Source organism: Arachis hypogaea, chromosome 14, assembly GCF_003086295.3.
Source record: "Arachis hypogaea cultivar Tifrunner chromosome 14, arahy.Tifrunner.gnm2.J5K5, whole genome shotgun sequence".
NCBI classification, from domain to species: domain Eukaryota; kingdom Viridiplantae; phylum Streptophyta; class Magnoliopsida; order Fabales; family Fabaceae; genus Arachis; species Arachis hypogaea.
In genome coordinates this window covers 7299084-7371172 of record NC_092049.1, presented here as the reverse complement: position 1 = coordinate 7371172, position 72089 = coordinate 7299084, and the positions used below count along the sequence as shown (strand labels likewise).

The following is a 72089-nucleotide window of genomic DNA, read 5'->3' as shown; positions in this document are numbered from 1 at the left end:
ATTATTGGTTCAAGCTGTTTAGATATATATACAAAATGTTAGTTTTAAATGTTCTGTTCTTTAATTCTTGCCTGCAGGGGTTTAATTTTACATGTTTAGTTTCTGAGGTGATGTTGTCTGAAGAATGAATAGCTGTTAAACAGTTTAAAAAAAGGTGAAATATATTTTATTGATTTTTTTATAGAAATAATAATTTTGATATCTTTTTTATTTTTGCAGATATATCCGATATCCTATCCTATCTGCAAATGTGTGGATAGGATCGGATCCAAGTATTAAAAATGCAAATATCGTATCCGATGAGTTTTGTTCGGATGGGATCGAGATTTCGACCATATCCAATCCATGTACACTCCTAATTAGAGTGTGATATGTCTTACGAAAAAATGATTAAGGGCCAAAAATAATATATATTTACTCGAAAAAAAAGGCTTTTTGTTTTCTTCATTCTCATCAGAAGTTTTCATTTATCCATCTTTGTAGGAAAGATGAATTCGGGTAGAAATTCATGAATATTAAACAACAAATTTTAGAAATTTTAGAAAAAATAATATAAAATAATAAATATAACACAATATAATTCTATATATAATCTAACTTATAAAAATAAAAATTCATAAACTACAAGAAAAACGTTGAGTACTGTCAGATTAATCAAATAATTCCCCTGATAATAAAGTTACCGTCAAATTTACTGTCATCCTGGAGTTGACGGTATAAATGTCGTCGAAAACTATTTACCGGCAGAATATTTTGTCTGACACTAATTACCGGCGAATTTTCTGTCGAGATTTTCTGTAAACTCCGTGGAATTAATAAATAATTAACCAATAAATTAATTATTATTTAAAAAAATTAAAAAATTAAATTTTATAATTTATAATGGAAGAAATAATTAAAATATGAATTTCAACATTAATTTTAAAGATTTTAGCGCAAAATTAGGCCGAACAAGTCAAACCGATTAAATCAGACACAAAGGGCCAATATATATATATATATATATATATACACACACACACCAAGAATCAGCCTTCTTCTCCAATTTAAGACCATTCACGCTGCTGGAAGAGGGGTTTACGTTAAATACCCTAACCTTCACCTCCAAAACTTCAATCGTCCATAAATTTCAATCTAGAGCTCTGATTGACAAGCTGTCAGTGACCACGCGTTTGTCTCAAAATTCTCTATAAAACTCAGAGATCAATCTGGTAAGATTCTAACAATTTCTTACTCAACCACTCTTTCCTAATTTCAAAATTTAAGGTTTTGAGTTTGATAGATCATGTGATTTTGATGTTCTAGGCTTGAGTTAGCTTGAGAAAACTATTGGATTTTATTCATTTGATGAGTGGGTAAGGTAAAGAACTGTTGAACCCTTGTGAATTATTGAATTAGTGAACCCTATGATGATTATAGTGATATTGTATGAAAATTAGATTGTGTTCTTATTGATTTGGAGTTCAATTGGGCAGTTTAGAACAAAATTCGGGTGATTAAGTTTGAGAAATCAACGTTTGGAAGCTTGGAGCTTGTGAAATGAGAGGTTTTTTATGTGTTTCGAGTTTAGGAGGGAATCGGCCAAGGTATAATTTTGGTTTCTCGTAGATAATATATAATAATGTTTTGTGAAAATATAGGCTAGATGACCATAGGATAGGTTGAAAATGTGGAAATATGCTAATGCTAGTAACCTTGATGGAAATGTAGAATTATATTGTGAATGAGTTGATAAATGATGATTTTGTTGAGTTGGTTGTAGGAATTGTGTTAATTAATGTTATTGATGGGAGTTGATGAATGATTATTGATGAATGTGAGTATTGATGATGAAAGATTGAGGATTGGTTGAATTTTGTGTGTGTATTGAATAATGAATGAATCGAGAGTTGGAAATGATTTGAAAAGGGTTTCAAAGGTGGTTTGGTTAAAGGAGATGTTGCCAAAATTTTTATAAAAATTAGAGATTTGGTTTGAAGTATTATTTAGACAAGTACGGATAAAAGAATTATATTATTCGACTTCGATTTATAAAGAAAAGAAATGCATTATGTTTTGGAACTTGATTTATTAAGAAAAGTATTATATTGGAGTTTCAATTTATTAAGAAAAGTATTATGTTTTGAGTTTTATTTAGTTAAGAAAAGAATTATACTATTTTGAATTAAATTTAGCAAGGAAAGGTTTATGTTTGGAGTTTGATTTCTTTGAGAAGAGAATTATGTTTTGAATGTGAATTATTGATGAACAGAATGGGAGGTGTGATGATGATAATTTTTGAATGAACTGAATGATGATGAGGATGAAATTGATATGAAAATGTGTTGTGGGGATAATGGTTATTTACCGCCCACTAGTTTTCAAATGAATAAATTTTGTGGAGATCATGGTGATTTACCTCCCACGGGTTATGAAATTATGATTCATGCACCTGACAAGGACCGTGGTGGTGTACCGCTTGTCAAGGATTGCACTTGAGGTGGGGATCGTTGTTATTTACCTCCCACGTATGTGCTGTTTTTCAATTAAAAATGTCTGTGGGGATCGAGGTGGTTTACTGCCCGCAGATGGTGGGAATCGAGGTGGTTTACCGCTCACTAGGTGAGGATCGTGGTACTGTACCACTTACCAGTTTTCAAGAGGACGATGCCCGGGTTAACTATCGGACATGTTGGGTTGGCTATATAACCGACAGATGAGACTCATCAGCCATAGGGCAGACGTACATCATATACATATGTGTGTTTTGTTTGATTGTGCATTAATTGGGCTTGCCTATGTAATTATTATGCTTACCTGCTATATTTGCTATCTGCGGTATCTGTATCCTACTTGTGTTTACTTTGTCTGTATTACTTGTCTGTGCACTAGTGTTTCAGAGGGCTGGAGGAAGCAGAAAGTGAAGGGATAAGTTAGAAATTGATTCAGGACTTGAGAACCTTAGACAGTTACCTATTTTCTGGTTTAGTTTATTTTCTTTAAAATTTAAATCTGAGTGTCGAAGTTCTAGGAATACCTCTGGATTTTTCGAAACCTTATATATTATTTATGTGGGCACCTGTACCATACTGAGAACTCTCGGTTCTCATTCTATACATATATTATTATTTTCAGATGCAGGTCAGAAGGTACCTCACTGGGCATTCTAGAGACTCCATGGAAACGAAAAACTCTTGGGACTTAGGGTTGTATTTTATTTATGTTTATATATGTATATAGATTCTCCATCTTGTATTTTATACTTGTCCCTCTTATAAGTTTACTTGGGGAAACATGATTTATATTTATCTGTTGGTTTATTTTTGGGTTTAGAGTTTATAGCCGACCTTTGCTTCGCAGGTCGAGTTTAGAGTTTGCTTATGTATCTATCTTTTGAAACTCTGTTTGTATACTTGTCTCTTTGGTTTTCTGTATAAGCCTTCTATCCAATCGCTTTTCGAGTGTGACGAGCTTTCGGTCTTGTTTTCTTCAACCTTTCTCCCAAGGCTCTAGTTAAACTATTCTTTATGTATATTTATTTACGTCTTTTTTCTAGAGGTCGTAATACCTCGCCACCTCTGCTTTACGACTTAAGCATAAGGCTCTGCGTGGTAGGGTGTTACATTTTCCATGGATTTGTCAAGACTAGTTGCTGATTATCGTCAGATTAATCGATAACTTTTGGCGCCTTTTGTCGTGAAATGATGCCAAAAGTTAACGTCGGATTAATCTGACGGTAGTTGTTTTTTTTTTGGCACAACCTAGTCACAATTATCAGAAATTTAAAATTAAAACTATTATTAATAACAAAATTATTAACAAAAATCTAAAATTAGCAGAAATTGACAAATTATTTTATTAAAAATAAACGGTCAGAATTCAAATGAATGTCACAGTAGTATAGTATAATGAAGTAGACAAAAAAAAAACTAAAAGAAAGACCCCCTACAGATCCCGATAGTCATCGTCGTCGTCATGATCCCCCTGCTCAGGCGACCGTGAAGGTGTTGACGTGGTGCCCCACCAACAGCGGCGTCGCTGGAACCAGCAGCGCTGCTGCCTCTAGCGCGCATCTGCTGACTGTACTCCATCATCTGCTGTCGCAACCGCTCGAGCTGCTCCAGTTTCTCCATCAGGTCCGAATTGACAGCAACGTGTGCAAGAATCTCTCAATATCTCTGCTTAGACTGCTACTATTGTTGGTGAAGCACCTGTGTCAGCTTCTACACCTTCTCCCTCAGGTCGACAACTTCCTGGGATCAAAAGGGCTGGTGGCAGAGGCAGAGGAATCGCCATCCGGGATGAGCGGAGGTCGCTGGTGAAGAAGGAGTCCAATCCAAAGTGGTGATTCTTGTGTGTTCGGAGGTGGTCTCGTGTCAAATCCTATCAGGATCCACAACGGAGGTATCGGAGCCGGCTTTATTGGCTCCACCAAGCGGCTGAGATTGCTGGGTCGCGGTCTCCAAGCTCTGTTGATACTCCTCCTGTGTCATACACGAGAGTTATGATTAGGATAATTGTTCAATAATAGGCTTTAAACCAAATAAATTTGAAATTTAAACTCACATAATGGGCTGCCGACCGCTCGTAAGCAAATCTCTTCTTGTTTTCTTTCAAAGTATGAGTATACTTGAAGGTCTCCGCCAGTTTCGCTTCTCGATCTAAAGACTTAGACTACAAATTAACATATCAACCAAACAATGAAATAAACAAACAAATTAAACAATGACAAACAAGTACATATGAAGTAAGAAATCTTATCGAAAGTCAAAAACATAATTTTAATTTTTTCGATTTTCCTAAAAATCTTACTAAAATTTCGATAGAGTCTCCCCTGAAATTCGAATTTAGCCACCCTTGAAGGGTTCCATCTAAGCCAATTATCAACCATTATTTTTCCAGTCAAGCATTTTTCAAATAATTTCAGCAGTAGAAATTAGCAAACAGTTCAATAGTCCAACATTATTTTTCTGCAATCTCAGAACCTAATCTAACCTATTCTAACCTATACTAACCACCTAAATCCACTAAAACTAATTCAAGTAACTACTAAAACAGTAAATTAAACCAACATTTATACCAGTCTGGTCTTCGTCTTTATGAAGGTCACCGACCCACCTGTATAGCTGGACGACCTGAGCAAAGCCCTGTTAGCGACGTTCGTTAGGAGGAGATGCTTGAACCCATCGTTATCTCTGAAGTAAGACTCCAATTCACGCAGGATGTTTGGACGGATCCAGTTCGTTAGGTGGTCTTTTCCCAGACGAACGTCGTGCATCATCTGCTAAAACCACTTGGCAGCGCAGTAGTCAAAGGTCTTCCTGATGATAATGTCGTGTTCTTTAACCCATATGAACTTCAACTGCATAAAGTGATTCACCAAGATTACTTAGTTGGAATGAAATAAAGTTTATACACAATTAAGTAATTCAAGTGAAATTGAGTTCTTATCGCCCACTTTTGAAATCACCGCTCTGTCACACTTCAGTTGGGATCTGCGTGTAGGTCGGCCACACTTAGTCATACATCGACTTAATGACCTCTGTAATCTCCTGTGTGCACCCATTAGGGTTATATAATAAAACCAAGTCTAGAAACATAATTTAGAGTCATTATTGTTTCTGTTCATATAATTGATACTTAGACATCTCACTGTTTTAATTTGTTTGAAATATTTATGTTATATTACAAACCACAATGATACACAAATACATGATCAACTAAAAATAGTAACATATATATACAAATACATGATTAACTAAAAATTATCCTAACCTAACCATCTAAAATCAACTACTACTACAACTAAATCTACCTAAACTAATTACTAACAATCAACTTACTAAATAAAATTAGGATTAACTAATTACCAAAAAAACAACTAACTAACCTGGAATGCAACTAGAACAGAGAAGACATAAATTGACGGTTGGAGCAGCGACGACAGGGCAGCGGCAGTAGAAATAGAAAATAGCGACGGTCTATCCAGCGGCGGTCTCATCACCAACGACGGCAAGTCAGTGCAACAGCGGCGGCAGGACAAGGCAGCGGCAACGACAAGGCAGGGGGCGGCAGCAGGGGAAGAGGTCAGGGGTTTAGAGAGAGAGAAAATGAAATTTCGAAATGAAGGGGAAGAGGTTTGCAATTCGAATTTAGGCATGATTATCGTCGGATTTAACGGCGGATTAATCAAATGATAACGTGCTTTGTATAACCAAAACAGAGCGTTTCACTAAACTATGTTCAGCGTTGTATTTATTCGTCGGTAAATCCGACGGTAACTAGCGCGCCAAAATTTATTTTTCTCCCACCAAATATTACCATCAATGTTACCGTCAAAACATCATCAACTTTAACAGTAATATTTTAGTATGACGAATTTATTTCTATATCCAACGCAAAACTCACCACTAAAGTCTGACGATAATTTCGACCATTCTTAGCATTTTTTTTTGTAGTGATAAAAATATAATATAAAAATTCATCTATATCATTTTAAGATCAATCCATTTAAAAGTCTAACATTATTCATGTATTAGCTATCTCACTTCTATAGTAATAATGTTTAGATTTCATATGAACAAAAATAATAATAACGAGAATTCTAATTTAAGATTTTTATATAAATATATATTCAAAAATTATATTATATATAAATTCAATTTGTGGAAATTTAACATGTCTTTATGGGGGCATTTCCACCTCCCCATTCTTCCTATTGCTAACATTTTCTGTTTATAATCTCAATAAAAAATCAAATTCTAAAAACCTCAATAGAAAGCAATTAAACCAATCCAAAATAATACATACGTACAACTAATTAAAGCCCTCCAAAACCCCTGAAATATTTCAAGCCACGTGGAAGGAAAAATAAAAGATGAAAACATATACACTCAACATATAGTTTTATTCATAATTTAAGATATGCAAAAATAAATATAAATTTCCATCATATATTTATTAAATTGGTGTAGTATTTTAGTTTTATGAATGATTTTGCATTTAAATTATAAGAACTAACCGACCCTTCATGTATTGCCACAAGTCATTATTATAATTTCTTTACACAATAATTTTGACTCATAAGCAAATGATAAAGCCGGAAAAACTAAAATTCGGCATAATTAATGTCTAAATACAATAAGTATATTCAAGAGCTAAAATTTCCTAATTAATTACTATAAATTGCAACTAATAACACCACAAAAACAAAAGCGAACCATGCATTTTAAGTTATTATATATATAATGACAATATATGTTGAAGATATGTATTTTAAATTACGCAATAAAATTGTAAGATTGGAGAGATAAATAAATAAACTCGAAAAAAAAAACATAAAAATTCTTTCAACATGAGATTTCACAGCCTTATTATCCTCTTTCTGTTTGCTCACCTGTCCGCCGTTACGGTTGCCGTCGCAGCCGCCTGGCCGGAGTCAGAATTGCTTGCAACTATGTCTCACGAGAGGGATGTCAAAAGTCCCAAGGTGATTAAGATTGCGAAATTTGCGATCAATGAAGAGAACAAGCGATCAAAAACAAAACTGAAATTGGTGAGAATCCTTAGATGCACGGAGAACGTTTACACAATTGACAACTCTTTCTCCCTGGAGCTGTTGGCCAAACATGGAACCAGGACTACTAAGAAATACTTGGCTCACTTGTTTGAGACCAAGAATTATTGGTTTCGTCCAGCGACAGATGAATTCGAGCTAGAAAGCTTTGAACTTGCCCAATAGAAAATAAATTATAAATATGTGAATGTTGCATATAAACGAATAACGTTTTATTCCTCCATATTTATATTCATGACTTATATTTGTGTCATGTATCCTTATTCGTTTCATGCAATTTTAAACCACCGTATTGCTCAATTTTCTTTGAGAAATGCTAGGGTCATCAACTTTTGTAATTTGTAGCCATCAAATAGTCATTAGTGATGATTTTAATTGTATGAGATTTGTGGTTATATATTAGCCACAATTTAACAAAGTTGCTTGCCCTAAACTTTTCCATTTTCTTTTTCTTTCAAGATCATATCTATGCACGAAACTTTCTCATCAAAGAATATAATCACTGTTCATAAATAATATAAAATTTAATCAAATTCATGTTTATAATTAAAATAAATAGGGTTAAAATTTATAAATAATATAATTAAATTAGATTCATATTAATAAAGAAAATATAAATAAAATTAAAATATAAAAGATTTTGTGATTAACTAGTATTTTTTTTTGTTTAAAATTTTTGGTTATTATACAATAATGAAAATATTTGATTAATTTTTATGCAACATTTTAGGCCATTACTTTGATACTCTATAGAAATTAGAAAGCAAATGACTTCTTCTTATATATTAAATAAATCTCCTTATATATTTTATTAAATTATAGATAATTAACTTATGATGATATCATTTTTTTATGGGATTATAAAATTTGAAAAAATCAGTGTGGTATTAGAGTATTTTTAATGTGTTTTAAAAGATTAATTTTGTCCAAATTTTAAAATAATTGGTTAAAAATATAGCAAAATCTATAGATTATACAATAATAATTTATTCTCTAATTTTGTAAAGGATAATTGAGCAATTGTTAAAATTTTATTATTGATATTCTTGTAAAGCTTTTAGGAGCTGAATCACTAGAAGCTCTAAAGTAGAAAGTCCCCCCACCTGAACAGGTTCATCTATCTATCGCTCAGCAATATGTGGTTAATTAGGAGTTATTATCAATTTCTTAGAACATTTCTTTGTTTTCATTAGGTTATAAACACCTTTATTTCTTCTCTCAAAAGAAATTAGGAAACGTAGATTTTGATGTTTTAGTGGTTATTTTGGACAAGAAAAAATATTAATAACAATTAGGAAACGTATATTTTGTTATTAATTTTTTTAATTTAGGAAAAAATCTAAGTAGATTTTCAAATTAGGAAACGTAGATTTTGTTATTAATTTTGTAGTTTAATATTTTTGTTATTAATATTTTTTCTTGTCCAAAACATTTTCTTATCTCATAAGAATTAATTAAAAAATTAAAATCTTTTGAACAAGAAAAAATATTAATAACAAAAATATTATATTGAATAGAAAACAGTTATTATGAATTAATTAAATGTTTAAATTATCTTTTAATTAATAAAAGAAACAAAAATAATATGTATATATATTATAGATTATAGCATAAAAATTTATAGAAAAGTTTATAGTCAAATTATTTTTATAGAAAAATCGTAAGAGACAAAAGTCTCTATCGACTAAAAAGGTCAAGGTATTCATAGATTCAAAAAAATCATATAATAAGTTTTTTAGTTATTATTTTTATGTGAAATAATTTTTTATTAATAATTAAATTTAATATTATTTAAAACTTAAAAGAATTTAATGTATATACTTTTATATTTAATTAGGTGTTAAGTTTGTTACACAAATAAAAATAATTATTTTCCTATTTTTTATTTAAAAATAATATTTTTTCTCTATGTATATAAAAATATAATTAACTCAATTTTTTTGAAACAATTGAATCTTGATTATAATTATTAATTATAACATTTGTATTTTTTTTAAATTATATGTAATAAATATTTAAAAGAAGGGAAGTGAAAATATAGATTATAATGATAAGAGGTAAAAATTTAAAACTAAATAAAAAATTCAAAAAATATACATATAATAATATCTTTTTCATGTGAAAAATATTACAAATTATTTTTAATTATATTTAATTATAAATTTAATGTATTTTTTATAAATTTATGAATTTATTTGAATTATATTATTTTATTTATTTTTTAGAATAAAAAGGTAAAGAGAGATAGAGAATAAGAGAGAAAGGAGAGAGAAAGATAAAGAAGAAGGATAGAGGGAGTTTGTTGATTTTGGAGAAAAAATTTTATTTTAATTGTAATAAAAGAGTATTTAGTGATATATTTTGATTTGTCAAATTAGTAATATAAAATATAAATTATAAGTTATATATAGAGTGGAAAGTGCGATAGAAAAAAATAGAGAAAGGGAGAGAGATAGATAAGAGAATGTAGCTTGTAGGAATGGAGTTTATTAATTTTGGATAAAGATATTTTCTCTCAATTTTAATGAAAGAATATTATGTGATACATTTTTGTTGTTAAATTAATAATATAATATAGTTAAATTTTAGTTTTAATTTTAAATGCAATTAAAAAATTTAATATTATACATTTTGATTGTCAATAATTTTGTAATTAATCATTAATAATAACATATAAAAGAGATAGAATAGATGAATAAATAAGAGAAATAAAAAAAAGAGAACTCTTTAATTTTAAAAGAAAAAATTTAATTTTAATTATAACAAGAGAGTAATATGCAACAAAATATTAGTAATATACAATAAATAATAGATTCTTAACAATAAAATATCAATTTTGCTAGATAATTGATAAGAGTTTAACCAATAATAAATCAATAAATATTTTTAAAATGTATTATATATTTATTAATTGTTATTAATTATTGATTATTTAAATTTTATTTTTTAAAAAATATAAAATTATTAATTATTAATTACAGTTATTTAAAATTAATTTATTATAAGTTGTTTACCTATATATAGTCTTTCATAAAACATTGGGGCCAAAATTTAATGAGATGCATGCAACAAAATTAACTAAATATAAACCTGAATAGTACTAATTAATGTTCCCACGCAAAGAAGAAGAAAAAAATATAGAGCAATTCCGTTGATGAAGTGATTATTATGACTCTTATTTACATAATTATGACTTTCATGGAAGTGTTAGGGCAAATATACGTTTGTGAACATTCAAAATTGTATCCCATAAACGGATTCAAGAGCCAACAACAAACCTTGTTTTATATATATACATGCATGGCAATTCGCCGTAGCAGCAGCATCAAATTAAAGGAAGGTAGCATGAGAATTTATTGCCATATTATGATGTTCCTCTTCCTCTTAGCTCCTCACTACTGTTACTCCTCCTTCACCGCCGTCACAGAATCGCCGCCTATGCCGTATATGGTTCCTACAGAATTGAACGTGAAGGAACCTCGGGTGATTGAGATGATGAATTTCGCGGTGAAAGAGTACAACAAGAAAGCTAAAGTGAAGCTGAAGCTAGAACAACCCCTTACTTGCCTAGCAGTATCCGCACCCCCGCGTCACAACCTCTACGCCCTTCAGTTCTTGGCCGACGATGGAGTCGAGACTCGCAAGTACGCGGCTCAATTAATTCAGGACTTGCCATCATCCACTTTCTGGCTAGGGCGCTTTGCACGTTAAGTTTTCGTAGCGGATAAAAATTCTCACCGATTAACAATATTAGAATCTTCGTAGATAAAAAAAAATAATAATAATAAGTATTTTATTTATTATTTTTTATGTGAAATAGTTTAATTTTTTAAAAATAATTAACTTTAATATTTATTATTTAAAATTTAAAAGAATTTTATATGTATATTTTTATATTTAATTAGATGTTAAGTCTATTGCACAAATAACAATAATTTATTTTTATACTTGTTATTTAAAAATAATATTTTTGTCTCTTTATGTATATAAAAATATAATTAGATATTAGTATAAAAAAATTTATATTGATAATTATAAAATTAACTCAAAATCAATTTTTTTTAAATAATTGAATCTTGATTCTAATTATTAATTACAATATTAGTATTCTCTTCAAATTATATATAATAAATATTTAAAAAAGGAGAAGTAAAAATATAAATTAAAAAGATAAAAGGTAAAAATTTAAAACTAAATAAAAAAAACTAAAAAAATATAATAATATATTTTTTATGTGAATAATATTATAAAATTATTTTTTAATTATGTTTGATTATAAATTTAATGTATTTTTTTATAGTTTTATGAATTTATTAGAATTATATTATTTTATTAATTTTATTTTTTTAGAATAAAAAGGTAGAAAGAGATAGAGAATGAGAGAAAAAAAGATTAAAAAAAAAAGAAGAGAGGAAGTTTATTATTTTTGGAGAGAAAATTTTTATTTTAATTATAAGGAAAGAATATTTTGTGACATATTTTAATTTGTCAAATTAGTAATACACTACTAAAAAACTAGTTATTACAGACGGATATTTCCGACGGATTTTATCCCACGGAAATACAGATGGAATTTCAGAGAGATTTTTTTGTCGGAAAACCAAAAAAATGAATTAGCATAAATTACAGACAGAAAAGAGAATCCGTCTATAATTCTGTCGGAAAAATTAATTTTTTTCCGTGAGAAATAGTTACAGACGGAAAATCCGTCTGTAATTAAATAAACAAAAATACTGCGCTTTATTAAATTATTACAGACGGATTTTCCGTCTGTAATTTAAAATTTTCCGCCGGAAAAAAAAACTAAATCTAATCTACCCCGTCTCTGTCTCGAGCTCCAGCTCCAGCTCCATTCACAAATAACTTTTGACTCAATTCACAGAGCACTCCATGAAGATGAACAATTAACCCTAGCTAACCATAACTCTCCCTGTCTTCATTATGCCTCACTGTACCCTAACTCTCTCTTCATTGTGCCTCACTGTACCCTAACCACGACGAAGAGCCCCTAACAGCACTCTGCAAGAACGTCGCCGGTCGCCGGCGCTCGCAATGCCTCCGTCGAAGAACCCCTAACCGCGATGAAGAACCCCTAACCCTCCTTTGGGTTTCTTCGCTCTTCTCTCGCCACTCTCACCCTCAAGCTCACTGAGTCTCACCTCTCTCGCGGCTGGTCTCACCGTCGACCTCTCTCTAGCTCTCCGGTATATCGCTTCTCTCGCGGGCGTTTCAGACTCAAGGTCGTCGCGCTCTGTTTCCGTCGCTGCTCTGTCACCGTCGCTGCTCTATCGCGCTCTGTCGCAAGCGAATCGGTGGAATTCGAACCGATCCCAATCGGTTCCTGCTCCAAAGAGAACCAGAGCATCTACCAGCAGTTGTTTAAATTACGCCGATTTAGGTATGCATTGTTTAAATTACGCCAATAAACTTTATGGCTCAATTTTTCTACGCCAGTTTTAGCTAGATTTATCATACTTTGCTTGGCTCAATTGTTTAATGGTTCCAACTATTATATAAAGCAAAACAAAAAGTATACAAAATTAATGGAAGCAGAAAAGCTTGATTGAAGACACTGTGATAGTCAAGTTCAAATAAAGAGAATGTGACTAATAATGAATAAATTAAAGTTGCATGATATTTCGTTAAATGTTAAAATATTTTTTAAATATATATATAAGGCAATTTTGAACTATATAGTTTGCACATTTGTTTGAACTTCTGCAGCAAAGCATTGCCGTATGGAGTTACTCATGCATCAAAGGTTAGTGGCTTGCCCATGGTTTATTTATCTGCAATCATCTTGTTTCCTTTTTTTTTCCTGATCTGTTTTTCTATTTCAGGCTCTAGAACCTGCTACTCTTGTTCCTCTTCAGCTTTTAAAGTCAAGTGGAACCAAATGCATAATGGTAAGTGTACTTAAAAAGGCTTTTGAACTTCTGCTATAAGGTAAGAGGTTATACTGGCATTTGCAAATTATCTAAGGTTGGTGACCCAAAGCAACTTTCTGCAACTGTCCTCTCAAATGTTGCGAGTAAATATCTTTACGAGTGCAGCATGTTTGAACGTTTACAAAGGGCAGGGCATCCTGTTATCATGCTTACTAAGCAGGTACATAGTTTGCTACTGGATCTGATTTGAAGTCTTTTTGTTTTTAAGGTTTAGGGTTTATCCGTTTAGTTTGCCTTGTTTGACTGAATAATCAATTCAGCACAATTCTTATTTACTGTTGAGAAGGATTGAGTAGAGATATAAAAAGGATTGAGTAGAATATGTGTGGTGCATTGCTATATTATGAAATTGATGCTGATTATTTCTACACTAACTGTAAAAGTGGAATCCATCCCATATGGAATATGCATTTTGTCTATTTGGTGAATCTTGGAGTGTACTGAATGTGGATTTTCAGCTGTTTCTTTTGATTAGTTGCAAAATTTTTGAAGAAAGTAAAGGTTGTTTTTCTGAAATAAAATGCTTGAATTTGAAGGAGAAATTTCAATCTTCAAACTTGGTTTTTATCTCTTTATCACTTATTCTTTTTATTAGGGAGTCATGTTGATGGATATGAAGAGGGATTTGAGAATCCTTCAACATCTCTATGTCCAATCTTTTCCAAGACCAAATTGCTAATATATGCGTTTGTTGCAGAGAACTACTTTGCTTGGCTTCTCAAAGTCTTGCGCCTCTGTTCTAACATTGACCTTCTTCTATTCTGTTTCCTTCTTGTTCTGACTGTGAGTTTCCTTTGCAACCGTAACTGTAACATTAATTTTAACTATGTGATGGTTCTTGTGATCCATAACAATAACATATCATTTTTGTTGTCAAAAGGTTATTTTTTCTATTTCTGGAAGCTCCCCATGTCGCCAAAATCCTGAGGTATGTCTCTCTTGTTAAATTTTGAAACGCCAATCATTAATTTACAAATTTCAGTTTTGAGATCATGAGTTGGCGCTTCTCTCTACTTCCTTAGCTTGCTGAATTTTTAGAAACTTAAGATGGATCCCCCTGAAGGGAAGTATAGTTGATAATCAGTGAATTTAACTCCGCTTTAACTCAGCCTCGGTGCATGTGTGTGTACTTTTTTTGTTACAGATGTTTGTATTGTTGGTGTTGCAAGGACTCCAATGGGGGATCTACTTGGCAACCTATCATCTCTATCAGCAACACAACTAGGCTCAATTGTTATCAACTAGGCTCAATTGTTGCAGCTACCATGCTTGCAGTACATTGTAGAAGCAAGGTTTTCTTTTCATTCATGAATTGCCAAAATTATACACTTCTACTGTGTTCAAATAATTTTCTTGTGGTATTTCAGTAGATACTTAACACTTTGGTCTCTTACAGGTTGAAGTTTCTGGTGGAAGAGGGAAACCCTCTAGAATAGTTGATAAAGATGAAGGATTGGGGAAGGTAAGCAGATCACAGTATGTAATTACATGTGTTAACTTATCTCTATAGGACATAGTGGTAGATATTAGGATTACATTGTAATGCCATGTGTATGCGCATCTATAGTATAATGTACTAACCAGAGTTGCTGATAAAGGAGAGTTTATTAGAATTTAGAGTTTCTTTTACTTTACTATTTTTCCCCTTTTTTCTTTTGTGGTATCTCCTGCCTCTATTGGTATAACTAGATAAATTTGTCACCAAATTTACGTCAGTTCGATAATAAAAAAAAACTTACATATTTATTGGAATGCTTTTGTGTATTTGTTTTTTATTATTTTGTTATTTTGTACAAAATTAGTAATTGCTGGAACTTTATGCAGTTCATATGCTAAATATTCACTGATATAGAATAATAAACGTAGGTCCCTCCGGTGGAGTTATTTCCCAACTGTCTTGTGCAACAAAAAGTTCTTCATCCATTCCGGAAGCAAGGGAAGTAACTTTATTTTCCCTTGTTCATTTTCCTTGTTTTGTCTGTTTAACTTCTCCGAAATTCAGGTCTTATTCTTATTACTGCAGTAGGTTGGTGGAACTATTTTGTCTGCAAAACTTGCAAAAGAGAGAGGATAGGCCATTAACGTAGGAAGAGGATTTCATCACTGCTCTGCAGAAAAAGGAGGTGGATTTCATCTCTTTGAGCAGTTTGATGGTAAGTGTATGGTTTCATTGCATAGCAAAATTGGTTGCAAAAAAGCAGTAAAATTATTTTATTATTGGCATTCTGACGTGTGTGTCCATTAGCAATCTGGTTTCAGAACTCTACTCTTTACCATTTTAGCATGTTTCATACCTCCCACCATATTCAACCTGTTCCTGCCACATTGTTTCATTATGTATATAACTAGTATGTTTTATCACTAGTTAATATATATAACATGTTCCTCCCACCATTGGAGTTTATTCTCACTGAATCGATTTTGTTTTATTTGTGGCTATTTGTTCTTGTAGATCGTTTGAGGGGACTTGCTCTACTCATGGTGCCATCAGAAATGATTTCACTGACTTGACGTAAGCTTACATTGCATTGCTTTTCAATCTGCTCTCTTTACATTAGTTTCGGAACTTTGCACGGAACCTGTTTGTGATAATGCTCTTTTGTATTCGTTACTGAAATTCTTAATTGCTATTTATCATTTGATAATTAAGTTAAAAGATGCACTGGCATTGATATTGATTTTATCATTTTATGGTTCTGAAGCCTCATGATTGATTTTTGGTTGTTTTAGCTCCCCTCATACTTGGTATCCACAGGCCAGAAGGAAACATCGCAGGATTATCCTGCATGTTGGTCCCACAAATAGTGGTAAAACGCATCAGGCTTTGAGTCAAGTGATTCTGGTAACTCCATTTTTACAGTGTAGGATGATAGCCAAGAAAGAGGGAGGATGAGAGCTTTGTAAATGGGTTAAGTATTTTTGCGCTATGCATGTTTTCCAGTTTTGTGATATATATATACAGTAGATACCAACATCTAAAATATTATGCAGGTTTTCCAGGTTTTCCAGTTTTCCAGGTTAAGTATTATGCAGGAGATTTCTTCATTAGTAAAACACGATTTTGGGTTCATTTTTCTCATTTCTGTATGTTCATTGAAAGGACAGATTAGGGTGACAGAGATTAGAATAGTAAAAATGGATTCATTCTTAGGCCCAGTTTGGGTAACTAACTTAATTAAGCTCCTTTTGATAAAATAACTTAAATAATAAATGACTCTGTTAAAAGTAACTTATAAATAAGTTATTTTGTGTTTGGATTTTTAACTCTAAAAGTGCTTATTTTAAAGAAATGTAATGAAAAGTAGAAGTATTATGAGAGAAGTCATTTTTTTTAACTTCTCTATAAGCTCCAAAATAGCTTCTTAGAAAGTTGCAATTTGGTTTTGAAAATTGCACCCGACATTAATACTATTACTTTTCATAAGTCAAAAGTTAAAAAAAGCTACTTCTAGAGTTTCCCAAATGGGCCCTTAATCTTACAAGCCACCTTTTTTGCAGTGCATTTATGATTGGAGGTAGGAAACTAATAACCAATGCACATTGTGTGGAACATGATACACAGGTAATTTCCTTAAGGGTCCTATTTTCTCCAGGATGTAGATCCTACAATATAAATTTTATTAATAAATTATATTATGTTCATAGATCTTAGAATTAGTTGCCGAAAGGTTATAAATAGCTACCAACTTTTTTATTGTTGTGGTTTATTGCAGGTTAAAGTTAAGAGAAGAGGGGATGATACAAAATACGTGGCTAAAGTGTGTCTCTATGAAGGTCTTGTCCTTTTTTCATTAAAAAATGAGTATTATGTGAAGAGCAGTTTGCTTAAATATCTCATATAGTAGTGAGTAAGGACATTAAGAAGTATTAGTGAATAAGTCACTAAAATTGTATTATTGCAGGTAAAATTTGATATATCTGAGGTTTACTTGTAAGCTATACCTTGCTTTTAAACTTGGAGTGAATTCATTGTAAAGTGTAAGTTTTGCATGTTTGCTTAGAAGGATATATAGCTTCTAACTCATGACATGTTCATATAGTTACTTTACTCTCAGTGAATGAACTGTACAGGTTTTAGCCAGAGGTGTTGATTGTGATATAGCTTTGCTTTCAGTAGAAAGTGATGAATTATGGAGAGATGTGGAACCTCTCAGATTAGGACGATTGTCGCATCTTCAGGTTTGAAATAGCTTTCTTTTTATTTTTTCCCTTTTTTTTAATTTGAAAATTCTCAGTGTTTCAATGGAAAATGTTAAAAGAATATATACCATATAATTTGTAATAGAATATATTTCTATTTGCATGCTGATCAACTGAAATTTCTGTATACTTGTCTTGTAACTTATAGGATTCTGTTACTGTGGTGGGATATCCTCCCTTCTAGCTGATGGTTTAGCTGTTGCTGTACAGGTACTGCCAATATACCATATATTATTATTAGTTACTTATTATAGAAACTTAAAGCACATATATATTTACAAAAAATTGAAAGGAGTATCTAATAATAATTTTGGTTGGGTGACAGGCAATTCTAGCATGTGCCTTTGCTGAGAAAAATTTTGACAAAGTAACGGCTGAAGGATCAAAAGGAGAGGAAAAAGCAGGAAATTAGGACTCATAATGCTCAGTTGCATGCTGCAGTATCTGTGGCAGGCATAGTTGCTGCCGTTGCGGCCATTGCAGCTTCAATAGAGTGTACATTGTAGAATCAATAGAGTGTACATAGCAGCCATAAGAAAGTGTACATAGCTGCCATAAAGTTCTACACTTACCATATGAGTGGTCTCTAGCTTAGCTTGCATTGTTCAAGGAATTTTAGAAAATTCTAAGGATACTACTCTACTAATGTTTGTGAGACATGAATGTAATTTTCACTCCATATGGATGTACAAGTGTATATTATTGAATAAGTAGAGTTATATGCAAAGAAATATTATATAGATAATCTATTTTTCATATATCTCAAAGAAGAAAAAAATAATATATAATTTATTTGAGTTGAGTTGAGTTTTTTTATATTTATTTTATATGAAAACAAGTTTATTTTGCAATTAGAAAAATAAAAAAATTATATTTTACCTTATTGACGGATTTACAGACGGATTTTCTGTCTGTAATCAGAACGTGGGATGATTTTCCAAAGTTCAAATTACAGACGGAAAATCCGTCGGAAAATCTGTCTGTAATTACAGACGGAAAATCCGTCTGAAAATCCGTCTGTAATTACAGACAGAAAATCCGTCGAAAAATCCGTCTGTAATTACATACGGAAAATCCGTCTGAAAATTCGTCTGTAATTACAGACGGAAAATCCGTCGGAAAGTTCGTCGCTTTTGGGAAATGGATAAAAAATTTACAGAGGGAAAATCCGTCGGTAACTGGTAAAAATCCGTCTGTAATTTTCCGACGGAAAATAAATCCGTCGGTAAATAATTTCCGACGGGGCTTTTACAGAGGGACAAAATCCGTCGGTAACCAAAAATCCGTCTGTAATAAAGACCGAATCCGTCTGTAAATCTGTCTGTATTAATCCATTTTCTAGTTGTGATAAAATATAAATTATAAGTTATATATAGAGTGAGAAGTGTGATAGAAAGAAATAAAGAAGGGGAGAGAGATAAATAAGAGGATGTTGAAAAAGAATTTATTAATTTTTGAGAAAAATATTTTCACTCAATTTTATTGAGAAAGTGTTATATGACATATTTTTGTTGTTAAATTAGTAATATAATATAGCTATATTTTAATTTTAGTTTTAATTTTAATTTAATTTTAGTTGCAACTAGAGAATGTAATATTACATATTTTGATGGTCAATTTTATAATTAGTCATTAGTAATAACATATAAGAGAGATAGAATAGGTAGTGAAGAAATAAGAGAGACAGATAAAGGAAGAAAACTTTTTAATTTTAAAGGGTAAAATTTGATTTTAATTACAATAAAAAAGTAATATATAGCACATAATTTTAGTTATAAAATTAATAATATATGATAGATAATAGATTCTTAATAATAAAATAAACAAAGACTCAAATAAAAATATTTAAAATATCTTTTAATAAAGACGTTTGATATTGTCTATTAAATAAATAGTCATATATTAAATTTTTGTCACGTCGCATATAGATTAAAGTGTTGTCATTATTAAAAAATATTATTATATTCTTGAAATTTTTACTTTAGTTTTAATGCAAATTTTTAATTTATTTAAAATTTAAATTTTTAACAAAGGATTTATTAGTGAATTGTTTTATCTTTTTATTATTTTTTATAAATTTTATAATATTATTTCTCTGCTTCTATTTTATTATTATTTTGATATTTTTTATTTTTTTGCAAATTTAACAATTCTTATTACTAATTATTTTATTTTTAGTCTGATAATTTTTATTCATTTTTGAATTTCTTAAACAAAATTTATTGTAAAATTGAAATTTTGAAAAAAAATCTTTTGTTTTAATTTAAAAAATTTAATATCATTTGAATTAATATTATTTAGAATCATTAATTTTGATATATTAATTTGGATAATTTAATTATTTATTCTCTTAAAATTTTTAATTTACTTATTAATTTAATTTTATTCATAATTTATATTTTTTATTATTAACCCATATTTCTTGAAACACATATTTTAAATGCGGTCAAATAAATAATTTAAAAAAATATATTTTTACCATATAAATTTTTATATGGGTGGTGACTAATAAAATATTGGTGTCAAAATTTAAGATGAATGCAACAAAATTATAAACTAAATATAAACTTCTTGAATAGTACTAATGTCGAATTTTTTATTTTAATAAATAAAATAAATATAATAATTATTGAATTAAATAATTTTATAATTTATTACCAAAATTCGTCAGTCTTTCTTATCTCGTTTATACTGTAAATGAGATAATTTTACACGTATCTCGTTTACAGTATAAACGAGATAAGATACGTGGACGTGATATGTGTATATCTCGTTTACACTGTAAACGAGATATGTGTAAAATTATCTTGTTCATAGTGTAAACGAGATACATGCAAATGTATCTTGTTTACAGTGTAAATGAGATACATATAGTGAGACAATTTTTCAGCAGCTATAAAAGGATGTGTAACTCTTGGCATTCTCCACATACATTTTATATCTTCTTCTGTCCTATTTTTTCACAAAAAGAAAGCAACAATGGCCATTAATAGCGTATACATAGTTGTGTGTGTTTACCCCATTTATCGTATGAGAAATTATGACAATAGGGTGATATTTGAGTGTTAGAATTCGATACTGTTGCACACTCTGCGTATGAATTCGTTGTCTGAGTTGAGGAGTTTAATTTTGAGCAACCTTGGTGGCACAGAAACGAAGAAGGTCAGAAGGGTGGGGTATAGGTTGCTGGCATCGTTGGGTAATGGAGTTTTCTTATTTCGGCTATTTCGGCTTCTAGGGGACGAGCATGTGCGACTCATGTTTGACATCCGTGGTAGCATCATGGCGGAACAAGTGATGGAGCTTTCCGCTGAGATTGAAGATGTTGGTGGTGGTGGTTCTGTACACTCAACCTATGTACAGGACGACCAACCTCTCGCACCACCACCCATTTATGTCGCCATTCCAGTGGAGGACAGGAAGATGGGTAAGGAAGACTCCGACGAAAAGTACGTTGTCGATAGTGCTGATAGTGATTCTTTTGAAGGGGGTGATGAGGAGGAGTTTGTACCGGCGGAGATGCCCGCCGGGACAGCGGTGCGCTGTGTTTTACCTCCCCCACCCAATTCCGGCGCTATCAGATGTACTAAGTCACTATCATACATTGGATATGGACGCTATACATGAGAGAACTCTGTTTTCCAACACGGAGAAAGAGGATTACAACCTAGACGGTGGGGGTAGAGTTTTGGGTTGGTCACAAATTCAAATGTTGAGATGCAGTGATACAGGGTGTGAAGAACTACAATATTCGCAGGAGTGCTGAGTATCGGGTGATCGAATCGAACCGATTACAGTACCATGTGCAATGTTGTCAAGCTGCAAATGACTGTCCATGGAGTTTCCGTATTGCCTTTTGACAGAACCTCAGATACTGGTGAGTTCAAGTTTAATTGAGGCGTACTTACTCATAGGGGTGTTCGCGGTGCGGTTTGGTTCGGTTTTTGAGAAAAAAGTCATCCGATCCGATCGTCTAATTAAATTGCGGTTCGGTTTGGTTCAGTTTTTTTATCAAGGCCATCCGAACCAAACCAAACCAATTAAAATCGGTTTGATTTGGTTTGGTTTGTTCGGCTTTTTCAATCAATTCAAAAAAAATACTACCATACTATTTCACAAAGTCATAACATTGAAATCGACAAACACAAATACACAATAGCTAACAAAGTCTAGATCTAATAAAATTTAACGACAAAAGGAATTCAAATACGACAATTACAGAAGTTTAATAGTTCAACAGTCAACACAACTGAAAATAAAAATAAATTGTCATTAAAAGATAGCAAAGTTATGGTGTCTTCTCCAACAAAACAGCTAAACTTCTTATGCAAACTAACTTGAAATAAAAAAAATAGTTACATAATAATAATAATAATAATAATAATAATAATAATAATAATAATAATAATAATAATAATAATAATAAACAGTTATGCATCTATTCTCTACTCTAAAGTTGAATTGGCATTGGTACTCTGTATAAGAGTGAGGGTACAAGTCCAATATCTATAGCTCCAGTGACATCATAATATACATATACCAGAATGATCAAAATTCAAAAGTATCGGTGCCAATAAAATTAATCTTAGGAAACAGCTACATGAAATGAAACCATGGTGATAGTAGTATATATGTATCATCCAATGAAATAATGAGAAATACGTTTGATAAAAGTATGATAATTAATTAAGCACCGCAAGACATCACTATGTGATTGGAACTTTATATCCCCAGAGTATATTTCTGCAATTTTATCTATGTTCATACCATGAAGAAAATAAGCAATAAGGTATACATTCGTTCACATTATGGAAGAAGAAAAATGAAACAAATATGGATGTTAAAGGGTGAAAAGTTGCTAAAATCCTCAACGCAAGATCAGCAAAAGAAGTATGAAACTCTGCTTTTAATTGGAAGTGGAGGATATGGATAAGCAAAGAGCAAGAGGAAAGTGGTCAAGGCAGCCCAAAAAGCTATTCCTGCAACAAAATTAGGAAGGTGACAATTGTGTTGGAGCAATTCAAGTACAGAATATGTAATTGGGGGCATAAATTTTTATTTTCTTTCAATAGACATATCTTTTAATCCTAAACTCTTCATTTTCAACTGCAAAGAATATAAATCAAACTCTTCTTTACTATTTTATTGTGCAATCATTTTATGATGAGAAGATGCTTATATAAAAAGAGCCAATTGAATTATGAGTTATGATACACTAAGAAGCCTTCATTTCTATTATACTTCTACTCAAAAGGCATGCCTTAGTTCCCTTTTTGTTATCATGAGTCAATAACCAGCAATACCAAATTAACAAGAATAAACTGAACAATAAACTGATCTCAATAAACTGAACAATAAATTAATAACCAGCAAACAATAATTTAACTAGCAACAATAATCAATAACCAAGTCAGCAAACAATTCAACAAATAGAACAAAATCAGCAAGTCAGCATCAATAACCAGCAACAATAATTTAACCAGCAACAATACCTAACAAAATAAATCAATAACCATCAATAACCAGAGGGTTGTGGCTCTGCTACTGCTGGGTGCGAGGGAGGAGGGTCGGGCTCTGCTACTGCTGGCGCTGGGTGCGAGGGATGAGGGTCGTGCTCTGCTAAAGCTGGCGCTGGGTGTGAGGGATGAGGGTCATGCTCTGCTAGACTGCTACTGCTGTGTGCGAGGGTCGTACATGCTGTGGCTGGGGCTTCGTGGTGCTCTGTTCGCGAAGAACGTGGTGGCAGGCTGGGAGGAACGTGGGTTCGCCACCGTGAGAGGAGAGCGCCATTGCAAAGAGGAGAGCGCGACCGTGAGAGGAGAGCATGACTATGAGAGGCTGAGACTGAGAGCTTTGGATTGGGGGTGGGAGGCGTAGGGTTAGGGCTCACTGCTGCTCAGGAATCGCGCTCAAGGGAATTGGGGTTGGTTTTTTAGGGTTTTTTTTACTTTACCGGTTCGGTTCAGTTCGGTTAGGGTTTTCCTGGTCAGAACTGAAAACCGAACCGCACCGCAAAAAAAAACTGCAAAACACATTTTTTTGATTTTTTCGATTTTCGGTTTTCAGTTTTTTCGGTTCGGTTTGTCGGTTTAGTTCGGTCCGGATCGGTTTTGAACACCCCTACTTACTCATTTATGGTTGCCATATGTTACGTAGTTTTAAACTATGGCTGAACCATGGCTGTTTTATTTCGTTAGGGAGGTCCGGAGGGTTGGTGGAACACACACTTGTTTAGCACCCGCCATGTCTCAGGACCATCGACAATTGGATAGCAGTCTCATCTGCAAGGTCATATTGCCGTTGATACAGTCCAACCCCTCTGTCAGCTTCCCTGTCCTGTAAGGTGCAGTTTGATAGAGCTATCACTTCAAACTCTCCTACATAAATGTGTGGATGGTGAAGCAGAAGGAAATTGCTCAAATCTACAGGGATTGGCAGGAGTTATACAACAAGGTGTCGAAACTACTTCAGGTCGATGCTGCAGAGTTGTTTCCCGAAAACTATTTATGAGCTACTGGCCGTACCGTACTACGATGGGTATCTTCTGGTCCGCGATTGTAGCATGTTCGATAAAGTATTTTGGTCTTTTTCATCTTATGTCGAGGCTTTCAAGAATTGCAAGCCGTTTGTTTCCGTTGATGACACGCATCTGTATGGCAGATACGGTGGGGTGTTGCTTATTGTGGTGGCACAAGACGGCAACAGCAATATCCTGCCTATTGATTTTGCCATTGTAGAGTCCGAGAGTACTGAGTCATGGTCGTTGTTCCTTACTAATCTGAGACGTCATGTCACCCCATAAGAAGGTCTGCTGGTTATCTCCGAGAGATCGCAGGCCATCAAGGCTGCACTCAATGCCGATGATAAAATAAAGTTCCAAATTTCTACTAGTGACATATTCCTAATTATACAAACTATATTCTAGTTCTTGGCGACTACCCTAACCATGGCTACATACACACATATATCTATATGGGATTGCATAAAATTCAATACAACAGAACTAACCACAAAGTCAGTTGCTTCGGCGTAATGCGAAGTCTCGTTCAACCTGTTGATGTCTCTATTGTTACCAGCTGCACGCACCATCATTGTATTGATCGATTATATGGTCAGAAAGGGGTAAAAGAGAGGAGAAAATTGTTGAAAAGTTCAAATTGGTTCCCAGTCTGCTATCAATGAGTTATATATATAGCCGTCGCCCAGCCTTATCGCGTTTACACTGTAAACGAGATAAAATTCCACGTGTCTTCTTTATAGTGTAAATGAGATATACACGTGTCATGTCCACGTGTCTTATCTCGTTTACACTGTAAACGAGATACATGGAAGTTTATCTCGTTTATAGTGTAAATAGGATAAGAAAGGCTGATGAATTTTGGTAATAACTTTTAAAATTATTTAATTTAGTAATTATTACATTTATTTAATTTATTTAAATAAAAAATCCTGCTAATGTCCCCACACAAAGAAGAAGAAAAAAATATAAAGCAATTCTGTGGATGAGGTGATTAGTCAAGATTATTTTAGAATGAACTATCAACTCGATTCTTGTTATTTTTTAGAATGATAACGCAATTTCTTAAGATAAAAATGATTCATTTCGGTCCCTGGCCTTTATTTTTGTGACACAACGCAGTTTTTGTGGGTGTTTCTATGTCAACTCTGAATAAAAAATGCTGACGTATCAGGTTCAGAAATGGATAGGAGCCTAATTGTTTCTAAATTCAAATTGGTTAGGGATTTATTTGTCCTTATTCTTTAAACAATATTTTTTAAAATTATTTTTTTATTCAGTATATTAATATTATTTTTTAAATAAATTATTCAAATTTAAAAATATTATTTATTATAAAACTAAATAAATAATTCTCAAATATAATTTTTAAATATATAAATAATAAATATTAAAATACGGTTAATACATTAATAAAAATAACCCTATATAGCAGAGCAGTCACAATTCGCCGCATTAACCGCCACTATATTTCTTTATGTTGCGGTTTTTTTAGCCGCCGAACAATATCCACTATTGTCTATCGGAATTCTTGTAGTGATTCTTGAAAAAGTTTTAGGATGCTAGGATTAAGGTCTACTTTGTCATTTGGAAGAGCTGGCCATTGGCCAACATCGATGGTTACTATGTTAGATTTTTACTTATGCAAACTTCCATGCATCTACTTCAAAACTTACAAATGGTAGCATTTTCATTTGGTTTTTTTTTGGAGGGTTTGGATTAGTACACCCTTATTGTGTTGTGAAATGCGATGAGAAAGCGTTATTGTTGCTCCTGTTGATCGATGTGTTGGTCAATTGGGACAAAAGGGGAAGATGATAATGATGATGCCATTTATTTATTTATTTATTTGTTTGTTAGTGAATACTCATATGTAGATATCTTCATGTGAAGTGGATAGTTGAGAATCGTCAGATGATGATTTAATCAAATTTGTCAAATAATCTAACGGTTCTCAAATAACAACTTCACGTGAAGAGACATGTGACGTTGATAGTTGAGATTCGGGCATTAGATGATAATTTATGTAAATATGTTAATTGTCTAACGGCTCTCAACAATCAACTTCATATAAATATAATTGCATGCTCTTATTTTAAATTCTATGACTATTAGTAACAATCAGGAAGATAATTTTATCCGAAAATTAAAAAAATAATTTTAATGCTAAATTTAATAGTAAAATTAATTTTCAAAAAATGTTAAGACAGTTTTAATTTTTATCCCAAATCATAATAACCAACGTTACCTATTCCTATTAATAAATTTACTTAACAATAATGTGTTACATGTTAAACGAAATCTAAATATGACTTTAGATATAAATAATTAACCAGCGCAATTTGTAGCATTTTGTATCTATTAACAGCAACATATATATAGTTAGGACCAAAAATTTTTATTTTTACTATAAAAAGAGACTCTATTAACGAAAAAGTTCAACAAATATAAAACATAGATTTTTATTTGAGAGAAAGGGCCAGGAGTAATTGATAAACAACATAGAACCACTACTTTATTATTATTTGATAAATGGAAAATAATAGTATACTCACGCACTTTGTTTATTTTTTGATGTTTTACTTAGTTCACCATTGTTTTACTTAGTAGAAAGGTGAATACATATACCCCATGAAAAAAAGGTGAACGATGTATGTGACTGCTCGATTTATAACATTGATTACGTGGTTGTGGATACAAGTGCGTGCATAATTGTGTTTTGCTTACATGGTGGGTGATAGACACAAATGCAATCGTTTGTAAATTTATTACATGTTCCTATGGCCGGTGATTTACCAACAAAATTTGTGCACTTTTTAGAACAATCATCTGGTTCTGTAGGTGGAAGACAATAAATGTTGCCTACTGGTGTAACACAATATTTGTTTGCTTGTGCTATTACTTGTAATTGGTTATTTCCTACAAATATTCAGACATAAAATACACTATTAGCCAAGAAACTAGAATCATCATAAGACAATTATTGAAAACAATACTTATTGAATTGTATGGATTTGATGCATACCAAAACCAATGAAAAGAACAAGTAAGAGGATGGAGAAATAAAAAAAGATTTTCATGATGTTTAATTTGGTTTGAAAATTTTATTTTCGTCGTGCTTTTAATGGTTATGCTTTATAAAATATTGGTCCTTAAGTATTTATAGGTACTTAATGATGAACAAAACGTTATAAACTTTTTTAGGGAGTTATAGCTTTGTATTAGTTTTAAATAATATATTATTTTATATGATTTTTCTGTTTGACCTATTTATTTACCCTTCGTATCACAATTTTGATTTTGCAAACTAATCCTAATTTAATATTTTCAAATTTAATGGTTTTGTTGAGTATTAATTTATTACCAAAATTTATTCTTCTTAAGGATATCTATCTATTATATATTATTAAAATCAAATTTTATCAATTCATAGTATAACTAATATAGCATATTTTTGAAAGTATTTTTTATTTATTTAATTTAATTTATTTAAATATATTATTTATTTATTTATTTGATTTAATTAATATAAATATTAAATTATTTAATATTATGTTTGACTATATTAATTATAACTAATCAATTATATTAATTATTTAATTTGATTGGAATAAATAAATTAATTTTGTTTTAATTTGCATTAAATTTTTGTCTTACAAAATTTGGTTAATGATTTTTAAAAATGTTATAATTAATCATTTATTTAATTTGATTAAGATAAATATCAAATTATTAATATTTTGTTTGACCACATTAACTAATTACCTTTTATATTGACCGCGTAAATGATCATCTAAAAATATGTTGAATTTTTACGACAGGACACATTTTCATTACAAAACATTGAATTTGCAACAAAAAAAACTTTACGTTATAAAACATATTGAACTTTTATAACAAAACAACTTTTCGTTAAGAGACGTTTTGAAAGTTTGCCACAAATTAAAACACCTTTAATTTTTGTTATAAAACATTTTAAACTTTTGCAATAAATTATCTTGTTGTTACAAAAGATCCTTATTTTGTAACAATAACTAATTCTTGTTTACAAAAAAATAACAATTTGTAACAATTTTAAAAATTTGATACAAAAAATTTGTTACAAATGCTCTATTTTTGTAAGATCCAGAATTTTTTTTTAAAAATATCTTATTAAAAGAAATTAAATCAAGTTTTGATAATTGAATTAAAATTTTATTTAATTTCATAATTATTGAATAATTTTCTATATTTAAATTATACAATTTAACAGTTGTAAAAAAAATAAAAATTTTATATGATTTAGTTTTAAATATTTAAGATTTTAGAATTTAATACTTTAATTTTATGAACAAATAAAATAAATTATATTATCTTTAATTTCAAATTAGAATACTTGAATTAAAAGCCAAATTTAAAAATTGATAAGTAATATTTTTTTAAAGTAATTTTAAGAAATTAAATTATATTTTAAATTTATACATTATACCCATAATTTTATTAAAATTACCTAAACTACCCAAAAATCCCCAAATTGAACCCACTAACCCTAACCTTACCTCACCGCCACTCACCCTACCCTCTCTTAACACATACAGCCGTATCAAAATCCTGCACCTAAGCCATTCCAATTTGCAATTCCATTTCATTCATAGATTCCATTATTAAATGATGTCATGAGATGACTTAGTCAATGTCCCATACTCAACAATCCCTAAAGCCCCTCGAACTCACCACTCCATTGATTCCTGCATCTTCCAACTCCGTACGTGGAAGCCCTTCACTAACAAACACCCTTGTTTCTCCGAAGGCAAAACCCCTTCTGTTCCGATTGACCTTTCCAAGCTTTCTCTTCTCGACAATGATTCCACTCCTAAACCCGTCAATTCATCATCCTGCCATCACTACTACCATGAAGCCGCCGAACAGAGCTGAGGAAGAGAGAGGGACGAACTCGCGAGGGAGAAGGAGAGGAGGTTGTGCTGCCGCCGCTACCCAGGGTCCGTCACCGTCGCCAAAGTTCGCAACGCCGTCGGGAAGCCCAGCCGCGGTGAGATAGAGAGCGCTCATGAGGGTTAGAGCCACGAGTTGTGAACCGCCGCTGTTGACGGAGAAGAGGAGAGATCCGAGAGAAGGAGAGAAAGAGAAGCTGCGCCGCCTCCTCGCGCCAGTCACCGTCGCTGTTCGTGACGAAACTCGTCGCCGCCATCCGTGCTTCTGTCGCCATCGGAACCGTACGCCGCCGTTAGAAGGACCTTCATCGCTGTTGTTAACGCGAACGAGAGAGAAGGAAGACCGAGGAAAGAAGGGGTTGTTCCCTTCGTTACCGAGCCACAGCCACCGTCGTCACTGTCGGGCCACCACCGGAGGAGGTCTGTGCTACTAGAGCTCAACGGAAGTCACTTGGGGATGCTGTCACTCCTCCTAGTTCTGTTTGAATCGCGTCACCGCACCCCTGGATGTCGGGAACGGCGCCATAGCCGCCGGAATCACTGCTCGAGTTGTTGCTTTTCAGTTCAGTGTTTCTTCTTAGTTGCGGTAGGCATTTTCATTCCTGAAATTCCTTTAGTCACTGTTCTGTTATCTTAGCTGAGGTTTTAGGGTGTTATTTGTTATATGATTAAGTTTTGGTTATTATATATTGTGAATAGAGTTACTGTGGTTGCTGCGGAAGTGGGTTGGAGTTGAGGTTGTGGCTATCGAGGTTATAAGCCGAGAAGAAGGGGTTTTGACGCACTGTATAGCTTTTGAGTTTTGACGAGTTGAGGTAGGGGTTTTCTTAAAATCTATTTTATATTACAGAGTTGTGATAAATAGATATTAATAGAAAGAGATTTACTTCTGTGATTATATTTGTCTTATGGATGTGATGGTTTATTGGACTGAATTATTGGGTGCTTGATTGCGTGAGCGTTGTGTGGTTGTGGATAAAAACCGATTTGGAATGTCATTTACTTGATTATTAAGAAAGGTGAATTTTCTTGGTTTTAGAGTTTACTTAGTAATATAAATGAAACAATTTTGGAAATAATTTGAGATATAAAAATAAATTGATTCTGGAAGCGGTTTGATTGTGAGTTGGTTTGATTTTATGAATGATTTAACATTTGAGCTGATTCGATTTTAAAAAGAGTTTTATTGTTAGAATTGGTTGATTTGAAAATGATTTAACATTGGAACTTGTTCAATTCTGGAAAATGTTTGAAATTTGGAAATGGTTGAGAAAAGGTTTGAGAAATGTTTGGATGGGACCCGAAAAGGGTGGCAGTGTCCGAGTTTTAGAGGAAACGCTGCCGAAATTTTATAAAATTGAAAGTTTTATTTAAAGTAATTAATTAAAAAGATTTGTTTTTAAGCATTATACGTTTTAAGATTGATTTGTCTATCAAAGAAAGAATTTTGTTTTGGAATTGAGATTCTTAACGAACAGAATAAAAAAGAGGATGATGAGGATTTTATTTGAAATATGGCTTTGAAATGAACTTGGAAATGAGATTTGGATTGATGAATGATTATGATGTTGAGAATGTTGAGATGTGAACTTTGAATTATTCACATGGCTTATGAATTTGAAATATCTGAGATACGAGGTTCCCTGGATTAAGTGCCGTGGCTTGCCACCACGTGTTCCAGGTTGAAAACTCGATACTCTGTTGACCCTACGACGTAAGTGTGACCGGGCACTATATAAATTCCTGGGAATGATACCCCCATTGAGTAATATTGATTATTTGAGAAAAAGCTATGCATAGACTCTTGGGGATGCACGTCGGGGGACGGTCTAAGGACAATTCAGACTTGTCGGGTTGGCTGGATAACCGACAGATGAGCCTCATCAGCCATAGGACAGGCATGCATCATATGCATTTGTATGCTTTGCTTGGGTTTGAACTTGTTTTGGTTTGCCTAATTGCTAAACTGTTCTTAACTGCTACTTGAACTATTTGCTGTAACTGCTACCTACTTGTGCTTTCCTTGTCTGTCTTGCCTGTGTTTGTTCTGGCGTGCTACATTTGAGAATGAACTTGGATGCTGAATTAATGATTGTATTGTTTGATTACGTGGTTGATTTCTGATTGAGATTTTCTTATAAGAAAGGAAAGATTTTGGATTTCTGAAAGACTAAACATTATTTCTTTGAAAAGGGTTTTGAACGATTTCCTATTGGTTTAAAAAGATTCATAAGGCAATGATAATCACTGAGTTTAAAAACAGTTTTCTTATTAAATATCTTCTTATGACAACTTTGAAACTTCGTGGTGAGACCGTGTGGTTAGGTTCTCACCCCCCTACAGCTTTACCTTTTCAGGAACCGGATGAAGAAGCATTAAAAAGAGATATACTGCGTTTAGTTTATAAGATATTGTGTTAATTAGATTATTTTCTTCCCTCGTCTTTGTTATTACGAGTTTGTAAGAGGGATAGGAATTGTATGTTTGATATGTATATTATATTATGAGTTATTATGTAAGGAGTCTTATATATGAATCTTATTCCTGTTTGTATTTTTTCTTAAGATAAAGTGTTTAATTTCGGTTTTTCTAAGAAATCAGCGATACAGTGTTGAGTCACAGGCTCCTATTTTAGTATTTAGTATGTAAAGTAGTCGTAATACTTCTTGCTATCAGAGTAGCGCAACCGGAAGCGTGACTTTTGATAGTGAGGGTGTTACAATTTTCTTATAGTGCTATGATATACTATTAGTATTATGATCTAAATAATTTTTACAATAAAATAAAAATTAATGAACACATTATTTGATATATAGTAAAATTTTTTGAGTAATAACAAATTTAATTTTTTTATCTCTTTAAACTAAATTAATAATTCTATTTGATATATATCTTTGTACTAAAGTACATTATGAGTAGGCTACTAATACTAAATGAAATAAAACAATATATATATATATATATATATATATATATATATATATATATAGTTTAAAGAGATAAAAAAAATTAAATTTGTTATTACTAAAAAAACTTTACTATATATCAAATAATATGTTCATTAGTTTTTATTTTATTATAAAAATTATCTAGATCATAAAACTAATAGTATATTATAGAGTTATTATTATTATTAATGTACTAACCGAGTTTTAATATTTATTATTTATATATTTAAAATTTTTATTTGAGAATTATTTATTTTGTTTTATAATAAATGAGGGTAATCAGTGGCTAAGAGAAGGGGGGTTGAATCTTAGCTCCTTTTTGCTGAGTGTCACTTTCTGCCCTTAGAAATAACTTCAGGAAATTTTTCTTCTTTTTGTCTCGTAACTAGTCAAGAGACTTTTTCTTTTTTATCTCGTAACCAGTCAGGAGATATTTTTTGATTTTGTCTCCTATGCAACAGAAACATAAATGGAGTAGAAGAGAGAGAGAATCACACCAAAATATATCCTAGTTCAGCTGCCAAGTGCAATACAACCTACATCCAGTCTCCATCACAACAATGATGGAATTTCACTATAATCATCTTGATTATAGACACCAATTCTCCCTAGGAATTATCCTTCCTATCGGACAAGTCCAGAATCTATCCCCAACCCTGAACTTGACTTGGTCACCTACCAAGCTTTCAACTGCTAAGTGCTAACCCAACTTGCAAGGAGATTCTCACAGAATCATGATACACAACACAGATGTACAAAAGACCTCTAAGACATCTATGATTTTTTCTTTAATTTTGTACCCTCTGCTTTTTTTTGCTCACTGAATTTTTCTTACAAACCTCACACTGTTTGACTTTTTCACCATGAGACTCAAGACAGATAAAACTAAAGAAAATAAAAAATAAAACACATTGAAAGAGAAGAACTTTTGTTAGCTTAGGTAGCTATAAGAACTCTGTGCTTACTCTCCTTTTTTCTTTCTTCAAACCTTGGCTGTTCACCCATATTATAGAAGGGGAAGCCTCCAAGGTTTAAACGGTTCAACCGAGCCAACTTCTTCTTCTTCAAACATCAAATCGGTTCGGACAGAGAGAAGAGAGAGGGAACCAAAAGCAAAACAACATGCAATTACCTCTCTCTCATCCCTTTTCTTCAAGCTTCATCAATCTGAGCCTTCCATCTTGACTTGGCCCCCAAGAAGGATTCCTAACCCTTGATGAACGCTTGATCCTTGACAGCTCCATCTGCTCCACTCCTGCTTCCTCCTCCATGTAGCTACAGTGGCTACTTTCTGTGGTGGGTGAACAAAAAGTAGAGACGAGCTTCACCTAAGGGATCTTCTTCTCTGCCCGAATTAGATTGACACCATTTCTAGGTATGGAGATCTTGAGACTTCCTCACCACATCTTTTCTTTTGTGGTAAGGATCTCAGCCACACCATACTTTGGATCTTCTTTTTGTTAAGGCCATCATCACCTTAACATCTTGCTTGTTCATAGCTTCTGTTTCTTGCACCTCTCTTCTGATAACTTGCATATCCTCCCTTCCTGATGATATGACCGAAAGCAAAGAAAAAGAAGATAGAGAAAAGTGAAATGCTTTTACTAGAAGTAAAGAAGATAATTAAAATAAATTAATTAACCACTAAGAGTGAAATGCTTTTACTAGAAGTAAAGAAGATAATTAAAATAAATTAATTAACCACTTCCCTTTTTTCCAAGCTTAGTAACGTGTGGGAGCAATAATAGCAATCAAATCAATGTAAGCTTTTTCTCTCATGTTACCAAGGCATACAGTAAATCCAAGTTGAATGAATTTAAAATCCATCACTTAATAGAAAGGCATCCGTAGAAGACATGCTTTTAATTCAATTAACATTTGGATTCCACAAGGGCAAATGGGTGACCGAAACATCATGCTCCAATGCCCTTTTTTTTATTTCGGCGCAACCACATTGTTGAGCTTCAAATTGGTTTTCCTGACCCAATTATCTTGCTAATCAAAGAAATATTTCAGCCTCATGTCATATAGAATATTTGTCCCAGGTTGAATATTACATTGGGCTTGATGTGATTTTTGACCCAACAAAAATATGCACAATAACAAATATATTGAACAACTATTTGTTAATTAAAGTTCAATTTAATAATTTTGTAATTTATAATGTTTGATCATCATCAAAATAATTTGGAGTTTTCCAAAGTCATCAATAAATAATATTTTTAAATTTGAATAATATATTAATTAGTTGTACTTATTATACCATATATTCAATAATTTATTAAAAAAATATTAATATAATGAATAAAAAATTAAAAAATATTGTTTAAAGAATAAGGACAAATAAACCCTTAACCAATTTGAATTTAGAGATAGAGCAATGTTAGGGGACCAGCAACTTTTGTGATTGGTAGCCATCAAATAGCTATCAATGATGATTTAATGGTGTGAGATTACTGTGAGATTTCATCTAATGACTCACCTTTTTCTGCTGCTTACATGCTGGCCAAAATTCAATAAAATTGCTGGTCCCCTAGACTTTTCCTTAGAGATAATTAGGCTCCTGTCCATTTTTGAACCTGACATGTCAGTATTTTTCGTTTAGAGTTAACGGAGAAACATCACAGGGACCGCGTTGTGTCATGAAAGTAGAGTACAGAAACTGAAGTGGATCGTTTTTATTTTGATAGGTCGCATTGTCATTCTAAAAAATTGCCAGGGACTGAATTGGTAGTTCACCCATTATTTTACAAAGTTTTATGATTCATATTTCGTAATTATAACTTTTAAGGAAGTGTTAGGACAAATATACGTTCCTGAACATTAAAAATTGTATCTCATAAATGGATTGAAGAGGCAACAACCTTGTCTTATATATATATATATGGCATTCACAGCAGTTTCATCAAAGGAAGGTAGCATGAGAAGTTATTGCCATATTATGCTGTTCCTCGTCCTCTTGGCTCCTATAAATTTGAATGTGGAGGAACCTTGGGTGATTGAGATGGCGAATTTTGCGGTGACAGAGCATAACAAGAGATCTAATGCGAACCTGAAGCTAGCACAAGTCCTTAGTTGTGGAGCAGTATCCGCGTCCCCGATTAGCAACATCTACACCCTTCGGCTGTTGGCCAACGATGGAGTCGAGACTCACAAGTACACGGCTCAATTAATTCAGATGTTCTTATCATCCACGTACAACCTTCAGAGCTTTGAACTTGCACCATTTACTCCTCTATAAATAAACAATAAACACTTGGAAAGTTTGCACTTGGACCTACGTCGCTATTGCATTTATCTTCCTTTTTTCCCCTCAATAGTTAGTTTATTTGTGTTTCAAATGAACGATTTATTTCCTATACATCGCTAAAAAAAGTGGTCATGTTTTAAGAGGTTAGGAACTTACGGTAATGGTAGGGAGATATATTTATTGATGGGTGTCACTCAAATAAAGACGTCTGAAATGTTTTTTTTTAAAGATGTTTTTTAGTAATTAAAATTTGATATATATAATCGATTAAACCGTTTGTTATTTTTATCAAAATTAACCCAGATAAATTAATTTGACCGAAAAAATAGTGAATCAAATTTTGAACGATTTAAATTAATATTATTTTTTTTTATAAAAGATGACTAGAATACCATTATTATAAAAAATGACTAAAATATTCCTATTATATATATCAAAAACTCTAAATCTTAACCCTATGACGATAGAGAAGTAAATAGCTAGAATTTAGGATTATTAAAATTAATATATATAATAGGAGTATTTTAGTCATTTTCTATAATAAGGATATTGTAGTCATTTTTTATGAAAAATAATATTAATTTAGATCAATTTAAAATTTAATTCATTAATTTTTTAGTCAAATTAATTTGTCTAGTCTAATTATAACAAAAATAGTACCATCTAATTGATTATATGTGTTAAATTTTAATTATTAAAAAATATCTCTAAAAAAAGATGTTTTAAGTGTCTTTGTTTAAGTGTTTTTTTTATTAATTATCGTAACAATTAATTAATATTAAATAAGATAAATTATGATCGTGTTTGGTTATTTTTTTTGTCAAACATTTTTGGGAATTTAAATAGTACGAAACACGCGAAAGCCTAATTGAAAGGTTATTAATGAACAAAATGACATAATAGAATTTATATGGAACAGGTATAAAACAAGTCATAATTCCATCTAGACCAAAATTTGTAATGAGCTTTAATAATAAAGAGATGATCAATATCCCTCAAATTTAAGTCTCCAATATACATAAAGTATCTGATGATACTAAATCAAATAGTATATACTCTCAACACTTATAAAAGTATAAAAAAAACAAACAAGAGAAATAATATTTTTTATCTACTAATTAAATATCATTCGAAACAATAAGCTTAGATAATCATGTAGAAAAAACATTTGTACTATAAATACATTAAAACTAAACTTCTAAAATAAATTAAAGCATGAAATAATTTCTTATCAACATAGATAATATGATTTTTTTTTTTTTACGTGAACAAGATTCAACTAACTTTTTAGCGAATACATTAGTCGTTTTTAAGTAATAAAATAAGAGTTAATAGTCAAAATCGTCCCTGAAAGATACATCGATCTTTATTTTTGTCCCCGAAAGATAACATTAATCGAATTTCTCCCCGAAAGATACCCAACCTGGTCACGTTCGTTCTTCCGTCATCTCCTTCGTTGAGTTGGCAAACGTTCGCTAACGTGTGTCGTTAACTGCCAGCGTGGTAGACACCAAGTTGTATCCTGTTGTTGCTGACAAGATAAGTCTTTTATATCAAGTCAAATTAGTCCTTGAGTAGATAAACTCTAATCCCAAATTCAACGATAAATAAGTTGCCGTCAACACTTTCGGTGGCCATAGACTTCAGTAGGAGCTATAATTGTTGGTTCACCACGAGGATGGAGATAGGAAATGGAAGTCATGGTGGTGGTTTGTCGCATCCGTCGCACGACAGTCATGGTTAACGCTTCAATGCAAACGAGAAGGTTAAAGACTCATGACGAATCATGTTTCTGTAGGTTGAAGACTGTGATTAAAAAATTAAATCTGGAATAGCAGAAAACCCAAATAGATTGTTCCATGCATGTCCAAGATATCGAGTGAGTGGTGCTGAGGTGTTTTTTGATTTTTTTTGTTTTCTCTTTTCTGAAATTGCAGAAGAGCAATCATTGTAATTATTTTAAGTGGATTGATGATGATGACTATCAAGAAGTGGATGTATATAGTACAAAGAGAGCTTGTTCTCAACCTCAAGTTAGAATTTAGATTTCTTCACTCTTTACGACTGCAGTTGGTTTTCTCATGCCTGCACCAGCAATTGCCTGCAGATTTAAAGGCAGGAACCTCTACTAATTAGTGGTCCTAAGCTCAGAACCTCTCTTCCATTATCAACTAGGATTGTTTGACTGAATAGTACTTAAATGAAATAAACATTATTGACCTGTTCTTTATTATGAATTACAACATCAATTTTATTTTCGGAAGTAGTATGTTAATGATATTCAAGTGTACAAGTTAGCTTTTCGAAATGATTCGGTACGGGAACCAATAATGAATGGGATATATATGTCATCATTAATAGGGATGTACAATCTTTGACATTATTCTGAATGTTCTTATTCATATCTATAGATAAATTGCACTCCTTTAAAGGTTTAATATGTGATTGTGAAGAACTGATGAGAGAGAATAATACGTGCCTTGCCTTCTTTTTTGCACATTTTACTTTAATGTGCTAAAAATTTTTCTTTATTCCTTTTGGCACATAGTTAATAGTTTCTATTTTTTCAGGTCCATGTTGACTTATGTATAGGAAGAAGTGGATCTATTTGCATCACAGCCAGCCATTCCTTCAGTTACACCAACAGTTGACTTGTTTTCCATTCCTAAACCAGTTGCGCAGCCAGACAAGTCAGGAAATTCTGCTTCGGCAAATAGTAGCACTTTTGATCCCTTTGCTGTTTTTGAACCAGTTGTGCATACAGACACAGGAAATTCTACTCCTGTGAATAATAGCACTTTTGATCCCTTTGCCATTCCTGCTCCAGTTGCGCAACCTAACAATAAGTCAGGAAATTCTGCTCCAGCGAACAATAGCACTTTCGACCCTTTTGCTGCTATTCCACTTAATAATTTTGATGGATCTGATGTTTTTGGTGATTTTACTTTTCAACCTGATTCAGCATCTTAACAGACATCCAATATTGTTGTCAGTGACATCAACCGGAAAGAATCCCAACCACCCAAGAAACACAACCGTCACCACTCACTGAAGCTGTAGCGGTTTGATTAATTACTTTATTTTCATTAATGTATTTACTCCATGTGTCATGCAGGCTAAAGTGAGAGGAAGACCACCCAAGCTTCAGGTTTCCAAGGAAAAAGGAAAAAGTGCTGTCCCAACCTACTGCAATAACGACAACAATTCTAATTTCTGCTGGAATAATTAAAGGATCTAGCGCTGCGACAACCAAAAAGCTTGCAAGTCTCATGACTTTTGTGCCGACTCTGGAGTTCAAACTTCCAAGAAAAAAAGATAACGCTATTTGAAGATCATCATCGGAACATATGCTTTTTTTTTTTGTATAAGGTTATAGATTAGGAAAGATATCATGGTGATAAACATTATCTTGTTCACTATTTTGTAAGGCCTTTATTTCGGATATATAGCCCTTTACTTGGTATGCAATGTATCTGAAGAATTTATATAGCCCTTCACTTTAGGAACTTTACTATCTTTGGTGACAAATACAATGTTAGCAACTTTATATTAAGAATTTATGTTAACAAATTTTAGGAACTTTATTATCTTTTTATGTTTCTGATTTGTCCTTTATTTTTTACATATGACAGTGTGAGTGATGTATAAATATATTTTATTTGCAGGTGTACTCAAAATTCAAGTTGCCATTTATAAACTTTACTTTCAGTTTACAATAGTTTAGCCATGATAACTGGAAACAAAAAATCCAGCAACCTAAATCACACCACCATATCACATTCACTGTCTCCTACTTGTACATATATGACATGAAAAGTAAAGTTCCTACTAAGATGACCATTATCAGACCAGTGAACATGAAACACATTAACATTCTAAGTACTCTAACTTCTGCTTCTAAACAACCTATTCTCCATACTAATTTAACCTTTCAATCTTCATAATCAATCTCCAATTCTACATCAGTTTCTGAGACTCCCTTTGGACCTTCTGCAACAGCTACATATTCATTTTTCTCAACCCATTTAAAAAAATTGCAGTGGCTCCCTTTTTGAAAACATTGAACAAAATTATTAATCCCACATAAAGAGTGAAAGCAAAGATGATGCTATCATTCATACAAAATTAAACTCATCCGATATATTGGACAAGCATAAAACAACCTATCTGGATTCTGTGATATCTCAGATTTCTTAATCAAAGTTTTTAAACCACAGAAACAGGTTTCCTTATCGTTTTTCCTTCTTCTTCACATGGACGAGCTCGAAGCATAGCTACCATATGAGTGCGACGGCAACCCACCACTGGGACCTCCACTTTCGCTCTCCATCATGGCGCCGAAATCGACTTTTTTCTCCCTCAATAGCTGTTGGATTTGCAAGAATATAATACTCAAACAATGCATTCTTATTCGTGGGAAGATAGGAATTAGGGTTTATTTATTTGAGACTTAGGGACTAAATTGATACATAACCCTAAACATACCTCGTCAGCAACACACACCATGCCAGGTGTAACTCGTATTGCCACCTCAGGTAGGGATGTCAATGGGGCAGGGCGGGGGCGGGGGATGCCTCCCTGCTCCCCATCCCCGCCTTCAATTTTGCTCCCCATCCCCGCCCCATTCTTCGCCGTGGGGGAATATTGCTCCCCATCTCCATTTCCCACAGGGCCTCATTCCCCGCGGGGACCCCATTCTCCATATACATAATAGTTCTAACTAATTATTAATTTCCATATGAATAGAGCTGCAAGTATCTATCTTATACAAAAACTGTAAGATTTTATACAAAAAGTCTAAATGACACGATGGTGACTTCTTTCGAAATAACGCAATGGAAGGACGCAACGACGAGCCAAAAGAAAAAGCAGTGGACGAGGTGGGAGATGCGACAATAGAGAGGAGAATGGACACGACGACAGAGTTACGAAAAGGAACTCGGCAAATAGAAATTACGACGCGGTAAGGGTGATGGCATGGTGAGGTGTGACGATGCGGTGAGAAGGGTGACGAGGGGGTGGCTGCAGAGAGGTTGGATAGAGTATGGATAGCCTTAGAAATCTCTGAATTAAAGAAGGGTTATGCAAATAAAGATTAGGAGTTTTTGGTTTCTGTATATATATGTGTGTGTGAGAAATGGCTAAAAAACATATATGAGAAATAAACTATTAAGGATAATTCAAGGAATTCATAAATTTCGGGGAATAGCAGGGACGGGGTGGGGATCCCCGCTCGGGTCCCCGCGCCTGCTTCGGGGGAATTTTGTCCCCCATCTCCATCCCCACGGAAAAAATTCTCCACAATCGGATCCCCATTCGGGGCAGTCCCCGCAGGGATCCTCGCGTCTCGGGAAATTTTGCCATCCCTAACCTCAGGTTCCAGGTCAGCAGATTCTTAACGGCAGCATCAAGAGGTTAATGGAAGGACGAACGTGATTTAAAAGAATTCATTCAAGGACTAACTTGATTAAAAAAATTATTGAAGGACGAAAATGAAAATCGCGTTATCTTTCAGGGACGAATTTGAGTATTAACCCAATAAAATAATAAGTGAAATATCATTCTTATAAAAAATTATCAATTATTGAAATTATTAACTTCATTAAACTACTATTTAGTATTATAATTTAGAAGAAATTAAATTAAAGATAAGAATTTAGAATTGAGAATCTAAATAAATAAAATTAATATTAAGACAATTGATTTTAAGGTAAAACACTTAAATAAACTAAAGCCATCTAAATATTATGCAAATCACCCAAAACCAAAAATATTACGTGGATATCCCATTTATGTATCTATATAAATCGAATTAGGCAAATTAGATTTTCAATTTATGGTAGTAAATTAAATTGGGGTGTATCGATTTATATTGGAATGTTGTGTTAGTTAACTAAATCACGATTTACATAGTGAAACAATAAAACGAAGTAAACCAATTAATGCTAATAAATTGAATGAGCTTGTGTGGATTTACTCCTTGCTATTAGTCATCTATTAAATCGAATGGGATTGTTTCGATTTACATGCAACATGCTAATAAATAAATCGAATCTACATGGTTCGATTTACCATGTATTTACCAATATATATAAATGGATTTATGTTAATTCTATGGTGTAAACCTATATAAATAGGAGTTGAAATTAATTTATATTTGGCAATTCTATACTAAAATTAATTTTAATATCATAAATATTATTTGAATAATATTAGTTAAAATCACTTTTAGATAGATAATTACTAAAAAATACGATATTTAATTATAATATTATTTTTTTAATATATTTAATCTTTTTTATATTTTTTAGTATATTTTTTATATTATATAATATTTATTTATTAACTTAAAAATAACATATAAAAATAGATAATTTTTTTATAATAAAAATTAATATTTATTTATTCAATTAAAAATAACATATAAAATAACATATTTTAGTACTCTTTTTAAATATTCTCAACAATTTTTTTTATTATTGTTATAGTGAGAATCAGTCTATGTCGAATTACTATGGGACTCGATGTATGTAAATCGAAACAATTATGTATTAATATATAATACAAGTGTGTATTAATATTCAAATTTTTATTATAAAAAAGAATACTTAAAAGTTATCAATTTTTATATGTTATTTTTAAGTTAATAAATAAATACTAATTTTTATTATAATAGTAAAAAATTATAACATACTAAAATAAAGTACTATAAAAAATATTATATAATATAAAAAAATATACTAAAAAATATAAAAAAGATTAAATATATTTAAAAAGATAATATTATAATTTAATATAATATTATTAACTAATATTATCCAAATAATATTTACGTTATTAAAATTAATTTTAGTATAGAACTGTCAAAAATAAATTAATTTTAACTCCTATTTATATACATTTATACCATAAAATTAGCATATATATATATATATATATATATATATATATATATATATATATATATATATATAATATTAGCATGTTGCATGTAAATCGAAATAATCTCATTCGATTTACGAGGTGACTAATAGCAAGGAGTAAATCGACACAGCTTATTGGATTACTAGAATTAATTGGTTTACTTCGTTTTATTATTGCACCATATAAATTGAATAGGTCTAATTGGATTTATTTTGAATATAAATCGATTTATAGTTAACTAACACAATATTTCAATATAAATCAATACACTCCAATTCGATTTACTACTATAAATTAAAAATCAAATCTGCCTAATTCAATTTATATAGATACATGAATGGAAACATCTACATAATATTTTTGACTTTGGGTAATTTACGTCATATTTACATGACTTTAATTTATTTAAGTGTTTTACCCTTGATTTTATTTTGTTATGGAATTGGATATTTATAATTATGTTATTACTTGATTTCTCTATTTATGGATTTATATTGGTTAAATTTCTAATTAACATAATTTTTAGTCTTTTTCAAGATCTTCAAGGAGTTCTCTTAAATTTATATAAACGTACTTATCTCTTATTAGGTATAATTTATATGAATAAAAGATTATTTTTTGTAGAATTTGTGTAATAATCACATAAATTGCGTTTAGTTTGTCTATATATAATTTTTGTTCAATTTATATGGTGTTTAACGTTTATAATTAATAGTTTTATTTACAATTTCTTTGTCAAGTGCATCGTAAATTAACATATCATTTAATAAAAGTATTAAGATTGATTATAAATTCTTATGATTTAAAACAAAGATTTATTGAATGATATTGATATGTAATTATCCAATTCACATAAAAGGCTGCATCATTGCCACAGTTTATAAGATTAGCTCATACTCACATAAATAAAATAGAAAATATAAGTATAAAAGGTCAAATAAGAAAAAAGTGTACATTATTAAGAATGAATTGAAGTTATTAGAAGGTTGATTCCAAATTCTAATATGCCCTAACTATCTTTTCACTAAAATGTACTTTTGATTTGTGTGTGTATTTCTCACCCTCAACTCTACATGAGTTTCGTTGCCTTTATGGAGTCCAAAATGCATTATGTGAAAGTTAGACGCATAATAAATTATAGGAAAAGTATAGGAACTAAGTGTGTAATCAGCCAATAATTGAACAACTTAATTAATTATAATTATTAATAATTAATTTTTAAATTTTTAAATTTAAAATTTAAATAATTAGAAACTGATTAATTAAACTTAATTAAAAACTATAAAAACCTTCTCATTCTCTTGTATAGTAACCTACACACTCCCAACAATAATACACATAGATTCTCTCTCTCAAAAAGTTCGTCGCCGAAGAAGTAAAACCTGAAAGCTCATAAACCTGAAAGCTGAGAAAAAGGAGGAAACTTTTTTATAAATCGGTTCTTCCAGTCAAAATTTGGACAACAGTGTTGTCTCATCGGACACCACTGAGATGGAGAAATCAAAGGCAAGTTCTGGCGGCGGCGGCGGCGGAGGTGGAGGTGCTATCAACGGTGATGGTGGTGATCAGAATCTGAATGGTGTATTCAACCAAGATGGAGGTGCAAACACTGTTGTGTCAGTCCCTAACTGTAATTACAAGGCTCAGGTGGGTCAGATTTGAAATGGGTTTGATGAAAACGGTGTCCAGGGTCAACAGATGGTGGTCAATAATGATGGGTATGTTGGGTATGTTGGGATTAATGCGATAAGGAATGGGGAGAACTGTGATGAGAGTTATAAGAGGGAGATGAGGGATTTGGAGGAGCTTTCATTTTGTCAAAGTTGAACCCCATGGCTGAGGAGTTTGTGCCGCCGTCGCTCGCCAACAGTCACGGTTACTTGGCTGGTCCTGGTGGTGCTGCTGGTTTTGGATTCGCCAACAATTTTGCGATGTCGATAGAGGTGGTGCAGTTTTGCGAAACGTACAATCTAGTTCAGTTTTAGGAGTTGTTCAAGGAAGAAGGAGTGGTGGAGCATGGGCTGTTTTTGAACAATCATAAAAATATATAAAAAAAATCTATTTAATATAAAAAAAATATCCTAATGCTTAACAAAAGAAATGTCCAGTTATAGAATTTAAAAAAAAAATCATATAATTCTTAAAAAAATAGAAATATCCACATCACACTACAACAAATTCAGGCTGAGGCAACCCTTTGAAAACGTTGCCTATAATACGAAAAAGTGTTGCCTTTGATCAAAGGCAACACTTTCCGACAAAACGCAACGCTTTTTAGGGGGTTGGCTATACGGCCGTTACCTTTGGTCTAAGGCAACGCTTTTGTATATCAAAGGGAACCCTTTTTATGGCAACATTAAAAAAACGTTGCCTTTTCTACAAAAAAAAGTAACTCCACAAAAGGGTTGCCTTAGGGGACCCAAACACAACGCTTTAGATAAGACTTTATAGCAACACTTTTTACGAGTTGTATTTTCTAATATATAAAGCAACACTTGTCCAGATTTTTTTAAGTTGCCTTTTCATATACCTAAAGCAATACTTATATAAATTTTTTCTGGTTGTTTTTTCATATACCTAAAACAACACTTGTCCATGTTTTTTTTAAAGTAATATATTTTTCACCTTTGTTATATGTATATGACATTTGAAGAATATATAGCACACACTAATAATATTTAAATATTTAAATTCAATTTAATCAATATAAGAAAAATAAGCTAATAATATATATTGCATATATATAGAAAGGTCTTCCAAGTGTCAATTAACATACTTGCTAAGTTACGAAGTCAAATAAATAAACATAAGTAACAAAATATATATTTTTCCTGCCGTGCGATATTGCAAATTTGGCAATGCACCTTGCATGTGTATTTCATCACCAATAAGGTAGTAATCAACACACTTACATCCCTTGAAAAAGGAACCTAATTCTAAATCTCAGCATACCAACTAATAGAAAACTATAACCGAACTACTTTCTTGAGATCCTGTGGTGCTATTCACAAAATTCGATGGTCACAAGTAGGATATCAACTTGTTTCCATTTGTTTCCCACCTTTCTCACCATTTGATTTTGTTGCTTCAGAACCATTGGCATCTTCAGGGGGTGGTGGCAATGTTCTCTTCACAATCTCAACTATTTCTGTGAGCTCTTCATCCGAAAAATGAGTATCATAACACTCTATGATCTATGTAACAAAAGCAAAGCACACCAAAACTCTAATTAGAACTACTCAAATAAATGCTAAACACAAGTGAAGATAGATAACAAACTCAAAAGCATATCACCGAGTTCATCAATTGTCAATGTCAAACATAAAAATGACATAACATACCAGAGTGATTCTATGGCTTAATAATTCATGCACCATCATAATTACTTTTCTCATTTCAAAACAAATGCAACCAATCAAGAATTGACATACCCCAAATTCACATTGAACAAGAAACTTAGAAGACAAGGTTTTGTCATTTATGTTATAGGCTACAAGGACTTAGATCATGGCTTTTAACACTTTCCAAGAACTCATTGAAACAAATGCAACCAATCAAGAATTGACATACCCCAAATTCACATTGAACAAGGAACTTAGAAGACAAGGTTTTGTCATTTATGTTATAGGCTACAAGGACTTAGATCATGGCTTTTAACACTTTCCAAAAACTCATTGATGCTCTCTCTTGTTTGATCACCAGCAGCAGTATCAAAAGTAAAAGGACTGCTTTGTAGTTGAAACAAGACTGACAAAAAGAAAATCATACCATGTTCGTCCAGTCTGATAGATGTTCCCCTACAGAAACTAGAGCCTTATTGCAATGCAGCATGAGAAGACACTATGCCAGCTTTATTGATTTGATCCTTGAAGAATCGTAGCTTCCGTGACATTTCCGCACATTGCTTTACCTGCCAAAAGTGGATTGTGTTATCCATTAATAACAGAATGGACAACAAATAAAAAATATTATTTAAAAAAGAAAAAAGAAAGTCATTACTTCTGAAGATAGATAACATATATCTAGTTCAGTAAAATTATAAACTAAAAATTACAGGAAAGCACTAAACAAATGTTAAGAGCATATTAGCATAAAGAACGTCAACAAATTGAAACATAAATAAATGGATAGCAACATAAAGAACGTCTTATGAGCAACAAGAACAAGATCCAAAGAATTCCAATAATGTTAAGAGCAAGGATAGTTCAATATATTACGTATGCACATGAAGATGGAAATTGCGAAAGTTATTTATGTTATGAGAAGCACTAACATTGTCTTTCTTAGTTTTCAAAATACAGCACTAACATAGATACATAGTAGTAACAAGTGCAGAAAATTAGCATTAGCATAATAAACAAGGCAAAGAAAAGTTCTAACTTCATTCATGGTTATGCTGAGTGAGGTTCCACCAACTGACCTTCCTTTACAACTTTGCGATGATCCAACCCAACAGAATCGAAATTTAGATGTGGGAAAAGGTACCGAACTTGATCAACAGCGTTCTGAAACGACATCTTCATCGATTTGTTCCATTTTTTAAGAAATGTTCCACCACATCTTAATTCTGAGCCAATGTTAAGCTAATATACAAAGGTATTTGTGAGAATAAATAGCATGAAACTTTGTAGTGCCTTTTTAAATTAAAAAAATAGAAAAAATGAGGCTTAATCATCCATTTAGTATTCAAATTATAAAATGGATTTTTTAAATCCAAACAATTTAATAGTAAATAACTAGCAACAAACCTATGGCTAGTTGAAACAAATGAACATGCCAATTAATCACCATGCCATGACTAATAAACACCTCTAAAAAGTTATTTTACAATTCAAAACACAATTACACAAGTTCTATGTAAAATTTGCACATACCTCAAAAACATTAGAATACCTCAGAAGGTTTAATACCCCATTAAAACACTCGCAGTCGAAATTGAGGCAAGCCGTATGCTCCAGCGGCTAGAATTCCCAAGCTACACCACATATTACATTAGCTATCTCCCTACAAGACAACTATGATGATATATATGACATCAAATAGCAGTCAAGAAAACTAAAGAAAAAAACAGACACCCTGAAAATTAAAATTTTAATAGTGTCACAAACTTCCTTTTCGTTCCTTCTTTCTTGTTCTTTTCCCTTTAACTTGAATCCTACTGAAAAGCAGTAAAAAACTTGAAATTCAACAAAATATCAATCAAGCCAATCCATACAAATTGAAATTCCAGACTCAAGAATCATAGTAGCATGCTTAATTACCTATGAACTAAGACAAATGCTGATAAGAAATCCTAATTTTAATCTAAATTAACCTAATTAGCAAAAATAAGTTTGACTAAATAAAATCACTAAGTAAAAATTAAAATCTAACTAAAATCTAATGAATTAAATCAGAAAACAGCAAAATTGGTTTTTGCAAAAACCTGAAAATTGAAGAACAGAGTAACAAGAAGGCAGTGGTGAGGAGGTTACAGTTGAGGGGTGGTCGCCGTGTTGCCAGAGCAATAGACCAGCAGAGGGGTAGTCGCCGTGTTGCGTCAAAGCTCGCCAGCGGAACAGAGGTTGCTACGGTTCTACATGCATCTCCGGTTCGCGAAGAGGAGGATGCGAGAAAAGAGAAGAAGAGGAAGAAGGAGAAGAGAAGGAAGAGGGGTTTCTCGCCAGTGGTGGTTCGGCGCAGAACGAGGAGCGCACCGCGCCGTCGCCCTGGAGAAGCCCGCGTGGAGGAGAGAACCGCACCGTCGCCGTGGAGGAGAGAACCGCACCGTCGCCGTGGAGGAGCTGCTGTCGCCATTAATGTCGTCGATTATTAGAGCTGAGTAGCTGACAGTGGAGAAAGGAGAGGAAGGGTTCGTGCGTGGGTGTTACTGGTGGCTTGGACGCTTGGTTATTCAAGGCTTAGGTATTCTCTTTCAAATGAACTCATAAACAAATATGTTTTTTTTTTTTAAGTTATTTGATAGAAAAAATAATTGGTGGAAATATGATTAAAGGTTTCTCTAAAAGTTTTAATTATGAACAATTTTAGGTAGTCTTTTATAAATATTATTTGTTAAATTTTTTTGACAACCTTTATAAAATGTTGCATTTTTATTTAAAATTGTTGTCTTAAAGTTTTTATATTACAACATTTTGTAAATGTTGTTTTAGATATCAAAGACAACTTTTTTTATGGGTAACCAAAAATTTTGTTATCTTTGCCTTACTCAAAGGCAACTCGTCAAAGATGTTGTCTTTGCCTATTTAAGGCAACTTTTGTTAAATGTTGCTTCGAATAAGAGTTACCTTAGACCAAAAATGTTGTAGTGTCAGTAATACAAAAATTCAAAAAATACATTAAAAAACATCTATTTAGTATGAAAAAAAAAAGCATCATAATGTTTAGCAAAAAAAACATCCATGTATATCAACTTACCTTTGTTAAGATGGATTTCGAAATCAGATCTATTAAAAAGTTGGCAGAAGTTGGCTGGACCCTAGTTGGTTTCCTAGCAGAAGTCTAAATTATAATAAAACATTAGACACTAATTTTAAGTTAGACACAAATATTATCTTTTATTAGTCTAGCAAAACTAGTTAATAATAATGAACTAAATTAGACACTTTTGATTAATTTTTAACAAAATAAATATATAAATTAAAACATACGAAGATATAACTCGTATGAAAAATTATCATAATAACATTCGTGTTGAACTTTTGCTTGTCCCTAAATAAAACCGAATTCAAGACTACAGAAAATAATTTTTTATGTGACCAACACTATTAACATCCATTTACAAAGGTTTTGAAACTAAAAAAGAGACTAATACGGACAAGATACAAATTATTAAAAAGAAAACTTAAAAACACACTTAAAATCATTTTTTTTTTATTATTTGCATCCCTCATCCATGCTAGAAAATTCAACTAAAAAATTTTAAATAATTAGAATTTAATCAAGACCACGTAATTATATACAACCAAATAATGAGAGAATAGAAGTATTAGAATATGCTTATCTCATATAAGTCACTTAATTAATTCTCTCATGCTTATGTTATGCATAATAAAAAACAAGTCCCCACAAATATAGAGCAATTTTACTGTGGATCGGATCAGAAGATTATTCAATTTTCTTTACAAAGTTACGACTCTTATTTAAATATATAATTATGACTTTTAAGGAAGTGTTAGGGCAAATTAAATACACTTTGTCATCATTAAAAATTGTATCCCATAAACAGGTTCAAGAGCCAACGTAACCTTCCCTTATATATATACATGTGAATCAGCGTAGCAGCAGCACAAATAGATTATTGTTTCATCAAAGGAAGGTAGCATGAGAACTTATTGCTGCCTTATTATGCTGTTCCTCTTCCTCTTGGCTCCTCTCTGTTACTCCTCTTCAGCATCGCTTATGAGTGTAACGCCTCCTATAAATTTGAACGTGAAGGAATCTTGGGTGATAGAGATAGCGAAATTCGCAGTGACAGAGCATAACAAGAGATCTAGTGCGAACTTGAAGCTAGAAAAACTGCTTAGTTGCAGAGCATCCTCATCGGCATTTAGCAGCACCTACACCCTCGAGCTGTTGGCCAACAATGGAGCCGAGACTAACAAGTACACGGCTCAATTACTTGAGATCATCACATCCTCCACCTACAAGCTACAGACCTTTGAACTTGCACCATTTCCTCCTCCTCCTCTATAAATAAACAATAAACCCTTCATAATCAGTGCTACTCATCTATATGCATGTTCAAGTAGCATTCTTTATTGCTCCCACTATAATAAATATGTATTAAAATTGTTGTTTTTACATGATACAAAAGACATACTATTTATAAAAATATTACTCACTAATTTCATAAATATTTATTTACTAACTACTAACTTTCAACTACTTATTTTTAACTTTCGTTTTACTTGATCATAATATATTTTTTTTGAATAATGTTTGGGATTTATTTTTTTTAGTTACTATCCCTCAATTTTATTAAATTATTTTATTTATATTAAGTTTTAGATTTTAAATTATAAATTTTTTATTTTAAATTTTAAATATTTTAAAAAAATTATAATTAAAAATTAATTCCCTGTATATAAAGATAAGAGAAAATAATAAAAAAAATAAATTGTATATATTTAAATGGTGTGAAATAATATAATATATAAAGATATTTATAAATATTAAAAAATTTAAAATAATATAAATATAATATCCTATAAGTTATAATAAATATTCTAACATGAAGGAACGGGAAAAAAGAATTACATTTAACATTCAATTCGACTAAGAGAAAAGGAAAAGTGATTGCTAATTTGAGGAACCATTCCAAAATTTTTATCATAAAAGTATAAAATTGAAAAAAAATAAAAAGGAGAAATGATATTTTCTTTTACAGCATCTACTATGTAAAAAAATTATTTCAATTAAAAATACACTAAAATTAAATCTTTAAAATAAATTAAATGATGAAATAACTTTTTATCGTTATAATTTTTTTTATGTGAATTAGATGCATTTACTTTTTTAGTAAGTGCACTATCATTTCAAGTAATAAAATAATAAGTAAATTAAGGATGACAAAACTCTCCAAGACGCAAGAATCTCTGTAGAAGAAGCTCAGCAGAAAGGATTGTCCCTCACTGATGGAGATAAGGTATAATTTTTTATATTAAATATAATTTTAAAGAGTCTAATAACTAACTAGAGAAGCAGTTTCTAAGAGTCAATTTCAATCAATTTCACTTTACTATTTCTTTTGGATTGCTTACTTGAAAAATTGAGGCCACATGCTTTTAATTAACTAAGTTTTAAAAATGGTAGTAATAGGTGATTGGCATGCCACTTTGGACCCCTTCAATATTAAAGGATCCTTTACAAATACAAGTAATAATCGAATTTTGAATATTTCAGTATATATAAGGTCATTGCTACGAGACATAACATAGTGTTGGTGATTTCTGGTTGCAAGTTGAACACAATGTGGATCCTCCAACTATTCTAACATCCTCTGATTCTGCTGCTACCAGGTACCTTATGAAAGCCATTAATTAAAGACTATTAACTTTATGTATAGAATTTGTTTCCAATTCTATGTCTTCCACCCCACATGTAGTAGTGCTGGTGAAGAAAGGCATGTAGAAATCAAGTGGGATGAGATTGGATTCGGTATAGTTTCAACTGACTTCATGTATGTCATGAAATGCTCAAAGGGAGAAGACTTTGGAGATGGAAGCTAAGCCTCATTCCCTATGGAAACATAGAGCTCCCTCCATCTGCTGGAATCTTAAATTATGGACAGGTTAGAAATTAAAAGGACACAGTATACAACATATAATAATCCTTCCTCTATCATACCTTCATTCCAATATATATCGAAGTTGTTATTATGTAGGGAGTGCTTGAAGGGCTAAAGGCATACAGAACAAAAGATGGGAGTATAGTGCTATTTAGACCAGAAGAGAATGCAAGGCGCATAAAGATAAGAGCAGAGAGAATGTGCATGCCATCTCCATCTGTTGAACAATTTCTGGTGCAATTTTTTATGATATTTTGCAAGTGGTATGTCTCTATTCTGAATGTTTGTTTCTTTTCTGTTTGGCTGGAACTGATGACTGATAGGAGGGTCAAATAATAATGCTTTTCAAATGCAAGCGGAGATTCAATTTCTTTCGCCACTCGTTCCTGTTCGTCAATTGAGCTTCTTCAGGTTGCTGGTCCATCATGGGCACCCTTTGCTTCTTGGATCACTGGTTGGTAAGTCAACCTTTTTCCCTTCTTTGCCTTTATATGCTTTCTTTACCAATATAGAATTCCTTAATTAATAATGCCATGTTCTATATTGGTAAATAGCAAAATAACTAGAAATGTTGATGTTATGGTTGTTTAAAAAAATGTAGTTTTTTGGATTATTAGTGGGATTTTGGAACCTGAGGATTAATGGCCATATGTCTTTTTATAGAATGCTTTGAAGTTTGGATTTTGATATAGGGACCATGTAACTAAAGCGGTTCAAATTTGAATATTTAGCTTCTCAGCCTAAGAGTTCTAGGAAGTTAGATCACAGAGCTCTGAGTTGAATAGTTTTGTTACTGCTTACACCAAATCAACTTCTGCCCCTCACTTAATTATCTATTGAATTGTATTTTCAAGTGAAAACTCTGAATGGTGTATGGTGTATTTCATTTCAGTGAGAAATGTATGGTTTGAGGCCTTATACAATTGTCTAGAAAATTCATTATTCATTTCTTACTTTTATTTTTTATCTAACCTGCAACTTTGATGTAGATATATGATCACCAGCATCACATGGGCCTTCTCATAATGGAGAGAAGGGAATTGGCTTCCAAGTATGAGCAAGTTAAGACCTTGGCTGAGTCTTCTGAGTTAATGCATAAACATGATTCAGCCATGACTAAATCTGCTTTAACTGAAGCAAGACAACGCGAAGAAAGTTTGAAGAAGACAGTAGGTGTTGTATAGGGTATTGATTTTGTATAGTATTTTGATTTTTTGTTATTGAATTTGGGGTTAATAAATCTAAAAGGCATGGTCCCATGTTGGATTTTTAATATAGATATAGGGAATTAGATTGGAGTCATATTGGAACATAAAGTGGTGTAATAATAGAACCTTGGTGAGTCATATTTGATTTTTTGTTTTCATGTAACAGAGAAGGTATCTTTGCTAGTGGAGCTGCCGATGATGCTATACGTCTTTTTGGTGAGTCATACTCTCTGATCTGATAGATCTCACATTCTCCTCCATCTCTTTTCGTCTGATGTGATGAACCTTTGTGGGCCTAATTCAGCAAATAATATTTTATATTACTTTATTTGCTGGATCAATACAACACACCTTTTTAATCACACAGGACTGAGTTCTCTTTACCACCTTTGATGACTCTGGTAAGCAATTTAAATCTCTTATACCCCCACATTTTCCTTTTACTTCAGGTTGAATGACTTTCTTATCAGAAGAATATAAAGTCTATTGGTTAATATTCTGACTATATATCGTTTTTTAGTTACTAGGAGAACCAGGAACTGGTGGTTCATCTACGCCATCAATGGTTGGTGCTGTAAAAAAATAGCAAAAGTCTGACCCTCAGAAATCCCTGGACACATGGAGAAGACTGTCAGAGGCGAATTCGCAGTTAGAAATTCAACTGAACTTTTTGAGTAAATTAGCAAAGGAACAATGGGATGCATATAAATCTGTGATTGATAGCTGCAGCAAGCTCAGATCAGAAAAGGTATTTCTTTCAAATCATTTGTGGTTGTTTAATTAATGGAAGTAACATCAAAATTAGAATTTTTACTCCTGTGGATGTAGAGTAAACTGATTGATAATGCTCACTGTTAAATAACTAGAACATTTTGGCCTTATGGTATGCCTTGCATTAGATTAAATTTCTACATTCCTGTTTATTAGTTATTTTAATGAGATAGGACATCTTTACTATTAGACTTATACAATTAAGTTGACTTTTGATGGATTTGAAAGAGATTATATATCCAACTTTACTGTTTGCCTGGTTTTCAGTTTCAAGTGGTGTGACTGAATTTCTAATGCACATATGTGATATCATGTTCTTGAGACTACACTTCAGGCTCTCATGTTCTTGCTTTTCTTCTTGTGTTGATGTTGAAAATGCAATTCTCACAGTGGATAGAGCAAGCTTTTGAACCCAACAAGAAAGCAGTTATTAAAGCATTGCTAGGTGCAAAAGAAGCTATGCTTGGGATTAGATATCATATGCGCCTAATGGGTGAGGCTGCAGGTGTTCCTGTAAGTTCCTTTCATTGATTTGGCACTTATTATTAGGTTTCTTCTATTTGAATGATGTTGATTATAAATTATATCTGCTGGTAGAATATCACTACTCTTTCCTTGCAATTCATGCAGATTAAACCAGAATCACAAATAAAACTTTTAGATGCTACACTGAATTTGGAAGGAGTGTTGTTGGCTGGAGTTCCAGAAGCAGGAGGATTTGATGTTGTCTTTCCTGTTACTTTGGGAGATTCAAGCAGCAATGTGACAAAAACATGGAGCTCACTCAATGTTCTTGCCCTTCTCGTTAAAGAAGATCCTTGTGGCGTTTCTTTAGAAAGTGCTGACCCTAGAACAAATGAAATCACTTCAGCTGTATCTTCAATTCATATTGAAAAATTTATTGTAAATATTGTTTATTTTTAATACGATGAATTTGTTTATTTTTTGAAATATTGTAAATATTCGAATATAAATTAGATAAAAATTTGTATTAAATTTATATTTATTTTGTATAAAAACAAGTTTATTTTGTAATTAGAAAAAGTAAAAAAAAAATTATATTTTACCTTACAGACGGATTTTCTGTCTGTAATCAGAATTTTCCAAAGTTTAAATTACAGACAGAAAATCCGTCTAAAAATCTGTCTGTAATTATAGACGGAAAATCCATCTGAAAATTCGTCTGTAATTACAGATGGAAAATTCGTCTGAAAATCTGCCTATAATTACAGACAAAAAATTCGTCTGAAAATCCGTCTGTAATTACAGACGAAAAATCCGTCTGTAAGTTTGTCGCCTTCAGGAAATGGAGGGAGAATTTACAGAGGGAAAATCCGTCGGTAACTAGTAAAAATCCGTCTGTAATTTTCCGACGAAAAAAAATTCGTCGGTAAATAATTTTCAACGGGACTTTTACAGAGGGACAAAATTCGTCTGTAATTTCATCGGTAACCAAAAATCCGTCTATTATAAAGACTAAATCTGTCTGTAAATCTGTCTGTATTTATCCATTTTCTAGTTGTGTAGTTAACTAAATCACGATTTACATAGTGCAACAATAAAACGAAGTAAACCAATTAATGCTAATAAATTGAATGAGCTTGTGTGGATTTACTCCTTGCTATTAGTCACCTGTTAAATCGAATGGGATTGTTTCGATTTACATGCAACATGCTAATAAATAAATCGAATCCACATGGTTCGATTTACTATGTATTTACCAATATATATAAATGGATTTATGTTAATTCTATGGTGCAAACCTATATAAATAGGAGTTGAAATTAATTTATATTTGGCAATTCTATACTAAAATTAATTTTAATATCATAAATATTATTTGAATAATATTAGTTAAAATCACTTTTAAATAGATAATTACTAAAAAATACGATATTAAATTAAAATATTATTTTTTTAATATATTTAATCTTTTTTTATATTTTTTTAGTATATTTTTAATATTATATAATATTTTTTATTCTATTTTAATATGCTATAATTTTTTCTATTATAATAAAAATTAATATTTATTTATTAACTTAAAAATAACATATAAAAATGGATAATTCTTTTAATTATTTTTTATAATAAAAATTAATATTTATTTATTCAATTAAAAATAATATATAAAATAACATATTTTAGTACTCTTTTTAAGTATTCTCAATAATTTTTTTTTATTATTGTTATAGTGAGAATCAGCCTATTTCGAATTATTATGGGACTCGATGTATGTAAATCGAAACAATTATGTATTAATATATAATACAAGTGTGTATTAATATTCGAATTTTTATTATAAAAAAAATACTTAAAAGTTATCAATTTTTATATGTTATTTTTAAGTTAATAAATAAATACTAATTTTTATTATAATAATAAAAAATTATAATATACTAAAATATAGTACTATAAAAAATATTATATAATATAAAAAATATACAAAAAAATTATAAAAAAGATTAAATATATTTAAAAAGATAATATTATAATTTAATATCATATTATTAACTAATATTATCCAAATAATATTTACGTTATTAAAATTAATTTTAGTATAGAACTGTCAAACATAAATTAATTTTAACTCCTATATATATATATATATATATATATATATATATATATATATATATATATATATATATATTTAGCATGTTGCATGTAAATCGAAATAATCTCATTCGATTTACGAGGTGACTAATAGCAAGGAGTAAATCGACACAGCTTATTTGATTACTAGAATTAATTGGTTTACTTTGTTTTATTATTGCACCATATAAATTGAATATGTCTGATTGGATTTATTCTGAATATAAATCGATTTATAGTTAACTAACACAATATTCCAATATAAATCGATACACTCCAATTCGATTTACTACTATAAATTGAAAATCGAATCTGTCTAATTCAATTTATATAGATACATGAATGGAAACATTTACGTAATATTTTTTACTTTGAGTAATTTGCGTAATATTTGCATGACTTTAATTTATTTAAGTGTTTTACCCTTGATTTTACTTTGTTATGGAATTGGATATTTATAATTATGTTATTACTTGATTTCCCTATTTATGGATTTATATTGGTTGAATTTCTAACATAATTTTTAGTCTTTTTCAAGATCTTCAAGGAGTTCTCTTAAATTTATATAAACGTACTTATCTCTTATTAGGTATAATTTATATGAATAAAAGATTATTTTTTGTAGAATTTGTGTAATAATCACATAAATTGCGTTTAGTTTGTCTATATATAATTTTTGTTCAATTTATATGGTGTTTAACGTTTATAATTAATAGTTTTATTTACAATTTCTTTGTCAAGTGCATCGTAAATTAACATATCATTTAATAAAAGTATTAAGATTGATTATAAATTCTTATGATTTAAAACAAAGATTTATTGAATGATATTGATATGTAATTATCCAATTCACATAAAAGGCTGCATCATTGCCACAGTTTATAAGATTAGCTCATACTCACATAAATAAAATAGAAAATATAAGTATAAAAGGTCAAATAAGAAAAAAGTGTACATTATTAAGAATGAATTGAAGTTATTAGAAGGTTGATTCCAAATTCTAATATCTTTTCACTAAAATGTACTTTTGATTTGTGTGTGTATTTCTCACCCTCAACTCTACATGAGTTTCGTTGCCTTTATAGAGTCCAAAATGCATTATGTGAAAGTTAGACGCATAATAAATTATAGGAAAAGTATAGGAACCAAGTGTGTAATCAGCCAAGAATTGAACAACTCAATTAATTAATTTTAAATTTTTTAAATTCAAAATTTAAATAATTAGAAACTGATTAATTAAACTTAATTAAAAATTATAAAAACCTTCTCCTTCTCTTATATAGTAATCTACACACTCCCAACAACAATACACACAGATTCTTTCTCTCAAAAAGTTCGCCGCCAAAGAAGTAAAACCTGAAAGCTGAGAAAAAGGATGGAACTTTTTTATAAATCAGTTCTTCCATTTAAAATTTGGACAACAGTGTTGTCTCATCGGACACCACTGAGATGGAGAAATCAAAGGCAAGGTTTGGCGGTGGCGGCGGCGGAGGTGGAGGTGCTGTCAATGGTGGTGGTGGTGATCAGAATTTGAATGGTGTATTCAACTAAGATAGAGGTGCAAACACTGTTGTGTCAGTCCCTAACGATAATTACAAGGCTCAGGTGGGTCAGATTCGAAATGGGTTTGATGAAAACGGTGTCCAGGATTAACAGATGGTGGTCAACAATGATGGGTATGTTGGGATTAATGCGATAAGGAATGGGGAGAACTGTGGTGAGAGTTATAAGAGGGAGATGAGGGATTTGGAGGAGCTTTAATTTTGTCAAAGTTGAACCGCATGGCTGAGGAGTTTGTGCTGCCGTCGCTCGCCAACAGTCACGGTTACTTAGCTGGTTGATCTTGGTGGTGCTTCTGGTTTTGGATTCGCCAACAATTTTGCGATGTCGATAGAAGTGGTGCAATTTTGCGAAAAGTATAATCTAGTTCAGTTTTAGGAGTTGTTCAAGGAAGAAGGAGTGGTAGAGTATGGACTGTTTTTGAAAAATCGTAAAAATATATAAAAAAATCCATTTAATATAAAAAAAAACTTAATATTTAACAAAAGAAATGTCCAGCTATAGAATTTAAAAAAATTCATATAATTCTTAAAAAATAAAAATATCCACATCAGTAATACAAAAAATTCAAAAAATACATTAAAAAACATATATTTAGTATGGAAAAAACAAAAGCATCATAATGTTTAGCAGAAAAAACATCCATGTATATCAACTTACTTTTGTTAAGATTAGTTTCGAAATCGAATCTATTAAAAAGTTGGCAAAATTTAACTGGACCCTAGTTGGTTTCTAGCAGAACTCTAAAACATTAGACACTAATTTTAAGTTAGACACAAATATTATCTTTTATTAGTCTAGCAAAACTAGTTAATAATAATGAACTAAATTAGACACTTTTGACTAATTTTTAACAAAATAAATATATAAATTAAAACATACGAAAATATAAACTCGTATGAAAAATTATCATAATAACATTCGTGTTGAACTTTTGCTTGTCGCTAAATAAAACCGAATTCAAGACTACAGAAAATAATTTTTTATGTGACCATCACTATTAACATCCATTTACAAAGGTTTTGAAACTAAAAAAGGAGACTAATACGGACAAGATACAAATTATTAAAAAGAAAACTTAAAAACACACTTAAAATCATTTTTTTTTTATTATTTGCATCCCTCATCCATGCTAGAAAATTCAACTAAAAAATTTTAAATAATTAGAATTTAATCAAGACCACGTAATTATATACAACCAAATAATGAGAGAATAGAAGTATTAGAATATGCTTATCTCATATAAGTCACTTAATTAATTCTCTCATGCTTATGTTATGCATAATAAAAAAAAGTCCCCACAAATATAGAGCAATTTTACTGTGGATCGGATCAGAAGATTATTCAATTTTCTTTACAAAGTTACGACTCTTATTTAAATATATAATTATGACTTTTAAGGAAGTGTTAGGGCAAATTAAATACACTTTTGTCATCATTAAAAATTGTATCCCATAAACGGATTCAAGAGCCAACGTAACCTTCCCTTATATATATACATGTGAATCAGCGTAGCAGCAGCACAAATAGATTATTGTTTCATCAAAGGAAGGTAGCATGAGAACTTATTGCTGCCTTATTATGCTGTTCCTCTTCCTCTTGGCTCCTCTCTGTTACTCCTCTTCAGCATCGCTTACGAGTGTAACGCCTCCTATATATTTGAACGTGAAGGAATCTTGGGTGGTAGAGATAGCGAAATTCGCAGTGACAGAGCATAACAAGAGATCTAGTGCGAACCTAAAGCTAGAAAAACTGCTTAGTTGCAGAGCATCCACATCGGCATTTAGCAGCACCTACACCCTTGAGCTGTTGGCCAACAATGGAGCCGAGACTAACAGGTACACGGCTAAATTACTTGAGATCATCACATCCTCCACCTACAAGCTACAGACCTTTGAACTTGCACCATTTCCATTTCCTCCTCCTCTATAAATAAACAATAAACCCTTCATGATCAGTGCTACTCATCTAGATGCATGTTCAAGTATAATAAATATGTATTAAAGTTGTTGTTTTTACATAATACAAAAGACATACTATTTATAGAAATATTACTCACTAATTTCATAAATATTTATTTACTAACTACTAATTCTCAACTACTTATTTTTAACTTTCGTTGTATGTGATTATAATATTTCTTTTTTTTTTTAATAATGTTTGGGATTTATTTTTTTTAGTTTCTATCCCTCAATTTTATTAAATTATTTTATTTATATTAAGTTTTAGATTTTAAATTATAAATTTTTTATTTTAAATTTTAAATATTTTAAAAAAATTATAATTAAAAATAACTAATATTAATTAATTAAAAGTTAATTCTCTGTATAAATCCTTTTTTTCTCACTACTGCATAGTTAGTTTATTTATGTTTCAAATGAACGTCTGTAGAAATTTCATTTCCTATATTGTTAAAAAAGGTGATCGTGTTTCGAAGTGTTAGAAAGATAAGAGAAAATAATAAAAAAAATAAATTGTATATATTTAAATGGTGTGAAATAATATAATATATAAAGATATTTATAAATATTAAAAAATTTAAAATAATAAAAATATAATATCCTATAAATTATAATAAACAAGTTTAATCACCTGTGCCATGCACGTGATAAGATTGAAATTATAATTTTAAGTTGTTATGTTAAATTTTATTTTAATTATAATAATTTAATTAATAAAAAAATAACTTGTATGCGTTGTTTTTCTTTTCTTAATATAGTGTTAATTGTACTAACTATAAAATAGTTATTTAATCTACTTTTTCAATAAATCAGGCATATATACTCAATATGACTATAAATAATCTAGTAATACTTAAATTTACCAACAAAGTTTTATATATTGGTATACTGTGAAGTAAAAAAATATCAAAATCAGCTCAAAATGAAGAACAAATTGATAGAGAATCCTAATGCAGAAAGTTTTGTAATAAACAATAAATAATTTAAACCTACTGAATAATAATTCAATGCTATCCTTTGATACCTGCAAAATATATACATGAAATAACATTGTATCAATATTTGTATATAAAATTATATGATTAACGTAATTATAAAATTGTTTGTCAAGAGAATAAAATTATACGAATTTTTATGATAATTTTAATATTCTCAAACTATTAATGTACAATAAGAATTCATCTATTATTAGTTCCTAGAATTTCTAAATTTTTTTAAGTGATAGTAATAAATTTTTTGTTATTATCTTTTTATTATAGGCTCTCAAAAACTTCTCTATATACCACATTCATCGTGCAGTAATTTTCAAGTCTATTAACCCGTGCCATGCACGTGATAAGATTAAAATTATAATTTTAAATTATTTTGTTAAGATTAATTTAAATTATAATAATTTGATTAATAAAAATATAATATGTTATGTATTATTTGTTTTTTATTAAGCTAGTGTTAAATATATTAACTCTAAATAGTTATTAATTGGTTTTAATAATCTACTTTCTTCAATAAATCAAACATATATACTCAATGTAACCATAAATAACAATACTTAGACCCACCAACAAATTTTTATATGTTGTTTTACTGTCAAATAAGAACATATCAAAATTAGCTCAAAATAAATACTAAATTATTAGAGAATTCTAATGCACAAAATTCTCTAATAAAAAATGAATAATTTAAATCTACTAAAAAATAACTCAACACTTTTCTTTGATGCCTCAAAATATATACCTAAAATAATATTATATCAATGTTAGTATATAGTTTTACAATCATCGACCGTATTTACTATACATGACTCCTTCTTAAAAGTTATTCTATACACGTGTGTAGTCGGAAGATAAATTACTGGACTTTATTTTATTTTTCTAAATTATTATAATTATGCATTATTCATTAAATGCTAATTGTAAGATTGTAATATAATTATAATAAAAATATTTTTCTAAAATAAATTTAGAAGAGAGAATAGTACTTTCATTTTGGAGAGAAAATGAATTCATGAGGAATTGACACCTCACTTTTATTAGTTGATAATGTATTAAATATTGATTTTATATAATTATAATAAAAATATTTCTCTAAATTAGTATAATCATGCATTATTCGTTAAATATTAATTGTAATATAATTATAATAAATATATTTTTTAAAATAAATTTAGAAAAGAAAATAGTAATTTCATTTTAGAGAAAAAATGAATTCATGAGGAATTAACACCTCACTTTTATTAGTTGGAGAAAAAATCCAGTTTTAGTATATTTTGTCATTATTATACATTTTTCTCTAATCATATATCCACTGTTTTCTTTTCTTTGTTTCAGCATTTTGAACCTGGGTTTAACTTCTCGTAGTTCTCACTTATCAGTCATTCTATAGATGTAGTTAATAACTATTGAAATTTTTTATTAATATAGAAGAAAAATATATTATTATATGATAGAATTAATATGAGTATATTTTATTATTAAATAAATAAAGTTAATATAAAATAAAATTATACATAAAAAACAAAGAAAATAAAATTAAAATAGCAAAAGTGATAAAAAGATTATTTTTATAATTTTGTTTTGACATTTTTATGTATAGAAGATTAGAAAATAGTAAATTTTTAACTAAATTAATTTATATTTGTTGTATTCAATTTAAATAAGTAATAAATTATCTTATTTTAATTTATTCCTTAAATTTATATATCATAAAAATTAAATCAAATAATTAATATACATAATTTTAAGGGCAAGTTACTTAAATAAATAGAATAGAGAAAATATTTACCCAAATGTGCAAAACTGATTCTTGTTACCTGCATGTGCAAAAAGCCATTTCTATGTAATCCGTGGCAACCCACCACGGTTTCAAAACGTGCATAAACCGTGGCAGGTGCCAGCGGATTATAGCCAAAAGATATAGAGTGTAAACCGTGGTAGGTCACCACTGTTTACTAAGGAGAGATGGCGTGCGTAAACCGTGGAGAGTCACCACGGTTTATGAAGAAACTTGTTTGCACATAAAACTTTGTGGGTCACCACGGTTTATGTGTGGTAAATAATGGCCAGAAAACCTTGTTAATTTTATGTCCAATAGAAAATGAATTTATTAGCACAATAAATTTATGAGCAGAATCTTAAATTATGTCTTATCAACAACAGCTTTTTATAATAGAAAGAGTACAATAGAAAAAAAAATCAGATAATACTAAGAAAATGATTTTTATAGTGCTTAAAAAATTGATGTCTATTTACTAAAAAATAAAAAATTAATATTTAATTTAAAATGATGAAATTTAATAAATTTAAAATTTTTAAAATTTTTTATGTAAAATAAATTAGAAAAAAATTAGACTCCAATAATAAACACCATGAAATTTTTGGATTTTTTTCTATTATAAAATAAAAAAATATTTTTAAAAATAAATTACACTAACATTAATGTTTGGAATATGTGTTTTTATTTTTTATTTTGAATTTTTATGAAGTTTTCAAAATCTTAGGCGAACTTATAAAAACTACTCAAAAGTTCGTTTAAACTTAAGGTGACCTCTCTCGTTATATTCATCTTTATTTTTTCATTTATAAAATAAAGATTCATTACACTATAACATATTAATGAGTACAATAAAATAATTACTTGTTAATATTGGTATATTAATATTCATTAACATGCTTATTGATTAAATCTTTTATATAGATTTAATAAATTCACATATAAGTGTATATTGATACATTAGTATTTGTTAAATTTAAAATAAAAAATATTTATTATATTATAAGAATATTAATGAGTACTCTAAAAATTATTAATAAGTAATTATTTTATTATGTTCATTAATATTTTTTATAGTATAATAAATATTTAAATATAGTGTAAAATGAAAAATAGGGATAAACATAATGAAAAAATAATTGATAATACATGTAAAAATTTTATAGTATATATTAGTCAATAATACATAAAGAGAACGAAAAATTTTTATTATAAATATTCAATAGAAATAGATAATTTTTTTTTCTTTATAAAATGTACTATATAGTGTGTATTTATTAGGCTGCCTTTGTTTTCAACAACAAAATAGGATAAGACACTGAAAATAGGATAGGACAAGACACTGATGAATAGAGACACAAAATTTTGTGTTCTTGTAATTCTGCTTGGTGATAAACTAGAACAAATTATGAAAATCTAATTTATTCTCATTTTTTTCATTAAAAAAATTTGAGATGAAAAATATAATAATAAAAAATATAATTATAAAAAATTAACAAGAATAATAAAAAAAATAAAAAATAAGTTGTGTCTCTTGGACATAAAATTAACAAGGTTTTCTGACCATTATTTACCACACATAAACTGTGGTGACCCACAAGGTTTTATGTGCAAACAAGTTTCTTCATAAACCGTGGTGACTCTCCACGGTTTATGCACGCCATCTCTGCTTAGTAAACCGTGGTGACCTACCACAGTTTACACTCTATATCTTTTGGCCATAATCCGCTGGGACTTGCCACGGTTTATGCACGTTTTGAAACCGTGGTGGGTTGCCACGGATTACATAGAAATGACTTTTTGCACATGCAGGTAACAAGAACCAGTTTTGCACATTTGGGTAAATATTTTCTCTATTCTATTTATTTAAGTAACTTACCCTAATTTTAAATTGTGTGATACTTAAATATCTATTCAAATCAATTAGTTGATATAATTAATTCATCATAATGAATTGACTTTAATGAGTTAAACAAAATATTACAGAAGCATGCTACGTTGATTCTATCATTAAAGGTAAAAATTCGATTTTTATATGATAGGATAGATAATATAATAGACGGCGAGAAAGAGAAAGATAAACATTTTAGATCCTAAGTTGTTTCATTTGAATGTTGCAATGTAAGTATCACATTATTTTACTTATTCTACCCTATGGATCCTTTTGTAACTTTATTTCAGTATCAATAGAATTTCACTACCTTTGAGTACTAAATTAAAATTCAAAATGAAACTAAAAAAAAAAAGGTAAAGAGTATAAAATTATTGATTGAAAAACACTCTAAATAATAAAAAAGCCAAATTAATTTTAATATTAAATTCATTAATACGATTTTAATTTTATATAATAGTTAGAAAATATATTAGTAAAAGCAAATGGAAGAATAGCTTTAATTAGTATTTGATAAAATATTCATTTAGAATAATTAAAAAATATAAAATTATGATATTATTAAAAATAATACATTTTTATGTTAAAAAATATATTTAAATAAAATATTTATAAAATATAAAATTTAAAGTAACATAGCTTTATAAACATTAATCATTAATCAATTATGAACTAACATAAAATTATAATATAATTTATTTATGAAAAATAATCAATAATTAATATTAATAAATATAAAAATCATCCAAACACTTTAATTAAAAGTATGAATAGTTAATTATTATTCATTATTAATAATATTTTGTTCATAAAAAAACTTAAAATATAATTATTCAGATTTAGATTTTAGAAAAATAAACGTATAAGTAACAAATGATCTATTTTATCATGTATATTATAAATTAATGAATTAAACTAACTGATATAATGAATTATAATTAATTAATTGGTATAAATTATAATAAATTATATAATATTTAAAAAGAAAATAAAATAAAAAAAGAATAAAAAAATAGAAGAATAGAAGACTACAATAAAATAAATTGAATGTAAGTTTTTTTCTTTTTACAAATTTTATATCACATCTGCTTCAATAATAATAAATAAAAATACATCAACTTAATATCTAAGAAAAAAGGATGAGATAAAATCATAACACAATTCTAAAATAAAAGCTTAAATTAAACCACAATATCATTGCACAACACAAATAAAAAGTAATTTCACACTATAATATACCACACAAATAGATAAATGACTTAAGCTTAATTATGAATTTTTTATTTATTTATGCAAACATGATAACACCATGGTCTATAAATGCTTAATGGATAACATATCATATATTGCTCTAAATGATGAGCACAGGAGTTGAAGAGTGTGTGCTGATTTGTGTTCATGATAATTGCCTTCTTGTGACGGCGCCTCATAGGAAGAAAAAGAATTGTTGTAAAAGCTACCCAATGAAAGAGTAATTGGTAAATGAATGATATTTTCTTCTAGCATATATGGTCATTTATAGTGGTAAAATAAAAATGGAATGAATAAAATTTTGTATTTTTATATTAGAAATAGAATTTGATATTTATCCTAATAAAATTAAATAATTAATTAGTTATAAAATAAATAAAATAAAAATATTTTTAAGAATTAATCAAATCAATTACTCAATACAAATAATTAGTATAATTAATTTTATTTGATGTATTGAATTCAAAAAATAAATTAGAAAATAATTGATTGAATTAATTAGTTGATATAATTAATTTATTATAATTAATTGGATTTAATGAATTAAAAAAATAAATAAAAAAACATAAGAGAGAATGATTTTTTTTAACTAAATTAATATGTATTTATTGTATTTAATCAGTATAAGTAACAAATCATCTATGTTATTATATATCTTATTTAATCTTGCATGGCACGGGTAATTATAAGTTATATTTTGATTTCTAATTATTTACGTACATAAATGATTAAAATATATAATATAAATATCGTAATTATTATAATTCTATGATATAATTATAATTAACATATTTTATCATAATTAAATATTGATTTGATATAATTATAATGAAAATACTTTCCCAAAATAATACAATCTACTATTATTTATCCACTAATTATTTGGCAATAAACCTTAATATGATTTTTTACATCTTCGCTATGGGAAATAACTACTTAGATATACTAAATAATATGTAACATATTACTACCTGTATAAGTTAAGGCACAAACACAGGATTTAATTGAGGTGATTGAAACTTTCACCAAACAGAATATGATCTCAATCGAATAAAAAAGGATACTCGATTTTGCATTAATTAGCTAGTCGAAGAAATAACATACTCATTTATTATTCATGTTTCATTATATTTTTTAAATAATATATAGAAAATATATATCTTGTGCATAAAAATGTGACTATTAGTAATTTTATTAATAAACCTTTTTTTAAACTATTACTAATTTCAATTTTAATAGAAAATCTGAGAAAATAATTTCGCTTGCCATAAATAATATACTAAAATTGTTAGTATATTATCTTCTATATGGTTAATTGAATTTATCAATGATTTTTCCGTGTAAATCGTTATTACCCAGTTTTTGATAACTACTTAATATACAAAATTTAAAATTGGAAATTGTTATTGCTAATTCAATTAACTGGTTAATTGAGTAATAATTGTCAAATTATTAAGGTGCAAAATCATTGATTTATTCAATAAATTTCCATATATTATTTATGTTTTAAGTAATAATTTGAAATTATATTATTTACCCAGTTAATAATACTATTATTAATAATTATTTTTTGCATTGATTTTTAAATCAATTATTAAATAATTATTTTTGTTAAGATAATTGTTTATAAATTATTTCAAATTATATTTTGTTAAGATATAATTATTTAGATTATTACTGATGGCACGGGTATAATTTTATTTTATACCAATTAATCAATTATAATTATATGACACGGGTGTAATTTTAATTTTATCCATCGATTATTGACAAATAAATTATCTTTAGGGCAACGATTTAATATATGTATAGGTTTATTTTTTGTCAAATATAATGATAATACAAATAAAGAAATAAAGAATAAAAATAAACTTAATAATATCTGACACTACTTCATTTTATTAAATTATTTAAAAATAGCAAATCCACAAAAAATAATCGTAATATATAAATTGAGGCAATAATTTAAAATTCTATAATTATAATTTAATCAAATACTAATAGTAAAACCAAATTACCTAAACAATATTGAACCTATTCTAGTCCTTAGTCACGTATAATATAGAATCATTCTTATAACGACAACCAACTGAAATAACATCGTAAGTTTCAATATTTAGAATTCGTGCAAAATCAGACCATCCTCTTGTTAGATAAGCTTCATCATCCGTTATCCATGCAATGCGGTAAGATATAGAATTATCACACCGAGAAACCAAACTAACTCTTATTCCCCTTATTGGCATTGCATGCATGCAAAAGAAAGCTAGTAATTTCTGAAAAAAATTAAAATATGTTAAAAAGTTATTCTAATAATTCACAGTTTAAACTAAGAAAATTTAAATATATTACCAATCATTGAAATTGCATATCTGAATTTGTCACGAATTTAGCAAAACTGAACTGAAACTGAGGGAATTCAGTTTCATTATGTGCTCCACTTCGAAGATTTTTGGGCAAACATAAAAAGCATGGAGGGGATGGAACTTGAACTTGCCCTATAAAGTTCCGTGGATGCAATTCCTCAATCAAAAATTGAGCTCCTCCTAAAAAATCTAACTTTAACCATGTTCCATTGGGTTGGTCATAATAGGTGAGTAGATCCAACCATCCTTCGGTAAAGTAGAGACTATTGCCTCTTCTTTGAACGCTTACATCCATGTAGTTAGAACCCGAATCAGTGAAGATAACTCGATGAGGTATTTCATGGATGTGATGCATTGTAAATAATTGTGGCAAAAGACAATCGAACTGGAACATTAGACGATAAGAATAACTTAGAGTAACAACAAATAAAAAATTATCAAAAGAATAATATAATAGAATGAGTATATGATATTATAAAAAATTATAAATTGTACCTTAAAAGGATCAACTTCAATAAAAAACGAAGAATACATTCTTATTCTATGCAGTAGTAAAAAAAAATACTAAATATAAAATTATGAATTGACTATCAAATTTAGATTCATGTACCACAGGAAAACACTATATATAGACTTTAGCAAAACAAAAATAAATATGTAAATTACCTATTATTAAGGTAATTTTTTAATAATGCATTAAATTTTGATTTGATATCATTATAATGAAGATATGTTTCTAAATTAGTATAATTATATATTATTCATTAAATATTAATTACAATATAATTATATTAAAGATATTTTTTATAAAATAATTTAAAAAAATTATTTGATATACGTGAATCGGGTAACAAAGATTTATTATTATTATTATTACTATTATTGATATTATTATTATCATTAAAATTATTAAAAGTATTTTTAATTGATAATTGATAAGTAGTTTAATAGTGCATTAAATATTGATTTGATATAATTATAATGAAGATATGTTGCTAAATTAGTATAATTATATATTATTCATTTAGTATTAATTATAATATAATTACAATAAAATAATTTAGAATAGAAAAAAAAATTTATTCGTTTTGGAGGGAAAACGGAGGCATGAGAGATCGACACGTCACCTTTAGTAGCTGGGGAAAAACTCAGTTTTAGTATATTAAGTAGATAGATATTCTAACTTGAAGGAACGGGAAAAAAGAATTACATTTAACATTCAATTCGTCTAAGAGAAAAGGAAAAATGATTGCTAATTTGAGGAACCATTCCAAAATTTTTATCATAAAAGTAAAAAATTGAAAAAAAAAAGGAGAAATGATATTTTCTTTTACGGCATCTACTATGTAAAAAAATTATTTCAATTAAAAATACACTAAAATTAAATCTTTAAAATAAATTAAATGATGAAATAACTTTTTGTCGTTATAATTTTTTTTTATGTGAATTAATTAGATGCATTAGTAAGTGCACTATCATTTCTAGTAATAAAATAATAAATAAATTAAGGATAGTAAAACTTTTCAAGATGTGAAAATTTTTATAGAAATTGCTTCGAATAGAGATCTGACGGTAGGAAATTTTTTTTGCGGGAGATGAAGATGGGGGACGAAATTCTCTCGAGGCAAGTGTGGAGACCTGAGCGGGGATTTCTGCCTTGTCTCCGCTAATCTCCGAAATTCTAAATTTACTTAATTGTTCTTAATAGTTTATTTCTCATATATATTTTTTAGTCATTTCACATACTATATATATATATATAGAGAGAGAGAGACTCAAAATTCCTAATTCTCATTTGTATAACCTTTCTTTAGTTCATAGATCTCAAACGTCATCCATACTCTATCCAACCTCTTTGTAGCCACTCCCTCGCCACTCTCCCGTCTCACCGCATTGTCACTCCTTATAGTTCCATTACTCACACAGTGTTGTTTTCTATATTCATGGCGTTCCTTTTCACAATTATATATGTTGTTGTGTCTATTCTCCTCTTTGATACCGCGTTTCCCACCTCATCCACTACTGATCTGTGCTCTGGCTCGTCATGGCGTTTTCCATTGCATTATTTTAAAAGTCAACATCTTGTCATTTAGACTTTTTGTTTAAAATCTTATTGTTTTTATATAGGATAGATACTTTGAGCTATATTCCTATGAAAATTAATAATTAGTCAAAATTATTAGAGAGATAAAAAATTGGGTCCCACGAAAAATGCGGCCCCATAAAAAATGGAGATGAAAAGCAATATTCTCCCATGACAAAAAATGGGGACGAGAATGGAGAGTAAATCTGGGGCGAGAATGGAGAATAAGAAGGGGTGCACAAGACCCGGTCCAACCCGAAGACCCGGACCGGGCCCGATGACTTCGGGGCTAATTTGGCCCGGTTTCGTTATGGCCCGGTCAGACCCGAAGTTTCAAAGATGGCCCCGGTTATTTATTAAATCGGGTTCGGGCCAAGCCTTGGGTCACCCGGCCCCGACCCGTTGGACCCGTATAGTTGTTTACTACTTAATATTTTGTTGTTATTGGTTGGTATCATTGTTGTCAAACTCTCAAGTTAACTCGTAAATTCGTACAAGTTTACGAGTTTAAATATGGAATCGAGTTGACTCGGGCATAGACTCTATCATGAGTAAACTCGGCTAGACTCGGCTAGACTCGGTCAAACTCGGACAAACTCGTGAGTCTAGGACCGAGTTAGCGAGTTTGTGTTTTTCTTCATTTTTGCTCAAAAAAGTGTCATTTTGAAACCGAAAAAACACTTTTTTTATTAGGGTTACGATAACACTCCCAAAGAATGAAAGAAAACTCACTCACGACTCCCCCATCTGCGTCGTTTCTCTCAAGTCTCACTTTCTCCATGTTCTGCCACTGCCGTTGTTCGCCTGCGTCTGCTACCTCTGCTCTGATTTGTGCCATTGTCTTTGTGAATTTTACCTATGTTGCCTTCTGCTTTGTATTTCTTCACATCTCCACTATCCGCAACTCCATCGTGCTATCACCGTTCACGAGTTCGACTACTTTTCCTACAGTCCTATTTCTTCTTTGGTTTGCATCGTCGTGAAATCCATGACTATTTATCGCCGTCGTTTCGTGCTGCTGCTGCACCCTCACCATCGCTGCCTGCTGCACCCTTCTCTTCAATATGCTATTGCTGGGACTTTGCCCCTTCTTTTCTTCTGTATCCTCTATTTTTTGTATGTCTTTTGCCTTTTCTTTCAGCCTTTGCTTCTTGATTTAGTTTTTTATTTTTTTACTTTTTAAATTTTATTACTTCTAATTTTAGCCTATTGCTTATCCTTTATGTTAGATGGCCAGATGATTCATCCATTTATGTCTGATTAGTAATTAATTATTTTGATTAGAGTTAATTTGATTATTTGATATTATTCAATGTTCAACTAAAGATTTAGTATTACAGATTTAGAATTTTTAATTTTGTGTGTTCTATATTGTATTTGTATAAGAATAATTATAGAGAATTTGAATGTGTATTTTAAAGTATTTGTTATAATGTGTGCTATAATTTTAATTTATTATGTGTTTTAAGATTGATATTATTAATTTTGAAAGGTTAAAATTGAGTAAATATACATTATTATATATATATATATATATATATTATATATATATATATATATATATATATATATATATATATATATATATATATTAAACTTCATAACAGGTGAACTCGTACGAGTCTACGAGTTAACTCGCGAGTCGAGTCTAGGTCAGCTCCACGAGTTTACCTAGACTCGCGAGTTTGACAACCTTGGTTGGTATGACACTATAAATTATTATTATTATGTTAATCTTGTGTTGGTTGTTAATTTGTTTTAATTGTCTTTTGAACTTTGAATGTTTAATGTGTAATTGATATAATTATTATTATGAAACTTTAAATTATTATTATTAGATTCTAAATTATTATTATGTGAATGTTGCAATGTTATGGAATAATTATTTTTCAAAATTTAGAGGTTTAAAAGATGTAGAATCTAATTTTTGGTGATGTTGTGATAAAGTTGATCAAGACCCGGGCTTCACCCGGTCTAGACCCGGCTTAAATGTGGCCCGAAAATAACACGATTTCATCGGATTTAGGGTCGAGTAAGGGTCTCATAAATAGACCCGGTCATTATTTAGGGTT

General features: G+C 30.3%; 1 protein-coding gene, 5 long non-coding RNA genes and 2 pseudogenes across 6 annotated transcripts; 6 read left to right on the top strand and 2 right to left on the bottom strand.

The window, feature by feature from the left end:
- Window positions 1-10693: 10693 nt before the first annotated feature.
- On the bottom strand, window positions 10694-11277 carry LOC140178803 (uncharacterized). Its single transcript, XR_011871730.1, has 2 exons — window positions 11119-11277; window positions 10694-11009 (listed from the first exon to the last, which is right to left on the bottom strand). It is a non-coding gene; the product is annotated as an uncharacterized lncRNA (long non-coding RNA).
- Window positions 11278-13044: 1767 nt separating this feature from the next.
- On the top strand, window positions 13045-13648 carry LOC114925173 (uncharacterized). The gene is made up of 3 exons (XR_003813833.2): window positions 13045-13316; window positions 13396-13461; window positions 13538-13648. It is a non-coding gene; the product is annotated as an uncharacterized lncRNA (long non-coding RNA).
- A 493-nt stretch (window positions 13649-14141) lies between these two features.
- LOC112741299 (uncharacterized) lies at window positions 14142-15132 on the top strand. Its single transcript, XR_003813832.2, has 4 exons — window positions 14142-14286; window positions 14384-14431; window positions 14648-14795; window positions 14900-15132. It is a non-coding gene; the product is annotated as an uncharacterized lncRNA (long non-coding RNA).
- Window positions 15133-28735: 13603 nt separating this feature from the next.
- Window positions 28736-31748, top strand: LOC112741296 (uncharacterized). The gene is made up of 3 exons (XR_003171423.3): window positions 28736-29737; window positions 29851-29966; window positions 31495-31748. It is a non-coding gene; the product is annotated as an uncharacterized lncRNA (long non-coding RNA).
- Window positions 31749-34983: 3235 nt separating this feature from the next.
- LOC140178448 (uncharacterized) lies at window positions 34984-38428 on the top strand. The gene is made up of 2 exons (XM_072215530.1): window positions 34984-35184; window positions 37942-38428. Exons 1-2 carry the CDS (start codon window positions 34984-34986, stop codon window positions 38317-38319), a joined length of 579 nt encoding a protein of 192 aa, XP_072071631.1. The 3' UTR covers window positions 38320-38428.
- Window positions 38429-43707: 5279 nt separating this feature from the next.
- On the top strand, window positions 43708-44258 carry LOC112742164 (uncharacterized; annotated as a pseudogene).
- A 1810-nt stretch (window positions 44259-46068) lies between these two features.
- LOC112740247 (uncharacterized) lies at window positions 46069-47308 on the bottom strand. The gene is made up of 3 exons (XR_003171057.3): window positions 47148-47308; window positions 46694-46856; window positions 46069-46183 (listed from the first exon to the last, which is right to left on the bottom strand). It is a non-coding gene; the product is annotated as an uncharacterized lncRNA (long non-coding RNA).
- A 3025-nt stretch (window positions 47309-50333) lies between these two features.
- LOC112741295 (phosphomevalonate kinase, peroxisomal-like) lies at window positions 50334-54541 on the top strand (annotated as a pseudogene).
- The last annotated feature ends 17548 nt before the right edge of the window (window positions 54542-72089 follow it).

Coding starts and splice junctions, on each gene's coding strand:
- LOC140178448 (XM_072215530.1), top strand. CDS start 34,984: ATGGCATTCACAGCAGTTTCATCAAAGGAAGGTAGCATGAGAAGTTAT. Junction 35,185..37,941: donor AAGTCCTTAGTTGTGGAGCA/GTATCCGCGTCC, acceptor ACTTATGTATAG/GAAGAAGTGGATCTATTTGC.